A 72,089-nucleotide genomic window follows, 5' to 3' on the forward strand; every position below is an offset into this window, starting at 1 on the left:
AAAATTGTTTGAATATTGTTTATTTTATGCCAGATTTCAGCAACATATTTTGTTTGTTTTTGTATTAATCAGGTATTTACAGGACCTGGTGGGTGGGATTTACAAGTGTTCTGGATCATCAGATGAATGTGGAACAATAAAACTCTACCCTTTTGAAATGTTCTATCTATATGTGACATGGGTTTCCAATGTAAATTTGTAATGTAGACATACTTCATCATATACAGTATGTGTAGAACAGGATACGAGGCACAAGGTAAATTACCCAGAAACCACTCTCACCTTCTTGTTCATCTCAAGGAGCGGAGCTGGAGGTGCTCGCTGAGGCTTGTAACCTGGCAGAAGGTAAGACGGCCGACATTTACACTGACTCTAGGTACGCTTTTGGCATCGCCCACAATTATGGGCCCATTGGTAGTAGGAATTTTATTGGATCATCGGGTAAGCCAATTGAGAGAGCAAGAGAAGACAGAACTGACAACAAGGATATGTGCAGCCAGGTATCAGTATATTGGCTTGTCCCTGGATACAATAATGCCACCACTAGGTTTGTAGCAGCCGGCATGATGTGCGCACGGCGTGACATAGGTAAAACAGAAAAGGTACCTGTGAAAAGTGCAGCCCGGCCACATTAACAGTCCCAGCGACTGCAGAACATACAACTACCCGAGGTAGAAGTGTATGACAATGTGCTCGTGTGTGTAGATCTGTTCTCAGGGGGGCCTGAAGCCCGGCCTGTATTTTCCCCACTGCAGACGTTGTGTGTAAGTGACAGGGGAACAATGTTATCCCAAGTATTGACCTGATGTTTGTACAATAAGATATCAGCAGTTCTCTAGATGTTATTCCAAAGTTAGTTTGTTTAATAATTGTATTTAAGAAGGGTTGTGGGAATATTAAATACTGAAGTAAAGTTTTATGTAAAGTTCTGGACCAGCCTTAGCATTGGACTATTAGAGTCATGCGTCAGATAAAAGGTACAGAAGTGGAATATTCCCATTTGAAAAAATGTTTAGTTATTTGTTTTTGTCGTTGTTATTGTGAAAGGAAAATTCTGTGTAGTGTTTGTGTGTGTGTGTGTGTGTGTATATATATATATATATATATATATATATATATATATATATATATATATAAAGAAGAAAAATGAGTTTGCATGTATCACTTCTAGTTATTGCTCAATGTGAACGTTTGATGTAAAGATGTTATTTGTTAATGTTTTCTTCAAATTAATTATTTGATTAAGATCAATTAATGTTTATACAATGAAAAAGCTTGTTCTCCACAGGAAGAGTCCAACTGGGAGCGGGAGGCGTGAGAACCAGATTCTAACAGAATGTGGACGGATAAGGGAAGGTGAACCGGTAACACTGAAGGCACTCTTGATGGCACTTGCATTGATGGTGTATGACCTCACATATGCCCCAAGACTGCAAGGATCGATTTGGTAAGATCTAATTGGTATGTTCCAGGCTTTACAGCTGTTGCTGCTAAATTCTGTTAGAGCTGTTTGATTTGCCTACAGAACAGTCCTGGCAGACCGGTGCCAACCTTATAATACCCGCCTCCCACAAAGAGAACAGACCTTGAGAGGCCTTCCCATGCAATACAAATTAGAGTAAGAAAAATTGGTTTGCGACATTTGTCAGATAAACATGTGGAATCTGTGTATATTTTGGTGAGCTGGAGATATTCCAGGCAATCAGCTCAGATCAAGGTACAAATCCTGCTGGAAAGCGTGACACCAAGTGCAAATGAAATGTACCCAATAATTACACATCTTCTAGGTGCCATGTCCATTGGAACAGAGAAGTTTTTCTTATATAAAAGGTGTTTGTTTGATTTAGTTTAAGGGCCTGATATTGTTATTGTATGTACTTAGAACAACTTTTATAGTACGTAGATGTTATCACCAGATTAGTATTTATTTTAACAATTGACAAGGGTTGGGGTTCCCCAGCAAGTGCCAGTAAACATGAACTAAAAGATTTTTAATACGATGAACTCCATTACTGAGGTGCGGCAGGCGCAGCCGGAGCCAGTACAACGCGTTTGTCATGAACTGACGGCAGTGTCACAATTCCAAGCAGCCGCCCAGACAAGTAACTTACCGGAGGAAGAAGACAGCTGAGCGGAGGGTTTGTGGTGTCACAATAACACTCCACTAATCCGCCTACGTGGGATCTCACACCAGGCTCACAGCATGAGGTGCTGTGTACAGCCCGGTGACGTAAACTAAAAGAGACGGGGTCTGAAAGATGAGAAGGACCAAACCAAGTCCTGATGACATCAGCAAAGTTCAAAGTAAAGACCAAAGACCTGAGTGAATCCATCAGTAGTGTTTTAATCAGAAGACAGGAGAAGAAGAGGACGATGATGTACATGACTTGTCAATACACTGGTGGGACCCCATACCCTAACCGGACATTGGTGATGGCATCATATTAGTTGTGGCCCTATTGATATATTGTTTGAGTTTCATAATCATAATATATAATTTCTGTAATTTAATATGAGAAAAAGGGGGGTTTGTGAAGGATGATTTATTTGCTTATATTCTCTGTATGAAATTACATTGTGAATTATCAAGCAGGATGCCGAATTACTAAGATATGTATTATGTGAAAGTGATGATAATGTTTAAATGATTTAGTTTCGTGCAGCAGCCATCTTGTCTGGAGTTCCCATCTTGGTTCTTTTGTAGTGAATAGAAAAGTCATTGTTCCTTTAATACAAGTAATGTTGATTTAGTATGTTTTATCTTTGACCTTGGTTCCCATGTGAAGTTGGACAGGGAGGGAGATGGGAGGGTCGCAAGTATGCGTGAAGGAAGGTCTCCCCCATCTCCATGAGGACATTCTGTCCAAAAGAGATTAGACACCTGCAAAACCTGATGTGTGAAGAATTATAATGATGTATCTGGGATGTATTTTATTGTATGCTTTTTACTGAATAACAAATTTTGTTATATTGTCTCTGATTGGTTTACCTCAAGCCTACACCCCTTCTGAATTTCAGTTTAACAGTTTGAGTCTGATAATAAATCCTTTAGAGGAGCATTTTGAACATATCAGAGTGTCTGTGTGTTTTCTTCTCCTCTCTCGATATATATCGGTGAAATATCCTAATTAGGATACTGACTAATGGAGTCTGGCCTTGAGAGTCTGTTTGTACTCGTATAAATTTCAGTCTAATATATTTTGAGCGATGGATTTCCACGACAACATCATATGTTTACAGGAGAAGGTTAACTAGTCAAAAAGTGCTGGCTCTTAAACGGGCATGGATAGCACGGGGATATCATTCCTCATACTCAAATTATTCTCGAGCCAAAAGCTTGCATCTGGAGGTGCCGCAAGTAGCCTGTGATCATTTTGGTTGATATATTATTATGCAATGCTCTATTTATGGTTCGGTTTTCAGTATTGTCAATTTATATGTTACCCCACCTATGGATCCTGCACTGCTGGATTTGGTGGCTGAGAAATTGTCAGAATTTCCGATGAGTTCGGTTCTGTGTATGGGTGATTTTAATTGCAGTGCCAGATGCCTCGGTAGATCGTACGGGAGGGATAGATCAGGCACCTACTTACCTTAACTCCTGGTCTTCGGCACTCCGTTTCACGGATGTGTGGCGATGGAAATTTCCGTCGGACAAATTATAATCCTATTATTCGCCTACTCATAAAACCTTCCCTAGGATTGATCTGGCAATGGCCTCGGGGGATTTTTTTGACTGCAGTAAATTCTATTACTATTACTCCCAGGGGTATTTCGGATCATTCAGCTCTTCTCCTAAAATTTTCAGCTGGACCCCCCGTTGACTCTAAGATATGGCGGTTACATCCGGCATGGCTTGTACATCCTGAGGTCATATCAGAGGTTTCAGCCTCTCATGCACTCTATTGGGACAACAATTCCTCCCACCCAGACCCGCTAATTGTATGTGAATGCATATAAAGCTACTGTGAGAGGAGCTTTTATGGCAGGGGTTGCTAAATATAGGAAAACCTCCGGGGAAAAAGAGAAGTTCTTGACATGTGAAGTTCATAGGGCTGAGCAGGATTATATTACGAATCCCCAACCTGACACCAAGAGCCAATGGGCAAGGGCCCAAAGGGAGTTGCTTATGCTGCATACTGAGCAGACTAGGAAGCGAGTGCTGGTTACCGAGGCATCTATATTTGAATATGGGGATAAGAATGGTAAACTCCTGGCCTATCTGTCACGGTCGGAGCGTCCCTGTGTATCCATTCCCTCCGCTCTGTCCTTGGAGGGTGTGATATGTAATGCTCCGAAGGTGATAAATAAGGTATTTTATGATTTTTCTTCTGCACTCTATAGCTAAATGTTGTGGTCCAACAAGCACTGTAGAACAATTTTTACAATCGCCCCCCTTATGGTGTCTGTCAGCTGCTCAGGCAACGGAATTAGATAGCCCGATTATGGTTGAAGAAATAGAGACCGCTATTCAGTCATTACCATGGGGCAGGACGCCTGAACTGGATGGCCTTGGTGGTGAGTGGTATAGGGCCAATGGAGATACTTTGGTACCGAGACTCAGGGACGTCTATTATAGTGCCTTTGAGTTGGGCGTTTTGCCGGCCTCTATGCGGGAGGCACTTATTGTGGTGGTATTGAAGCCAGGGAAGGACCCTACTCTCCCGGATTCCTATCGTCATATTTCACTTATAAATTCAGATGCTAATATACTGGCCAAAATTCTTGCGAATAGACTGAAGAAGGTTATATTGTCCTTAATTCACACTGACCATACGGGCTTCATGCCAGGGAAGAGTACGGACATTAATATAAATAGACTGTTTCTGAATATTGATGCGGCCTGAGGTGATGAGTCTCCAGGGTTCTCTCTGGATACATATAAGGCTTTCAACTCGGTTGAATGTTGGTATCTCCTTTCTAGGTTGAATTTTGGTCCAAGATTTTTGGCACTGGTTCGCCTCCTCTATGAAGGGACTTGTGCTAGGGTGAGGATGAATCTGGATATATCTGACTCTTTTTTATTGGGCCGTGGTACCCGTAAGTGCTTTCCGCTCTCCCCGTTATTATTTGCCCTCACAATAGAACCCCTGGCAGTGGCTATACGCCAATCCTCTGACATACAAGGTATTACTAGAGGCCGCATAACTGAAAAAATATCTTTATATGCAGATGATACTCTGGTATACTTGGCGGATGATGGTCCTTCCCTGGCTTCTCTGTTTACACTGATAGATGCATTTGGCAGCTTTTCTGGCCTCACGGTGAATTGGGCTAAATCTGTTGTGTTTCCCCTTGCTCCTGGTTATTGCTCCGGACGGAGCCTTCCTGTACCCCTGCAAATTGTTTCCCAATTTACCTACCTGGCGATTAGGGTCTCTCTTAAGGTGTCAGAGTATGGGGAACTCAACCTTGACCCTTTGGTTGTGGCTACTGAGAGGCGGCTTGATACATGGAAAAACCTCCCTTTGTCACTGTATATCAGGATTAATTAATTTAAAATGGTTTACTTACCCAAGTTTTTATATTTATTTTGTGCCTGTCCTGTTGTGTTATCCAGAAGATTCTTTAAACAGGGAACATACCACTGCCGCTTCGGATGGTGGCCATGGCTTGGAGGGCAGCACATGTTCTGACAAAGGTCTCGGAGGTTCCTTTATACTCACATAAGACTCCACTATGGAATAATCCCTGGTTGTCTCATCTTGAGTTGCTCCCGGGGGTGGTGATGTGGTCCAGGGCTGGGGTCAAACTCCTGGGTCAGGTAATGGAAGAAGTATTCGGCACACTGAGACGTCGTTTTGGCGCTGGAAATCCGCCATTACAAGCAGCGCCATTCTTCTGGACACTCCAGCAACCAGGGTAATCAGTGCCCGACGAAGGTCCTTTGACCGAAACGTTACGTTGCACCAAACCCTTGGCATCTATCATAATAATAAAAATTTTCAAGCATTTTGATATTGACGTCTCAGTGTGCCGAATACTTCTTCCATTATACGATTGGGTTGGGACCCTATTCGTGCACCTACCCTGATCTTGTGCATTCCGAACATACCTCATCCTGGGTCAGGTAGTTAGTGCAGACTATGGCTTATTTCCTTTTCTGCACTTCAGGATAGTTTTGACATTCCGGGGACGACCTTCTTGGCGCTCCAGGTCTTTCCAAGGTCCTCACCTAATTATACACCTTGATGTCCTCCCTGGGACAAAGACCCTTTGATAAGGCATTTATGCGATGGAGGGGTGATATTCCTGATTTGGTGGAGGAGGATTGGAGGGAGGTGGAACTTTCTTTTTTTGACTCGGTTGTAAGTGCAAGGGATTTTCTGATACAATCTAGGTGTTTACATAGGATTTATTACACACCAGTCAGACTCCAGAGGATGGGGGAATTGTCCTCGGATAGCTGTTTTTGCTGCAAGTCGGATGTTGGTACTTATTTGCATTGTGTGTGGGTATGTCCCAGAGTGGCCCCCTTTTGGTCGGAAGTAGTGGAGTTTCTTCATGCTCATTATGATTTTCCGCGACTTCTTACAGCTCAGATGTGTCTATTGGGTGTTATGAATGAAGTCATACCAAATCATTATGATAAGATATTTTTTCAATTTGTTCTTTTCTGTGCTAGGAAGCGTGTGATCATGGCTTGGAAAAATCTGGAGGGTCCGAGTTTAATACACTGGAAGTAATTGGTGAATAAATATAAAAAATTATATCTAAGCAGACGATGTCCAGATAAGTTTGATAAAATTTGGTCAAGGTGGTTAGAGACTCTGGAGACTACCGTTTAGATGCAATTTTTTATGAGGGGAAGTGGTTCTTGGGGGTGGGAGGTTTGGGGCACTAGGATGAATGTGGGTGTATGTATGGTTTGACTGAGTTGGGACATTGAGGTCTTGAAATTTTGTAACTACTGTATATGCAATGTATCTGCTCTGAATTGACTATGTAATTCACTGTTGTGTTGCCTATCTCAATGTCTCTGACTTTGTCTAACTTGCTTATTTGTACAAAACAAAAAAAAGAAAGACGGATCCCTTCGACCATTGACTGCATTGACTACCATGGTCTCAACCAGATCACGGTCAAGAACAAATACCCGTTGCCACTTATATCTGAACTGTTTGACCGTATACGAGGAGCAAGACATTTTTCTAAACTAGACTTGTGTGGGGCTTATAATTTGATCCAAATCCGTTAAGGGGACGAGTGGAAGACTGCGTTCAACACCCGAGATGGGCACTACGAATACCTGGTGATGCCATTCGGACTGTGTAACGCTCCCGCGGTCTTCCAGGGATTCCTTAATGATATCTTCCGAGATCTCCTCTATATCTGTGTTGTAATTTATATAGACGATATTTTGATTTCCTCCCCAGATCCGACGACTCATCAGAGGCATGTCTGTCAAGATATGCTACGATTAAGGGAGAATCGTTTATATGCCAAGCTGGAGAAGTGCATCTTTGAGAAGAGTTCTCTGCTATTCCTAGGCAACATCATCTCGGATCAAGGTCTCAAGATGGATCCTGAGAAAGTGAGAGCTGTCCTGGAGTGGCAACGTCCTGAAGGCCTGAGGTCCATACAGTGTTTCCTGGGATTTGCCAATTTCTACCGGCAGTTTATCCCAAACTTCTCATTACTGACAGCTCCCATCTCTACCCTTACCAAGAAGGGTGTGAACGCTAAGGTGTGGACTCCAAAGGCAGAATCCGCATTTATTAGTCTCAAAAAAGCCTTCACTTTAGCCTCGATCCTCCATCATCCTCCCGACGGCCGCAGCCATGGATCTGTGAGCGCTGGTCCCCATCTCCCTCCTAGGAGACGCCAGCGCTCACTTCCGCTCCATTCGGCTGTGTCCCGTAGGGTGTGCGCGCATGCTCGCGCCCGGCCTTAAAGGGCCAGAGCGCGCAATAGGAAATCGTCATCATCATCAACTGCCACGATTTCCTGGTCTATAAAAAGGCCCCTGGCCTTCTAATCCTTGCCTGAGCGTTGTTAGTTTTCCCAGTCCGTCTTGCAAATGGTACCTTAGTGTTTCCCGTTCCTGTTCTTACCCGTGCCTTGTTCCCCGTTCCTGTTTCCGTGCTTTGCCTTAGTATCAAGTCGTGCCACGTCCTGTGTCATCTGCCACGTCCTGTGTCATCTGCCACGTCCGGAGGAATCCGCCATGTCCTGTGTCATCTGCCACGTCCGGAGGAGTCCACCACGTCCTGTGTCATCTGCCACGACCGGAGGAATCCGCCACGTCCTGTGTCATCTGCCACATCCGGAGGAATCCGCCACGTCTGGCGCAACTTGCGGCTCCTGTGTCATCCGCCACATCCGGACTGTTCAGGTACCCTTGTGCGGGACATTGTATTTCTGGGGTTTCCTGTGGTTTGGCCAGCTGCCTTCCCGCTACGGCGGTACGGCCTAGTGGGTCCACTAACCCGCTTCGTGACAGTACGCTCAGGCCATGGACCCCGCTGGTCAACCTGAGACTTTGACGACACAAGCCATGCTGGCCGAGATGGAGGATCTCCAGTCACGACAAGACCAGCTCCTCCTGTCGGTGAACGCCATAGCCCATCGGTTGCTCGCTCCAACCACAGTCGTCACTGCACCCGTTCCTGCGGTTCCGCCTGCTACACTTCCTGTCTGTACCGGTACCAACCCCCTGTGTTTCTTGCCGCTACCTCCAAGCTATGACGGAGATCCGAGGTCCTGCAGGGGATTTTTGAATCAGTGCCTGATCCATTTCCGACTACATGCCAGGTCCTTCTGTTCAGATGACGTCAGGATCGCCTTCATCATCTCTCTCCTTACTGGCAAAGCCCTGGCATGGGCCAAACCACTGTGGGAACATCAGGGACCAGAGACCCGGGACTTGCTGTGCTTCTTACGAACCTTCCGCTCGATCTTTGAGGAACCTAGAAGAGTTTCTTCGGCTGCTGCATCCTTGCTAACCCTACACCAGGGAGACCTCTCCGTGGGCGAGTATGCCATCCAGTTCCGTATCCTGGCTGCTGAATTGACCTGGAACAACGAGGCTTTGGTGGCTACATTCTGGCAGGGACTGTCTTCAGGGATCAAGGACGAGCTGGCTGCTCGTGATCTGCCATCTACCCTGGACGATCTTATCCTACTTGCCTCCCGTGTCGACATGAGGATACGGGAACATTCCCAAGAGGTTCTCCGGGGGAGAGAACTTCCCAGGCTGGATTCTGCTGTTCCGCAATCCTCCTCATTCGCCCCACCAGTGGATCCGATGCAGGGTAATTATGTCAAAATTATGTCAAATTGTGCACCCAGGAGAAACAACGCAGACACACTTCTGGACTTTGTCTGTATTGCGGCCATGGAGGCCATATTGTGCGTCTGTGTCCCAAGAGGCCGGAGAGACCCCATTGCCTAGGATTGGTTGGAGAGACAACGCTAGGTGGAACGGTATCTAACAGAGAATTCAGTTCCAAGCTGACTATTCCTGTGACCCTAGTATCCGGCGAGAGGACGCATCAAGTTTCTGCCTATCTTGACTCTGGCTCTGCTGCAAACTTCATCCAGAAAGAGCTTGTGGATCATCTTCAGCTGCCCACAGTTCCCCTGGAGACATCTTTGGCTGTTGCCTCAGTTAATGGACTGCCTCTGCCTTATCCCATCATCTCTAAAACCAAACCGTTGAAGCTCCTGTTTCCTTGTTTTGCCCAAGGCCATCAATCCTGTTCTGCTGGGCCTGCCTTGGCTTCGACTACATGCCCCAGTCCTGGACTGGAATTCTGGAGAGGTTCTCCAATGGGGCTTCAAGTGCCATGGTCGTTGTCTGTTGCAGATCCATCCTGTCAAGCCCCCTCTGCCTCAGTCATTGGCGTGACTACCTTCCAAATTTGCTCAGTATGCAGATGTTTTCAGCAAAAGGGAGGCTGAGACGCTGCCTCCACATCGGACTTATGACTGCCCCATTGAATGCTTCCTAATGCCTCTCTACCCCGTGGACGGGTATATCCTCTCTCCTTGCCGCCTGAGTCTCTATCCATGTCGGCCTATATCAAGGAGAATCTGGAGAGGGGTTTTATACGAAAATCTTCCTCCCCGGCATTGACTACCGGGGCCTCAACCTGATCACAGTCAAGAACAAATACCCGTTTGATCGCATACGAGGGGCCAACATTTTTTCTAAGCTAGACCTGTGTGAGGCTTACAATCTAGTCCGGATTCGCCGGGGTGATGAATGGAAGACGGCATTTAACACCCGGGACGGGCACTACGAATACCTAGTGATGCCCTTCGGACTGTGTAATGCACCACGCAGTGTTTCAGGAGTTCGTTAACAATATCTTCCGGGATCTACTCTATGTCTGTGTTGTTGTTTACCTCGATGATATTTTGATTTTCTCCCCAGATCCGACGACTCATCGGAGGCATGTCCGTCAGGTTCTACTACGATTGAGGGAGAATCATTTATACGCCAAGTTGGAGAAGTGCGTCTTTAAGAAGAGCTCTCTGCCCTTCCTGGGCTACATAATCTCGGATCAAGGCCTCAAAATGGATCCTGAGAAAGTGAAGGCTGTCCTGGAGTGGCCACGTCCCCAAGGCTTAAGGGCCATACAGCGGTTCCTGGGATTCGCCAATTTCTACCCGCAGTTTATTCCTAACTTCTCTTCTCTGATGGCTCCCATCTCGACCCTTACCAAGAAGGGTGTGAACGCCAAAGTGTGGACTCCAGAGGCAGAGTCCGCATTTATTAGCCTCAAGGAATCCTTCACTTCAGCCTCGATCCTCCATCATCCTGACGTATCTCGGCAGTTCTCACTGGAAGTGGACGCTTCCTCTGTTGGTGCAGGTGCACTTCTGTTCCAGAGGAGCTCCAAAGGAAAGGCAGTAGTATGTGGCTACTACTCAAGACTGTTTTCTTCTGCTGAGCGCAATTACTCCATTGGAGATCGGGAGCTGCTGGCCATCAAATTGGCTCTGGAGGAGTGGAGACATCTTCTGGAGGGCGCTGCTCACCCCATCCTGATCTTCACCGACCACAAGAATCTTACTTACCTTCAGTCCGCTCAAAGACTAAATCCTCGTCAAGCCAGGTGGTCGCTGTTCTTCACCCATTTCCAGTTTCTGCTCCACTACCGTCCCGCAGACAAGAATGTGAGGGCCGATGCCCTGTACAGATCGTTTGAGACGGAAGACTCGGTGGAGTCCCTTCAGACCATCATAGACCCGTCCTGCATTGTCACTGCTAATCCTCTGCAGGTTAGAGACATCCCTCCTGGGAGGACTTTTGTTCGGTTGGCAGACAGAAAAAGAATTCTCCGCTGGGGACACAGTTCTAAACTGGCGGGGCACGCCGGTTTCCGTAAAACCCAAGACCTGATTGCTCGTCACTTCTGGTGGCCCACGCTACCTAACGATGTTCTGGACTTTGTCTCTGCTTGCACGGTGTGTGCCTCTAACAAAGTGACTCACTCCAAGCCTGCCGGCCTGCTTCAACCTCAGCCTGTACCCAATGCCCCCTGGCAGCACATTGCGATGGACTTCGTCACAGACCTTCCCCCCTCAGCAGGATGTAACACTATCTGGGTGGTGGTGGACCGGTTCTCTAAGATGGCTCATTTTATCCCGCTGACCGGCCTACCTTCTGCTCCTCGTCTGGCGAGTCTCTTCATTCAGCACATCTTTCGCTTGCTTCCCGTGCTTTGCCTTAGTATCAAGTCGTGCCACGTCCTGTGTCATCTGCCACGTCCTGTGTCATCTGCCACGTCCTGTGTCATCTGCCACGTCCGGAGGAATCCACCACGTCCTGTGTCATCTCCCACGTCCGGAGGAATCCGCCACGTCCTGTGTCATCTGCCACATCCGGAGGAATCCGCCACGTCCTGTGTCATCTGCCACGTCCAGAGGAATCCGCCACGTCTGGCACAACCTGCGGCACCCACCTCCATCCATGCCAGAGCTGCGGCCGCTGTCTGGACTATCCAGGTACCCTAGTGCGGAACTTTGTGTTACTGGGGTGCTCTTTTGTTTGGCCAGCTGCTTCCCTGCTATGGCGGTGCGGCCTAGTGGGTCCACATACCCACAAACCGTGACAAGAGGTATGTGTGGGAGTACTGGAATGAGTGGTAGGTCGTCTGTACGGGAATGAGGGCCATCCAGATTGTATAATCTGGAGTAGTAAGACTGAAGTCACCCAGCAATGTCTTTAGTCGTATGTAGGGTCTGATGCTTTCGGGTTTTAATAAATGGGATATTGTTCTGTGATTTCTGTGCTCTAAGGGCATTTGCCAACATTCGTAAATTTGTGTTTTTGTACACAGAAAATTTACTGCGACACACTCGTTAGAGTCATTTATGAGCCTGCTCCAGAAACTGTTGAGCATCCAGCCGGGCAACCCGAAATTCTCGAAGTGTTGATGGAGATAGTGCACTTTTGTGAGCCAATTCTAAAGATTCTATATTACGTAGGACTTGCATAAGTGCATGGGCCCAAACTCGTTTTATGCAACAGCCATGTTTGATGAGGGCACCTCGAAGCACACATTTTAACTTTTCCCACGTGATGAGGTTCGAGGTGGAGTCATCACAATGATCCCCAATAAAGTGTCCAATCGAATTAACCACATTCTTTGCACAAACATCCAGCAACAGAGATTCGTTCAATTTCCATGACCACACCTGCCTGGACAGAGAATGAATAGTGAGGGAGCAGAATATTATAGCATGGTCCGACCACAAAATGTTACCAATATCGGTGGCAGGTGACCACGAGAGCGCTTCATGTTGTACTAGGATGTAGTCGATGCGACTGTAAGAATCATGGGAGGCTGAATAGGATGTATAATCTTTGCAAGACGGATGGGTGTGTCGCCAAGCATCACACAGCCGTAACTTTTGAAAAGCCCTTCTCACAGATTTAATGGCCGAGTAGGAGAGCGTGGCACGCCCCATGGAATTATCTAGTGTGGGGTCCTGGGTTAGATTGGGATCTCCGCATAGGAGAACAGTTCCTTGATATGTGGAGCGATCTGATAAACTAAGCCCGTAAAAAATTGGGCCTGGCCTTGCTTAGGGGTATAGACATTGACAATAGTGAAAATCCTATCTTCTATTTTAAGGATGAGAATGGCATACCTGGCCTCTGGATCCACCATGCATTCCAGAACTTGGTGTGGGAGGGATTTATGAATTATAATGGCAACCGCCTTGGACTTGGAAGAGGGGTTGTTACTGAGGTGCCAATGAGTGAAATATCTGTTTTTAAGTGACGGAAGATGTTTGTCGCTAAAGTGAGTTTCCTGCAAACAGGCTATATGTACCTTGTGTTTGTGCAGCAATCGGAGTACATGAGATTCTTCTCCGGGGTGTTCAGCCCCTTCACATTGAAGGAGTCCAACATGAGTGTCGCCATATGATCAAGGCCCCATGAGGTCCAGTCTGTTCAACCACTACCTGCCATTCAATAGGTAATTCAGAAATGCTGTGGGGGAAATGTAACAAAGGAACATTAAGGAAGAACAACAAAAAATACAGTAGGAATCCCACTGTCAAGTACTGAGTACACAGAAACATATTCAGCCAAGTCAAAGAAATGCCCCAAACTACCAGCTGTCTACCAACAAGGGGGAAATGGCAGACGTACATGGAGAGTTACTCGGCTCCTATTTACAGTGATTACTTACGTATAGGCATAGTAAGCAGGTCTGAACTACTAACCAGACTTACTTTGTAAGAATAAGAACAACAAAGTCTAATTAAGTATATGGGGACATAATAGCTGTGGAAATAAGTCCCGGCTAAGCACGATCACAGGGTCATTGCAGGGGTGGTTCCCGCTCTCCACCCAACAAGCCCAGTCGGGCAGGACATAAACAGAATAACAAGTTAAGTATGAGTAAATGCAAGACAAAAATTGAAACCAGCTAATTCAAGTGGAGAAAAACAAAACAGTTTACGGAGAGGCAATGAGTCGTTGAAGAATTAAGCAGACACCACTGGGCTTTCAGGAGGCGGTGATCTCGGATTAGAGGGTTGGAAGCCTTGGGAATGTCATCATTTGGACGGTTGCTGAGGTAAACCAGAGGAGGATGAAGGGATTTGAGGCCTGTCTCGGGGAAATTGAGCAGGCTCTCTGAATAGGAGGAAGTCTCAGGCAATCCAGAAAGGAGGGTAAGTCCCCTTGAGCTCGGAGAGTCGAAGAGCGTCCATCATGTCGCACCGTAAGTGCGAAGGGAAAGCCCCAGCGAAACTGGATATTTCGGTCCTTGGGAATGGTAGTGAGAGGGCAGAGATCTGCTCTCATCATTAATTAGAGCCTGAAGAGATCTTTAAGAATATGGATTGAGTGACCCTCAAAGACCGCTGCTGGATGGTCTCTTGGGTTTTAGGAGAATCTCCTCTTTTATCTTGTAGTAATGTACTCGACATATGATGTCTTTTGGTTTGTTGGAGTCAGGATCTCGAGGGCGGAGGGCCCTGTGTGCCCTATCAAGTTCGATTTTAGTGGTAGGCTGAGAATTTAGAATGCCATTAAGAGACAAATTAATGTTGGAGCAAGATTTTGAGTGGCCACTGTTTTTGGTAGGCCTCTGATGGGGAGATTATTATGCCTGTTGCGGTTTTCAAATTGTCAAATTGGGAACAGTGTCCTGTAGAGATGTAGTAGTTTGAGAAGTTGTCATCATTGTTGGAGCAGTCCCATTGTCAGATATAGGGGGGTAGATGATGGTATGAACTGAGGGTCCATAAAAGAGTCCCGTTTTGGAGGAGCAGAGTCCCCAGCTGGCAAGCTATGGTCCCATCTACGTGCCTCAGTACCTCTCACCAAACCTTCTCCCAATACCGGGCACCATACCTGGGGTGATTTAGGCGATGTTGCAGACCCTGTTTGTCCCAAGATGTTCGCGGAGTGGCAGTCCGGTGTCTAGCCACGTGGTCCCGGAGGGGTCCGCAGTTGCAGGCCAGAGTGAAAACGCAGGGTTGCCCAGCTGTATGTGCATGGCAAGCAGTGGCTCAGAAGGTGGTGCAGGGGGGTCCCTTAATAACAGCTGACTCAAAGCTCCTCCACTGCGCGTCTGCATCGCGAAAACCACATCCAGTGTGGGAAGATGGCGCAGTTTCTGGTCTAGGGTGCGGGGTGTGATATCCATTCTGGGCAACCGATTTCATATTCCCAACAGTAACAGAGAGCGTGGCCGGGTGTCTGAGGGCCTCAGTGGGGTCATCTCTGGAAGGGAGGACATCTCTCACCTCCGCCAGGGATTGCCCTCCATCTTGAGGTGAGCATGGTGCTGAGGATTCCTGTGTCCCCAGCCAATGAAAGTACGTTTGTATGTCACCTGGTGTAGTCTGAGGCGTTGGGGGTCTAGACTTGCTTTTCTTAGTTCGCCCAATGATAAATTAAGGTGGTTACAAGTCTGCTGTAGTGCTAGATACCGGAGGAGATCAGAGACGTGCGCCCTCACTCATGCATGACTGGCCACGCCCCCTGAATCGCTATCGCTATCGCTATCCAAAACATGGAATAAAAAGTGATCAAAAAGTCGCATGTACCCCAAGACAGTACCAATAAAAACTACAACCAGTACCGCAAAAAACAAGCCATTACACAGCTTTTTTTACTGAAAAATAAAAAAGTTACGGCTCTCAGAATATGATGACACAAAAAGTTAATTACTTTATAAATAAAGTGATTTTATTGAGTAAACGCTGCAAAACATAGTAAAACTATATACATATGGTATCACCATAATCGTATCGAGCCGCAGAATAAAGTAAAATGTAATTTATAGCCCACAATGAACACTGTAAAAAAAAAAAAGAATAAAAAACCTTGTCGGAATTGCTCAGGAGAACCATATTAACATTTTATGAGATATTTGTCTTCGGTGGCACAAACTGGGCACAACATATTGTGGAAAATTGCAATTTCACTACGCATTAATTTCTAATGAAAAAACACCTGTTGGATCAAAATGCTCACTACACCCCTTAATATTCCCTTACAGGGTGTATTTTCCAAAATAGGGGTCACTACTTGGGGGTTTGTTTTACTATTTGACGTCAGAGCTCTGCAATTGTGCGTCAATCATGTGAAAATCACCGAAATAGACCTCAAATGTGCATGGTGCTCTTCACTTCAGAGCACTGTCATATGTCCGGGCAAATGATAACTGCCTTGAGGGGTGTAGTTTCTAAAATAGGGTCACTTATTGGGGGCTTCCACTGTAGTCTGGTGCCTCAGGGTTTTGAAAATGCAACGTGGCGCCCCCAAAAAAAGCCAGCAAAATCTGCATGACAAATAGCGCTCCTGCCTTTCTGAGCCCTGCTGTGTGTCCAAACAGCAGTTTATGACCACATGTCGGGTATTGTCATTCTCGGGAGAAATTGCTTTTCAAATGTTGGGGTGCTTTTTCTCCTTTATTCCTTGAAAGAATTGAAAATGTTCACGTTTTGTCAGAAAAAATAACATTTTAAATTTCACAGAATAATTCCACTAAATTCAGCAAAGAGCCTGTGGGGTCAAAATGCTCACTATACCCCTCGATAAATTCCTTCAGGGGTGTAGCTTCCCAAGTGGGGTCACTTTTGGTGGGTTTCCACTGATTTGGTTCTGCAGGAGCTTTGCAAATGTGACATGGCACCTCAAACCATTTCAGCAAAATTTGAGCTCCAAAAGCCAAATGGTGCTTCCCTTCTAAGCCCTGCTGTGGGTCCAAACAGCAGCTTATCACCACATATGGGGCATTTCCATGCTCAGAAGAGTTCACGTTACAAATGTTGGAGTGCTTTTTTCTCCTTTATCTATTGTGAAAATGGAAAAATCTGAGCTAAAACTACATTTTATTTAAAAAAAATATTTGATTTTCATTTTCACTGCTTAATTCCCCTAAATTCAGCAAAAAACCTATGGGGTCAAAATACCCCTCGATAAATTCCTTCAGTGGTGTAGATTCTCAAATGGAGTCACTTTTGCGTGGTTTCCACTGATTTGGTCTCACAGGGGCTTTGCAAATGCGACATGGCACCCGAAAACCATTCCAGCAAAACGTGAGTTCCAAAAGCTAAATAGTGCTCCTTCCCCTCTGAGCTATGCCCTGGGTCCAAACAGCAGTTTATTACACATATGGGGTTTTACCGTAATCAGGAGAAATTTATTTTCAAATGTTGGGGTGCTTTTTCTCTTTTATGCCTTGCAAATATTTATTGGAAAAAATTTAGATTTACATTTTTACATCCTACTTCCACTAAATACAGAAAAAACATGTGGGGTTAAAATGCACACTATTCCCTTTTATAAATTTCATGGGGGGTGCAGCTTCCCAAATGATGTCTTTTTGGGGGGTTCCCCTATTTTGGCACCAAAAAAACTCTTTAAACCAGACATGGTGCCTAAAATATATTCTAATAAAATGGAGGCCCCAAAATCCACTAGGTGCTCCTTTTCTTCTGAGGCCTGTGTTTCAGTCCATTAGCGGACTAGGGCCTGTGGGATATTTCTAAAAACTGCAGAATATGGGCAATAAATATTAAGTTGCGTTTCTCTGGTGAAACATTCTGTGTGAGGGTATGTTCACACGCTTAGCAAAATATACGTCTGAAAATACGGAGCTGTTTTCATACGAAAACAGCTCCTGATTTTCAGACGTTTTTGTAACAACTTGCGTTTTTCGTGGCGTATTTTACGGCCGTTATTGGAGCTGTTTTTCAATGGAGCCAATGAAAAACGCCTCCAAAAACGTCCCAAGAAGTGACATGCACTTCTTTTTCGCGGGCGTGTTTATACGCGCCGTATTTTGACAGCGACGTGGAAACTTAAGCCTGCCTGCCGAAGCAGTGTCTTAGGGAGGCCTCTCAGATTTTTCTAGCAGTGCCGCATGCCACAGTATTTCTGGAAGCGAGGCACTTGAAGAGTGGGACACTGGTATAAAAATTATCCAGGTAGAGGTGGTAAACCTGGTCCAGCAGTGGGTGCACCAAATCCCACACAATTTTGGCATTAACTCCCAGTAAGGGGGTGGGGGGTATTCTGGGGGCTGAATACAGGTGTCCTTCCCTTCATATATCCTAAATTTGTAAGTGTACCCTGATGCACTCTCGCACAGCTTATACATCTTCACACCATACCTTGCCCTCTTACTCGGCAGGTACTGGCGGAATTGAAGCCTCCCTTTAAAATGTACCAAGGACTCATCAATAGAAATACACTTCTCTGGGGTGTATGCTTGGGAAAACCGGGCACTGAAACGGTCTAATAGGGGTCTCCGTTTATATAAACGGTCAAAACTGGGGTCGTCTCGGGGTGGGTACTGCTCATCAGTATAATGTAAGAATCAAAGTATTGCCTCATAAAGCATCCAGGACACGGCCATGCGGTACATTGGGGTGTGGTATAAGAAAAAGCCCTTTTTTTTTTTTAAGTTCCAGTTCAGTTCTGAAGTGGCTTTGAGGGAGCTATATATTAGAAACCCCTATCAAAAACCCCATTTTTAGAAACTAGGCCCCTCAAAGTATTCAAAACAGCATTTAGAAAGTTTATTAACACTTTAGGTGTTTCACAGGAATTAGTAGAGGTGAAATTTACATATTTCATTTTTTTGTCAGAAAATCCTTTTTATTCCATTTTTTTCTGTAAAACAGAAGGTTTTACCAGAGAAACGCAACTCAATACTTATTACCCAGATTCTTCAGTTTTGAGAAATATCCCACATGTGGCCCTAGTGCAGTAATGGACTGAAGCACCGGCCTCCGAAGCAAAGGAGCACCTAGAGGATTTTGAGTCCTCCTTTTTATTAAGTACCATTTCCGGTTTGAAGAGGTCCTGTGGTGCCAAAAGTGACCCTATTTTGGAAACTACACCCCTGGAGGAATTCATTGTAGTTTTCATGGGGTGCATGCAACTTTTTAATCAGTTTTTGTTCTATTTTTAAGAGGCGTGGTGACTAAAAAACAGCAATTCTACTATTGTTTTTTATTCTATTTTTTTTACAGTGTTCACTATGCGCTATAAATGACATATTCAATTTATTCTGCGTGGCGATACGATTACGACGATACCATATGTTTATAGTTTTTTTTATGTCTTATGGCGTTTGCACAATAAAATACTTTTTATTAAAAGTAATTTACTTTTTATGTTGCCATATTCTAGGAGCCATAACGTGTTTTTTTTCCCCATCAAGAAAGCCGTGTGGGGACTTGTTTTTTGCATAACGAACGGCAGTTTCGATCAGTACCATTTTTAGGTACATGCGACTTTTTGATCTCTTTTTATTCCATTTTTTGGGAAGTGAAGTGACCAAAAAATTGTGATTCTGGTATGGTTTATTATTATTTTCTTTTACGGGATAAATAACTAAATACTTTTGTAGTTCAGGCCGTTACGGACGCGGTGATACCAATTATGTATAGTTTATTTATTTTTAATAATATTAAAGGACTGATAAGAGAAAAAGGGGGATTTTTACTTTTGTTACTTTTAAAACTTTTATTTTCTTTTTTTTACACAACTTTTATTTAACTTTTTTTAACTTTATTACTTTGTCCCCCTAGTGTTCTTGAAGTCAGGAGGCCCTGATTGCTATTTTAATACATTGCACTACATGCGTAGTGCAGTGTATTAGGGCTGTCAGCTACTCACTGACAGCAAGCATAGTGGGTCCTTGACTTAGTCAGTACCCACTAGGCTTCCGTAGATGGTATAGCCGGTTAGGCGTCCAGTTGCCATAGCCACCATCGCCGGCCGTTATCGTGTAGGGGGGCCGACGATGGTAGCTTAACCCCTAAGAAGCCGCAATCGCTATTGAACGCGGCTTCCAAGGGGTTAATCAGCGGGGACACAGCGATCGGTCCCCGCTAAAGGAGCTGCGGCAACTACTGTATGAGACAGCAGCTGTCACAGCTCCTGTATGTGTCGGGAAGACGGCCGAAATGGCCGTTCCTCCCGCGACGTACTATTCCGGCGCTGAGCGCGAACGATGCACTTAGCACGACGGAATAGTACGTAGCTGAGCACGAAGGGGTTAAGCAGTGCAGTTTTTAAAATGTGGTGATTTATAGGTGGTTTCTAAAATATAAGGCCTTCAAAGCCACTTCAGATCTGAACTGGTCCCTGAAAAAATAGCAAAACAGCAAAACTTGAGCTCCAAAAGCCAAATGTCGCTCCTTCTATTCTGAGCTCTGCCATGGCTCCTAACAGCATTTTATTACACATATGGGGTATTGCTGTAATTGGGGGAAATTGCTTTTCAAATGTTGAGGCGTTTTTTTTCCCGGGTGTCTTTTGGCCACTCGTGGGAAACAAAAGCGGCATGTTCTATGTTGCCGCGGTTTCCGCCTCTGACCTCCCATTGAATCAATGGGAGGCAAAAAGAACCTGCGGCACTCATTTCTGAGCATTTTTCGCAGCGTTTTTTTGCCCGCGGCCCTTGCAGTAGCTTCATTGGCCGCGGGCAGCAATTCATGAAGGAATTCTGAGGCAGATTTTTTCTGCCTGCAAAAACGCTGTGTGAACAGGGCCTTAAAACTGTGTGTGATCATTGCCTAAGGAAAAAAAAACAAAAACGAAGCATCTGTCCACACGGTGACTCGCAATTTATAGATGCTATTCAGGTTTTGCCACAATTTTAGAAAAAACTTTTTCTGCAATAAACCATGATCTTGCCGCACTATGTGAATAAACCCTTACAGATTTTACATTTTATTTCATAACTTGAGTTCCTTCTTATTGAAATTAATTCGGAAAAGAAATGCCTCAAAAATGGAACAGATTTAGGCTATGGTTACACGACGATTGCAAGGTCGCATTGCGACATCTCAAGTAATGTAATGTGAGGTGATCGCGACACGACAGTAGCCAAAATCCACATCTGCTAGATTTTGGTTGCAGATTGCAAGTTGCATGTTACTTTTCCAGCATAGGCATGTGACTGTGACTCATTTAAAAATATCAGCAATGTTGTGTAGCCCTAGCCTGAAATATAGGAAATACATGGCCTTGTTTTGCACTGTGTGAATGGGATTCTATGGGCTTGTCCACAAGTAGCAGAATTGCTGCGTATTTTTCGTCCGGAATTGCGGATGGAAAATAAGAAGCTGAATACAGTAGCAGCATTGTGGTTGAGATTTAACAAATCTCATCCACACGCTGTGACCTGCGGTCCGTATTTTTCGGACAGCAGCACTTCAATTCCTACTGCGGAAAGTGGGCAGAATTGCTGCGTTTTTCATGTCACCATCTTCCTGTATTGAGAAAAACACAGCAAAATACGCAATATTTTCTGCAGTAAAAAACAGTGGAATGTCTGCTACTTTCAACGGAATTGCTGCAGAAATTCTCTGCAGCAATTTCGTTACGTGTGAGCAAGCCCTATGACATCCCATTCATACAGTATGAGTTTTTGTACCCCTGCCTTTTCCACTATTTACATGGGGAAAAATCTGAAAAACAGAACTCCACTATTGTGTTTTTTAGGGCTGCTTCATTTTCCAATAGAAGAGTTCTGAGAGCATTTTTAGTTGTCTGTTCTAAAATGGACTGCTATCCAACCAGACACAAGATGCCATTTTTCGTTTCTATATGTTTTTTAGATACAATACAGAACCTAATAAGTAGCAATATTTTACAAGCACTGCTCAATGTGGAATAAAAAAACTATTTTGCCCTTTTCTGCAGTGGCACAACAAAGTCTTCAGCAATGTACCCAAACCTTTCACTATTCATTTTAACCGATTAGTAAGAAATGTTTGTACTTGAAGGAGTTAATGGATGTAATTGGCTTAACGAGGCACCATCCATTTAAATATAGGCTCTGGGCACATGGCCTGATATTCAGTACATTTGCAAAAGTAGCAAGGTCAGGGGTACCAGTGGGTTGTGGCTGTGTGCACTGCGTTCATAATGGAAAAGCAGGAGACGACTGACCAAAGCAGTGTTGACTCAAAGGTAAGCAGCTGGGGGTGTATATGCCGGTGCTTAATAATGGTTTTATTGCATTAGTTCTAATGTTTTAGGTGGCATGACTGTTTTATGTGCTTGATCTGCTTACTACTGTTGCAGTGCTGCTTTTACTTCTAGTTCTGTTTTTAGGATGCTTTCTAATGTGTAAATGGGGGAACTTTTGGCTTTCTTTAATTCCTTGTCAGGCCTGGGTAACCCTTTTGCATGCAGAGTTTTATTTTTTTGTGGTTAAAAAAAAAACAAAACTCTTGGAGCAGTTTCCATCTATAAATCTCCAATGAAAGTAATGGGAGGCAGAAAGTGATGTTCATTTGGATCGTCTTTTGATTTTTTTATAACTAAAAAAAAGCCTGTGGACTAAACAAACCTTGCCTTTCAAAATCTGGCCCAAAAAACAGGCACATTTTTACACTTTTTTTTTTTTTTTTTTATGTGCATCCTCTGCCCTTAGGATGTACTTACATGGTGTGGGTGTAGCTAGGTTCTCTAGCACCTGGGGCATAGATTCTTTGGTGTCCTCCTGACATCTCCTTTCCCCTCGCCAGGTTTGCTCTCTACCAATCGAGATTATTTTTTTTTTATATGTAACTTGAGCATAAAACAATTTGTACGTTTTACAAGCAATATAGTTCTAGAAGGGAGTTAACATAACAATAAATTAAAAGAAAATAAATAGGTCCGTGCCGGACTAGAACAGATTATATAACTGACTATATGGTGACAATTAACAGCCTCCTCTTTTCGATACTGCCCCCTGTAAATAGTGGGGCGCACATACATCCTCCTGCAGCTAACACTACACCCCCTCCTCCCTATACATAGTGCCATTAGGCCTCCCTAGAGGAGCCTCTGATGTCACTGTCTATGTATGGATAGTGACGTCGGGGAGCAGGATCCCCGGGAAGAGCATCGGCAACGCTTTGGCCAGGGATTCCTACATGCCTCCCGACTTTCAAGTATAACAAAGTGAGATACATATGGACATTGATGTCGAGGGCTTCCCCTGGGCACAGCGCTCTAAGTAGTGCTGAGCCCGTGGAGTCCTTGGTGGAGTCCCTCTGCTCCTCCACTCTGAACTAATGCTGAACCAGGGAGCTTACTGTTCCTTGCTCCAGCGTTAAGTTCAACTGTACCTGCGCTCGGCCTGGTGCGCCTGCCCCTACCATTTCTCCCAGTTGCACCTGGGTGCCCCCCCCTAGCTATTGCCATCGGTGGGTGTGTCCTTGAAAGGGGACATGAACATGCAATTGTCTGACAATACACTGCAATATGATCCAAATGGGTGTTGGCTGTAACATACAGCTCGTTCCTGCTGTGTATGGAGCAGACCTCCATACAGTCTGGTGTTGTTCGATTGCTCCTACTAGCCAAGTGGCACTGTTTCTATTTGTGCCGTTTTGGCTAACAGAACAGGCCTGTACCCATACTATACTGCCGTCATATAGTGCAACATGGTCTGACAGATCTGCTTTAAGATCCTACACTATCTTTCTAGCCAGCCTTTGGACCAGTTTTAATGGAAAAAAAAGTGTATTTTCTCAACAGTGTTCCAAATGTTAACTCGCTAGAGATCTGTACAGTGGGATTTATCTCCATCTTTCTACTGGTTATACCTCTAGCTATGCAGCAGAGTATTCTAATAGCCTTTCCTACTGCCTAGTCACTGACTCATTTTGAATGGTTCAAAAATTGGTAACCCCTAGATCAATCTCTTCTGAGTTCCTAGCAAATGCAGAACGGCCAATACGATACTCAGAGGATTATTTTATTTCCAACTTATTTTAAAGAGGCTCTGTCACCAGATTATAAGTGCCCTATCTCCTACATAATCTGATCGGTGCTGGAATGTAGATAACGGCAGTGGTTTTTATTTTGAAAAACGATCATTTTTGAGCAAGTTATGAGCAATTTTAGATTTAGTTTCTTAATGCCCAACTGGGCGTGTTTTTACTTTTGACCAAGTGGGTGTTGTAAAGAAGTGTGAGGCTGACCAATCAGTGACATACACTTCTCATTGTTCCAGCCCAGCATGATCCACAGCACAGTGAGATTGTGTAGTGAAAGAAGCTGGGCTGGAACAATGAGAAGTGTATGTCACTGATTGGTCAGCCTCATACACTTCTTTACAACACCCACTTGGTCAAAAGTAAAAACACACTCAGTTGGGCATTAAGAAACTAAATCTAAAATTGCTCATAACTTGCTCAAAAATGATCGTTTTTCAAAATAAAAACCACTGCTGTTATCTACATTCCAGCGCCGATCAGATTATGTAGGAGATAGGGCACTTATAATCTGGTGACAGAGCCTCTTTAAGTCTGGAAACATTGAATTGCAGTTTTCATTGTTTTGGGCACTATTCCAGCATAGCTAAATCGTTTTCTGTGTTTAGATACCTCCAAGAATATTAACACTATTAGGGTATTTGCACACATAGTGTGTTCAGCCGTTTTTCTGGCCGTAAATGTCCCAAAAATCTGAAGCGGAACACCTCCAAACATCTGCGCATTGATCTCAATGGTAAAAACGGCGTTCTGTTCCAACGAGGCGTTTTTAATGTGTCTGGTTTTCAAAACGGCCGTGTAAAAAAAAAAAAAAAAAACTGACGTGAAGGGCATGTCACTACTTCAGCTGGCTTTGGAGTAGTTTTTCATAGACCCTATAGAAAAACAGCTCGCAAAATGCGACTTTGAATAACTTCTGAAAGTCAGGTGCTATATTTTTTTTCCCTTGAAAACCACTCCATATTCAGTTTTTTTTTTTTTTTTTTTTTTTTTTTTTTGTGTGCAGATACCCTTACACTTGTGTCCTCCGCAAACCAGCATACCTTACCTACCAAACCTTCTCCTGATAAGAGTTTTTAAGCTAACTGACCTGTAGTTACTGGATTCTCTACTACCCTTCTTGGCCATTCTCCAATCAAGAACATTACCTGTTAGAAGGGAATGGTAAGCAAATCAGAGTTGCAGCGATTAAGAACTCTAGGGTAAACGCCACCCGGACCCGTTGCGTTAACTTTAACCAGTTCAGGACCAGGCTATTTTGAGCCTTCAGGAACAGACAGTTTAGCCATTGGCATGCATAAGTTAAACTGCTCACTTTATTTATTTCCCCCCCCCCCCCATTGGAATCAATGGGCAGATGTTTGGAGGCATTCAGCCCTGTACTTTCAAATATTTTTCGGGTGCTCACTGTTTGCACAGCAGCCCCAATTACAAGGGAGATCGGCTCTCTTATAGTGACTATTGTCACAAATAGGGCTGTGCTAGGTCTAATTGGACCCAGCAGCAGCGTCCCACTAACAGCATCCCGGCAATCCTGTGACCAGTCACATGATCACTGGGACCAATAGAGCCAGCGGCGATGTCTCTTCTGTACACTTTCAGTAGTTTTCACTATGGTAAAAAAAAATCCTGACTGTTTTGCAGGTCAATACAATTATGGCAATGCCAGATTCCCAGTTGTTTGTTTTTTAAATCAATGTGAGCTGTAGTTTTTGTGCTCTATGAAGCCCTGCATCTGGCAAGGCTTAATAGAGCAACGATGGCAGAAGTGGAGGCCTTGGCAACCGAGGATGAGCGCCCCCCTCCAACAGCTCACTGTTCACATGTTTTCCTTCAGTTTGGTCTTTCCTTTTTATTTTTTTTTCACCTTTGACAAAGTCATTTGTAAGTATGTGTGTGTGTATATAAGGTAGGACAACTATGAAACCAGTGTAGTGAGATCTTCTATTTTTGACAAATTTTACCATGCTGATACCTGTAGAACAAAGTTCTGTTCGCATCAAGCTTATGGTATATGTTCAGCCTACAACTTTGTATGGGGTGTACAGTCGAACCGCTGTTCAAATAGCTGCCTCATTCTGCCATTGACTTAAATTCTGCAAGCTTTGTATACTTCCACTTTCAGCATCCAGTTGTAATAACGCATATACAAGCCGGATGTGTTCCAAATACATTTGCTTATGTCTGTCCAGCTGAACTCTATTGGCACTTTTGAGAAGTCCAAACCTAAGTGAACAGCTGCATACACTACTGTGGGTGCTGTCCTACATATGGGCACTGCTATATATTAGGCATATAGCTCTTTATTTTTGTACAAACTATGTCCACTCCTAATGTAGCAGCAGTCATGCCACTTTTTTAATATGTGCAGATGCTGAAAGCGCTATGAATATTAGACCAATGTTGGGAAGTAATTAAAGTGAAATGTTCTTCATAATGTAGGCTCACTTTTGAACAAATACCTGCTCAAGAATTGCAGCTTTTGCCCTATAGAAGCATAGGTTTGCCTATTCGGTACCCTTTTATATTGTCTCAGAACTGGCTGCCTGTATCTTTGGAGAGAATGTGTCCCTTTTTACGTATATTTTAGTTTTCCCAGTTTTAAAGTTATGCTCTTTAATAATGTGTCCCTTCTGATTTTCAAAGGAAACTGAAGAAGTCAAGAATGTGTGTAGTGAAGATTCAAAGGTAAGCTTCTGGGATCTAACTCAGCCAAAGTGTTGTCGATTATAAAAACCTATGTACGCATGGAGCCTCCATTGCAGATTCCATCACATCTGATTTTCCCATCAATACGACACTCCTCTGCAGAATATAATGGACCCTATTATAAGTCACTGGGATCAGTCAGGTGCTACTGGTATACAGGCCTGGCACCGCATCATAGGCTTCTGTAATAAACTGAAGCCACTACGCAGATACGAACAGACTTGCCTCTCCCTATAAGGCTAACGTCCCATTTATTTGGTGCAATTTTGACTGTTTACACTGACTTATATTCTAATTTTAGAAAAAAAATCTCCATCAGCTACAATATAGATACTCTTAATGGACAGGTGTGGTGCAGTTTAGGGAAGAAAGCATCAGTGTTTTACTAATCCTATACATCCCATTTAACAGTTCTCTTGGCATGCATTTGACTGGTATATGTTGGGATACTAGAGTTCAATCTGTATTGAAATACAAAACTACAAAGATTTAGTTTTATGTCTAGTTCAGCTTTAAGGGCTGCAGACAACAAGTTTCTTCTATTACATAGTGTCTGCTTGCCCTGATTTTGCAGTGCTGTTTAATAGGTGTGCCTGAATGGCGCAGTGGAAACACATGTGCCCTGCCACCACTTCAAACGTCACGTGGCAGATGGCAAGAGCAGAGTACAGCTGTACTTTGTAAGCGCCATAGTCATTGAATGGTGTGGCAGTGCACATGCGTGACCACCACTCTGTTCAAATGTAATGCAGTCATGTAGTGAATAAGAATGGGGGGCTTGGGACCCCATTCTAGCAATTGGTGTGGGCCACCAGCAATTAGATATTGATCACCTATCCTGTGTCTTTTGTGAGACAACCTCCTTTGATAACCTAGAGATGGAAGGATGGCACAGCTATATTGTAGGAAGTGTGTAAACGGCACTCGTGTGCCCTTTTAATGATTACATAAAATCACTTCACAAATGTACACTTATTTTAGAGTTTACTATGTCTTCTTAAAGGGGTTTTCCCATTAACTAAAATGGTTAAATGCATCCATAAATGGCAGTTATACATTTGTGCAATTACATGTACTGTTATAAAGATCTATTACCATGCCTCAAGTTTTATGTTACTAGTTGCCCTTGGATCAGACCATAATCCATTCCTCTGGCTATGATTGGGAAAAGACACATCCCGACCATAGTATGGCTTTGTGGTCGCTTTCAATGTTCTTATGAGCGTGCTTTATTCAGTTTGCACTTGGGAACTTCTGATTTATTCCCAAGTACTTGGTGGGACAACAAACCTGTAGCTGCTACTGCCTATGTGCAGCAGTAGCGCTGTCCAAATTCCTGCACTCGGGAACTGGCAACTGTTCCTGAGTGCTTCTGCTAATTTTGCATTTCACCAAGACCGTATACACCCAGCAACTGTTCCCGAGTGCAGGCTAAGATTTGGACAGCGATGTTACTGCAGTACTTGTAGCAGATGCTGAAATAGTATGCTGCGCAGTAGCAGCTACAGGCTTGTAGTCGCACTAAGCACTCTGGAATAAATCGGAAGTTCCCGAGTGCAAACAAAATAAAGCGCAATCATGAGAACCTTGAAAGTATACACATACTATGGTCGGGAGGTGTCGTTTTTTTGTTTTTCCTGGCCACAGATCTAAGGGCAACCAGTAACACAGCAAAGCTTCTGACAGAGGCATGGTAATGTCTTTCTAACAGTACGTTTTAGAAAACTACATGTAATTGCACAAATGTGTAACTGCTATTTATGGACACTTAACTGTATCTTAGTTTGTGGGTAAACTCCTTTAAACTAGCGTATTCTGACCAACTATTAAGCTGTATTTGTTTTTTTGTTTTTTTTTTCTTGTCCATTTCTTCTGCAATGACACTGCTTTATTTTATTTCAACTTTTAGATATTCAAAGTATCCATTCTTATGCTGTCCTAGTTCTTAATGCTATAGACTGCCCAAATTGGACAACTTCTTTAAAATTGCTGGTTTTTGTCCTAATTTTGTGACCCTTAGAAGGGTGCTCTGATCAGATGATCATAGCGTGTTCCACTGCTTAGACAACCAGCAGCCAGATGTAATCTGTGGGAGAACCTGACTGCAAACTCATTTCCCCCCTACAGCAAGTAGTACAGTTACAAGCATTTTCGATAGGGGTGCAAAAAGTATTTTATAAAATATAAATCTGATTCCTTTATTCCCTTGGTAACCAGGAAACAGATGTAAGTTCTGAGAAATCGTGTGGTGAGGGCTCTAAGGTAAGATGTTATAATGGGTGGGTGAAGGTGCATTTCTTGTAACTTGTGAAGCCAATGTGGTGATGGCCCATATGATTATTTTTTTTGTTTTTTTTTTCTCTTGGTTTGTGTTCTCGCTATCTATGCAGGTATTCAATTACAATGCGCAGTTTACATCTAACCCAGTCTACTGTGAGTGCACTGCTTCAGATAATTCTTGGTAATTGAGAATGGATCCAATGCTTTTAGTCCTCCGTTGCTGTGTAGCTAAACTGTCAACTAGTTGTCATATCTAGACTTTCTAGAATCCATTCAGAGGTTGATATGGTTTGTCACTGTTCTGGGTAGTTTCAAAAAAAGTACACAAGTTTAATATTTATCATTGCCAATGTATGTTTAAATCCCCCTGCATGATCTCACGCTTGTCTCCATAGATCAAGAGTCCTATGCCCATTCAGAATACTGGATACCTAAAGTCCCTACTCTTAAGGATTTGTCAGATATGGCCTCTCAAATATGTGGTAAGGACTCTTTAAAGTGATTCTCCTCAGCCCTTAGTTTGTAGAGAACCTTGTGTTGAAGGGGTTAACTGCATGGGTGGGGGCTTACTGCTTGAGTTCAATGTAGAAGTTCTGTACCCCAAATTCTAAGCTCCTCATGGTTTCTGTAGGTAGCAAGAATTGTATATATTTGTCTATGCTGAGGTATTGGAGCTCTGTATAATAAACATATGGCTATAAAAAAAATCAATAAATGAATTGGCTCAGACTTTTGGACCTACTAAAATATAGTACTCAAATGGAGTGTGGTGTAAGCTTTGTCTAACTAAGTATTTCTTTCATATTAGTTTAAGATGCTTAAAAAGATTGCAGTATTTGCTGGCCTTTCAGAAGTGGAAACTATTGGTAGTGCTGAGGCGACCACCCCGAATAGACGACGTTACTTGAGTGGCAAGAAGAGGATTGGACGTCTAGCCAGGCTTGTTCTTTTGGTTACTCCCTACAGAATACAGTGTTTGTTGGGGTTTCGCACTGCAGAGAGCATAGGGAACACCTCTGCTGATGGTAAATTCCAACAGAATACATGCAATTGGTTTTTGAGGTGCAATAGTAGTATGTAAACAGTGTCTTCTGCTTTTTAGACATCAGAAAGTCTCCTCTGAAGCTGCATGGAAAAGGCAGCAAACGAAAACAGGGTGATCTGGAAATGGAAGAGCAACATAGTTGGGTAGCGTTCATGAATGATGATCTTCCTGATGAAGATCAAGATGATGATCCTACATATGAGGTAAAATTGTTCCAGCTGAAACATGTTCATCTTGACTGAGGGAGAACTTGGACATGTGTTCTTGTAATGATGCAGGAATATGTTCTGGTTTTATGTAAAATGTTACTTGCTCAAGCTCTTGGGGTTATTCCCAACTTAGACTTTTATGACATCCACAGGATGGCTTTTCAGACACTATGGTATCATTCTTAAAGTAATTTGTAACCATATTACCAGCTTATGGTAAGTACTTTAAAATGAAGTTTATGCTCCTTTTTGTTTCCAGCCCAGTAATTCAGAGTCAGACAGTGAAGAAAATAAGTCCAAGAATGACACTGAAAGTGATCTTGAAGTGGAAGAGAAGGATGGAGTTATGATGCTGAAAGAAACTACGTCGGTGAGCGAACAAGTTAAAAGGCTTCCTAAGGCCTCATGCACACAACCAAAAGGGCTTTTACTGTCCAGAAATATAGATGGACTGCTGCAGAAGGCTACAGATGTGTATCTGTAATTGCAGAAGCACCCATACATTTCTATGGGAGAGTCTGCACGACAATTGCAGACAAGAGTAGGACATGTTCTATAATTTGGAACATTTCTTCAGTCCGGGCACCTGTAAATATACAGAAAGGTGGCCAATAAACAAATGGGTCTGCAGTAATCTGTAATTGGATGCAAATTGGTTGTGTGCATGGGGTCTAAAGCCCGTACTCTTCAGTTTGACCTACAGCTCTAGATTGTAACTAACTTGTCATATCACTCATATGTTCTCCCCATGTCTGCATGAGCATGCCAAAAAGACTGGTAATGGGCTTTCTATGCACTTCTCCCTAATGTAATTGAATAGTGATATCTGTACAATGCTGCAGAATAGTATGTTCGTGCTACAATAGCCGCAGGAAAAGTAATTTAAAAAAGTGTACTACATTCCGTAGGATGATACGCAGGACGACAAAGAGCAAACCAATGCATCAGAAAGTGAAGAGCCAAACCCAGATAGTGAAGAGCAGAATGACCCTACCTCCACAGGTTAGAATTTGCTTTCTAGAACCAGAATCATTAAGAATATCACTTATTGGGCATCTGTCACAAGACAGGAGCCCTTGTTACATCTCTGTATGGAGATGTTACACTACATTAATTGCATGCATTGTGTTCATTTGGGTAAGTGTGCTTGGTACTGCTCACTTGTATGTAGCGTGGAAAAACAAATGGTTCCTTTGCTAGTTAGTTTAGTGGGTGCAGATACTGTAAACCCAGTGAGACACCTTGTTGTGGCATGTGGGCTCACACAATTTGCTCAAAATGTGTATAAAGAACATCACTATTGTAAGTAGATTCAGCAGTGCTTATGTGTTTAGGTGCCACTGGTGTCCGTTGAGTGCTGTCCCTATTTTTTGTGTACTGTTCACCCAGTGACTTCATGATCTTAACAAGCCTTTCTGGAGGCAGGTGCTTTTTAGGATCAACATGGTTTCTGCTATTGCCTACGTTCTTGTCAACTTCATCTTTCTGTTCTCTTAGAGGTAAACCTCAAGAACACTGCTATAAATCCCTTGTAATCCTAAACCTAGAGTTAACAGATAGGCTGGGTTCACACGAGCACATTAACGTCCGTAATGGACGGACGTATTTTGGCCAGAAGTCCCGGACTGAACTCAGTGCATGGAGCCGGGCTCCTAGCATCATAGTTATGTACGATGCTAGGAGTCCCTGCCTCTCTGCAGGACAACTGTCCCGTACTGTAATCATGTTTTCAGTACAGGACAGTAGTTCCACGGAGAGGCAGGGACTCCTAGCGTCATACATAACTACGATGCTAGGAGCCCGGCTCCCTGCGCGGTGTTCGGTCCGGTGCTTGCGGCCAAAATACGTCCGTCAATTACGGACGTAATTAGTGTGTGTGCACATACCCATATGCTTCATCTGGATATAGCACACTGCTGGAAAAAGCACTTGTTGGCTACTTGAGTCTTTAATCCAAAATATAAGCCTGAATGAAGGATTATGCATTTACCCATCTCATGATACTTCATACAACTACACCAATATATTAAATATACAGATTCTTAAAGGGGAATTCTGGTATCCGCATATACTTTATCAATTCCATGAAAAACAATTAAATGTTAACTTTCATTAAAAGAATAACCTTTATTTGCTGGAACCTGAATACCTTTTTTTTTTTTTTTTTTTTGGAAGTGATGCCAAACCAGCTCTGATCATACATGGCTTAGTAGCGAACTGTTAAAGCAGACACTAGACAGTCGTCCCATTTCCCCCCCCCCCCCCCATTTCACAAACTGACTTTTGGACCGTTTCCCCTGCTCAAACCACTTAATATAGTAGGAAGGGCCTAGCAGAAGAGACGTGGCGACCTGCAGCCTGACTAATTTACTTTCATTTACACCAGAAGCTGGCAAACTATAGCAGAATTCTATGCCTGCTCCTAACTGGCATAGCTGAAGGATGCAACAAATTTTATGTAGGAGTCTTATTTTTTATTTTTTTTGCATCCTAATCCAGCTTGACTGTTAAGACTGGAGTATATAGGAGATGTATTTAGACTGCACCAGTTGCTATGAAGTACATTTATTCAGCTGGAAAGCTCTAGTGTGACATCTGTTGTAAACAGGCACTCGCCAGATTATGGACCCCGAACTTCACATTGTAAATGCTCAGTTCATGGCACAATTGAATGGATCTGTTATCCCTTCATAGTATAATCTGGTGACAGCCTTTAAGAAACTATGTGCCCTGTCTCCTACGTAATCTGATCAGCACTGTAATGTAGATAACCGCAACGGTTTTTATTTTGAAAAACAAATTTTTGACGGTTTGAACCATTTTAGATTTATGCTAATTAGTTTCTTAGGCAACTGGGTGTTGTACAGAGGAGTGTATGACACTGATCAATCTGTCATACACTTCTCATTGTTCCAGCCCAGCTTCTTTCACTGCTGGAACAATGAGAAGTGTATGATGCTGATTGGTCAGCATCATACACTCTGTACAACGCCCAGTTGGTAATAAGTAAGAACTCCACTTAAAAAAAACAAAACACTTTCTGACTAGAAGCAAAATAAAATTACTTACAGCTTGACTTCTAGAAGCCTTTCTGGTTTGCATCAACTAAATACTGTTCTTTCTATCCAACAGATTGCTCTCCATAGCCTTGAGTCAACAACCTATTTGGATTCAGTACTCTGCCTCAATCCTGCGTGATATTGGGTCATAATGACAGTAACACTATCATTTTTCATAAGAATAAATTTTTTTTCAACAAGCATAGTTTTGATTGTGTTACTTTAAATAAACCTGGTGTAATATGGATTTTTGCCTTGATATATTGCAACACCATAGTCAGTTTGCATCTTAAAATCATAAGTTTCAATGTTTCAGCTCAATGGAGTATTTTAAGTAATACACCAGAGTTGCATGCTGTATACCTTCTGTAACCACTAGATGGTGGACAAACCAAGAACCAATATTTTGTGGTTGAGCTTTTGAACAAAAACACTACCCATAGTAACTGGCTTCAATTTGAAGTTTTTTGGGGTTTTTTTTTAAAAAAATTTCTAGCTTCCCTATAATATACATGCTGCTCTCCCTTCATGCTCTGATCACACATTGATGGCCTTTTACGTTGATGGTGCATCCTAAATTTAGGAAAACCCACTTGTATAGGAGCAAAGCTGAAGTGTTGCAGCACCACCACTATAAATCAGTTGGAGCCAGGGCCAGCCTAAGGGTATTTTCAAGGGAAATCTGCTCCTTATATTCAACAGTCTTTAAATCCAACTAGCGTTTTGTATAGCAGTTTTTGGAGCGGTTTGATTTTAGTCAATGAAACTGCTCCGAAAACCGCTCATGAAGTGACACGCGCTTTGTTACGGGGTGTCCTTTTACACGCCACTTGAAAATGAGGTGTAAAACGCCCTGTCGGAACAGCACCATATTTCCCACTGAAATCAATGGACAGAAGTTTGTAGGCATTCTACCTTTTTATTTTCATGGAATGTACACACATAGTGGGTCATATACAAATACATGATAGGACCCCCCCCCTCTCTCATATTCCTTCGTTGGGGGCTTCTGTCATCTGTGTACACAGAGCGGCTGCAGTAGTGACATCACGTAGACAATACATCACCGCTGCAGCCTATTACTGGTCTCAGCTGAACACCGCTGAGGCAAATGTGGACTGTACACCGCTGCAGCCCATGTCACCGCTATATACAAACAGAGCAGATCTGACAGGAGCGCCTAGCACAGGAACATCTGGGGGGAGAGAGCTAAGTAGAATTGTTTTTTTTGTTCCGGTCAACCACTTGGAGGCACACCTTTTGATTTTTATTTAAAAAGGAGAAAAAAAAATTAGTGTTCAACTTTCAAAAAGTAAAGATAAGTACTTAAATACAGCTGCTCTGTCTACAGAACAGATGTATGTAGCCCTGAGGCTGACAGATCAGTGGGACTAAGGCTGGGTTCACACAACCTATTTTCAAACGTAAACGAGGCGTATCATGCCTCGTTTTACGTCTGAAAATAAGGCTACAATACGTCGGCAAACATCTGCCCATTCATTTGAATGGGTTTGCCGACGACCTGTAATTTACGCGTCGTTTGACAGCTGTCAAAAGACAACGTGTAAAATTACAGCCTCGTCAAAAGAAGTGCAGGACACTTCTTGGGATGCTTATGGAGCAGTTTTCTCAGATTCTATTGAAAACGGCTCCAAAAACAGCCGAAAAAACGGCACGAAAAACGCGAGTTGCTCAAACGTCTGAAAATCAGGTGCTGTTTTCCCTTAAACGGCTCTGTATTTTCAGACGTTTTTGGCTCAGCGTGTGAACATACCCTAATGCAGTAAGCTGTGGCAGTTAACTGTGCAGGGTGTCTGTCCTGCTCTCAGATGTTCCCATCGCTGCTGATTTCAACAGTTAACCCCTTAGATGCAGCGGTCGATTTCAATCGCCGTATTGAAGAGGTTTAGAGCAGATCGGCAGCCCCCACGTGCATTTGTGGGGGGTGGTGATCCTTGTCGCAGCAACCGGAGGCCAGACAATGGCTGCTGGACTGCCATGTACAGAAGCCTGAGGACTAGCCTCTAGCTGGTCCTCAGGCTTCCTGTCAGTGACTGTCACGTCACATTGACTGTTAGAATACATTATACTTCAGAGGTAGTGTAATAAATTCCAGCAGCGATCAGAGCTGCAAGTCGAAATGTCCCCTAGTGGGACAAGTAAAAAATAAAGAGTTAAGTTACATAAACAAACTTTTTTTTTTTTTTTTTCCCCTATTATACGAAAACAGTACACATTTGGTATCACAGCGTTCATAACAACCCCAACTAACTCCTGCAAGGTGAAAACCACCCAAAAGAAACAATGCTAGAATTATTTTTTATTTTTTGGTCACCACCCCTCCCAAAATCTACAATAAAGTGATCAAAAAGTTGTCTGTTTGCCAACATGGTACCAATAAAAAAAAACTACAACCTGTCCTGCAAAAGCCCTTACATAACACTATTTTTCAGTCAGTTATGGCTCTCAGAATATTGTGACACAAAATAATTTTATTTTATAAATAAGTAATTTTATTGTGCAAATGCTGCAAAACATAAAAAATATATACATATTGTATTGCTGTAATTACAGAATAAAGTAAAATGGTCATTTATAGCTCTAGGTGAACATCATAAAAAAAAAGTCAGAATTGCTGGTTTTTTGTCACCTTGCTTGCCAGAGAATGGAATAAAAAGTGATCAAGAAATCGCTTATACCCCAAAATGGTACCAATGAAAAGTACAGATTGTCCTGCAACAAATAAGACCTCAGGTCTCATGCACACGAACAGAAAAACGCCTGTAATTACAGGCCCATAGACTTCTGTTGGTCACGGGTACCTTCCCATATAATTACGGGAAGGTGCCCGTGCAGTTGAAAAATATAGAACATGTCCTATTTCAGGCTGTAATAATGGCATGAGCAGGCCCACAGAAGTCTATGGGGCTCCTGTAATTACAGGTGGCTACGTGTGTGCGCCCATAATTATGGGAGCGTCGCTAGGCGACGTCAGGGGATAGTCAGTCCAGGGTGCTGAAAGAGTTAACTGATCGGCAGTAACGCTCAGCACCCGGGACAGTGTCTACCGCTGGAGTTGATAGTATTAAAAGTCAACTTACCTGCTTCCTACAGTTCGGCCTCCCGGGATGACTTTTCAGCTGCAGCGGTCACATGGATGGCTGCCTCATCCAGGGAGGTTGGACTGGACGCCAAAAGAGGGATGCGTCACCAAGACAACGGTACGTATGAACTTCTTTTACTTTCAATCGCTGCGGAAACTCTGCCCGAAAGTGCTGCCCCTTCTCTCTTTTCACCACTGATGGAAGGGGCTGCCGATTAGTGCAGAGAAAACGGGTCTGTAAATACGGGTGGAATACTGGTGACACCGGACCTGTATTCACGAGCACTGGTCTGTAAATACTGGTAGATTACGGGTCGAATACGTGTGACAAAGGACCCGTATTTACGGGAGGAAAAAAATACGTTTGTGTGCATGAGGCCTCACACGGCTCCGGTGAAGAAAAAAAGTTCTGCCGCTCGGAATATGGTGATGCAAAATGTGCAGTGTTCCAAAAGCGGATAAGATTAGGCACCATTTATCAGGGTGACGCTGGCCACACCTGTGAAATATTATTTATTGACCGCATTATTATGCCATGATGTACTCTGCCCACATTACATATGCCCCCACATTATAAACTGAAATACCAGCAAAACGCCAAACAGAACTGGTATCAAGCTAAATCTGCACTCCAAATGCCGCTCCCTCACTTCTGAGCCCTGCGGCGTGCTCAAACAGCAGTTTACGTCCACAGATCTGACATCGCCATACCTGGGAGAACACGGTTAATATTTTATGAGGTATTTGTCTTCAGTGGCACAAACTGGGCATAACATATAGTGCTCTAAAATATCAGTGAAAAATGTTACTTTTCACTCTGCACCATCCGCTGTGCATTAACTCCCTTGCGCACCATGACTTAATAGTATGCCATGGCGTGGGGGGTGATGTATGGAGCGGGCTCACGTGCTGATCCTGCGCCATATGCTGCGGGTGTCAGCTGTGTATTACAGCTGACACCCGTGACTAACGGACAGGAACCGTGATCGCACGGTTACAGGAGCCAGTAAAAGTGACAATATACTGCAATACATTAGTATTGCAGTGTATTGAACCATCTAACTACTGATTGCTGGTTCAAGTCCCCTAGGACTAATAAAATTGTAAACAAAAGTAAATAGTTATTAGTGAAAATAATTAAGTATTAGGCTGGGTTCACACGACCTATTCTCAGGCGTAAACGAGGTGTTTTACGCCTCGAATTACGCATGAAAAGACGGCTCCAATACGTCGGCAAACATCTGCCCATTGCGTTCAATGGGTTTGCCGACGTACTGTGTCAAAAGACGGCGCGTAAAATGACAGCCTCGGCAAAGAAGTGCAGGACACTTCTTGGGACGTAATTTGAGCCGTTTTTCATTGACTTCAATGAAGAACAGCTCCAAATTACGGCCGTAATTGACGCCTCGCAAAATGCGAGTACGAGCAATTACGTCTGAAATGCAGGAGCTGTTTTCTCCTGAAAACAGCTCCGGAATTTCAGACGTAATTGTCGATATCGTGTGCACATACCCTTAAAGTAAAAAAAAAACAAACTTTTTCCCATTTTTTTTTTCTCTCTAAAGTAATGTAAAAAAAAATACACAAAATTCGCATCGATGTCTGTAAAAGTCCAAACTGTTACAATATACCATTATTTAACTTGCACGGTGAACGCCGTGAAAAAGAAAGAATTTAAAACTGCAAAATCGCTGTGCTCAAAGTTGTATGTACCAAAAAAAATGGTACCAATAAAAACTACAGCTCGTTCCGCAAAAAAATAAGCCCTCAACACTGTATTGACTGAAAAATCAAAAAGTCATGGCTTTTGGAAAGCGGCGAGGGAAAAAAGAAAAAGCAAAAAATGGATCAGTCCGGAAAGGGATAATTAATTTCTAATGAAAAAACATTTATGACCACATGTTCGGTATTGCCGTACTCGGGAAAAATCTCTTTACAAATGTTGGGGTGCTTTTTCCTCCTTTATCCTTTGTGAAATTGAAAAAATTCAACACATTTTAGTGGAAATAATGTTGATATTCATTTTCACGGCCTAATGCTAATAAATTCTGCAAAAGACCTGTGGGGATCTAAATGCTCACTATACCCCTAGATAGATCCCTTAAGTGGTGTAGTTTCCCAAATGGGGTCACTTGTGTGGTTTCCACTTTTTTGGCCTGTCAGGGGCTTTGCAGATTCGATTTGGCACCCAAAAGCCGTTTCAGCTAAATTTGAGCTCCAAAAGCCAAATTGCGCTCCTTCACTTCTAAGCCCTGCTGTGGGTCCAAACAGCAGCTTATTCCCACATATGGCGTATTTCCGTAATCTGGTGAAATAGTTTTAAAAATGTTGGGGTGCTTTTTCTCCTTTATTCCTTGTAAAAAATGTAATATGTCTGTCTAATTCCAATGAATTCATCAAAACAACTGTGGGGTCAAAACTCTAACTATACCCCTAGAAAAATTCCTTGAGGGGTGTACTTTACAAAATGGGGTCACTTTTGGGGGGTTTCAACTGTTTTGTTCCCTCCAGTGCATTGCAAATGTGACATGGCACTGAAAACTATTCCAGCAAAATCAGATATCCAAAATAAAAATGGTGCTCCTAACTCTTCTGAGCCCTGCCGTGGGTCCAAACAGCAGTTTATTACCACATATGGGGTATTGCTATAATCGGAGAAATTGCTTCACATATGTTGGTGTTTTTCCTCCTTTATTCATTGTAAATATTACTATATTTTTTCAGAAAAAAAGTAGCTTTTCATCTTCACATACTAATTCAAATAGATTTAGCAAAAAAACCCTCTGGGTTCAAAATGCTAACTATAGCCCTAGATAAATTAATTGAGTGGTGTAGTTTCCAAAATGGGGGTCGCTTTTGGGGGTTTTTACTGTTTTGGCACCACAAGACCTCTTCAAACCTGACATGGTGCCTAAAATATATTCTAAAAAAAAGGAGGCTCCAAAATCCACTAGGTGCTCATTGGCTTCTGAGGCCTGTGTTTCAGTCCATATGCACACTAGGGCCACACGTGGGATATTTCTAAAAACTGCAGAATCTGGGCAATAAATATTGAGTTGCATTTCTTGGGTAAAACCTTCTGTGGTACAGAACAAAATGTATTACAAATGAATGAAAAAAAAAAAAAAACTTACTCTACTTTTCTTTAATTCCTGTGAAACGCCTAAAGGGTTAAAACACTTTCTGAATACTGTTTTGAATACTTTGAGAGGTGCCGTTTTCAAAATGGGGTGATTTATGGGGACTTACTAATATATAAGGCCCTCAAAGCCACTTCAGAACTGAAGTGGTCCCTGTAAAAATAGCCTAAAAATGTGAAAAAAGTTCTAATTTTTGCACATTTTCTCTAAATCTTGGTGTTTTTTACAAACTGAGTTTATCGACAATTTTTTCACTAACAAAGTACAATATATCGTAAGAAAACAATCTCCGAAGCGCTTGGATTGGTAAAAGCATTCCAAAGTTATTACCCCATAAAGTAACACGTCAGATTTGAAAAAAATCGGCTTCGTCCTGAAAGCCAAAACTGTCTCAGTCCTGAAGGGGTTAAAAAGGCAACAAATGGTAAACGTGTACTATGAATGCATTGAATTTTGTGCCCATTTGACATTTATCAACACTTTAGGCCGTAGCCATGCGCACGGCCGTGATTTTCAGGTCGGCCGGGGGCGGAGTCACCTGCAAGCCGCCCACAAATCGCGGGCCGTGCACATGGCCGCGGCCATTATTTGCTATGAGCCTGGACCGCAGAACACGGCCGTAATAATACTTGCCCATTCTTTCTGCGGTCCGGGCTCCTGAGCCATGCACGGACCGTGGAAACCATTGTCGTGTGCATGGCCCCATAGGATTGAATGGGGCCGCAATTCTCCCGTGGATTTTCGGGGGTACTGCGGCCGCAAAAGCGCGTTCGTGTGTATGGGGCCTTAGTGTCAGTGCCACAATGGTGCCCATTTGCCACTTATTGCCCCTTTAGCAACCTTGTTTAGTGGCTCCTTGATGCTCAATTTACCGTGTAGCGTCTTTTGTCACAGAAGAACAATAAAGGGGCGACAAAATGGCTAATTTGCATCAAGGGGGCACTGAATAGACACTAAAGGGGCAATAAGTGGCAAATGGGCACCAAGATGGCACTGAATCCTCTGTCCATTTGCCATTATTGCCCTTTTTAGACCCCGATCAGTGCCCCCCATTCAACCAAAGCCTACAGTTAGTGACTGACCTTGTGATTTGTGCTGCAATTATGAAAATTGCATTAAAAAAATTATACAAAACTTGAAAAAAAATTGTGCTGTTAGGCGATATTCTCACAGTGCAGTCAAATCACGTTTTTGCTGTGATTTTGCAAATATTGTGGCAAAAAAAATGGGATTTGACCGCACTGTAAATAGACTAAGGCCTTATACATACGGCCGTGTTCGGTCCGTGATATACGGAGCTTGTATCTGTCGTATTTCCGACCACAATTCAGGGAGCCGGACTCCTAGCATCATAGTTATCAATACTGCTAGGAGTCCCAGGGAAAGGGAGGGACTCCTATGATTATAGATAACTGATGCTAGAAACCTGGCTCCCTGAACTGTGGTCGGTTCAGGAAATATGGCCGGTACACGCTCCATATATCACAGACCGAACATGGACATCTGAATAAGGCCAATTACTTGTCTGCTATTTTTTGTGCGGATTGCGCACTGAAAATTCAATACAAATTACAATATAAGGCTATATTAAGACAAATGTGTGTGAAATCAGCCGTGAATAACGGCCGTTTTTCATGGCAGATTTGCACCCGTGCGGGAGTCGTTTTCACAGATCTCTCATAGACTTGAGTCGATTGAGTGATCCATGAAAATGGACAAAAATAGGACCTGTCCTATTTTTTTTTACAGGCCCTTCACAGAGTCCGTTAAAGCAACAACCATGTTAATAGCCCCATAGAAATACATGCAGCCGTGTGACTGCCATTAAAAAAGTGTCCTTCACACGGATGATTAACACGTTTGTCTGAATAAGCCCTAACTCATGTGAATGGGGTTTTCAAAACCCCCATGCACGTGAACAGGGCCGCCATCAGGGGGGTATTAGGGGTACTACTGTAGGGGGCCCGGCCAAACTTAATTGAAACGTAACTGCCGCGACTTGCCTTTGGTAGAAAAAAACAGGCCCTGAGCTGCGGGCCCCCCTCTCAACAAACACCGCCACCCGCTCGTAACAACCACCAACTGGGAAGGACAGCCACACAGGGACAGCGGCGCACAGTCTAGTTACCTGCTGGCCCGCCTCCGACTCCGCCTCCTCGTCCTCCGCCTCCTCGTCCGACTCCGCCTCCTCCTCCTTCTCCAGAGCGTAGCTGCGTAAGGAGAGGGGGAGGAGTCCAGTTCTTGCGCGGCGGCAGGAGTTCTACGATCCCCGCCATTTTCTGGAGCCTGGAGGTGAAAGACTGGACATCTGGACCGAAGACATCGCCTGACGAGGACTGGAGTGGGAGCAGCTCTTCTGACACAGTGAGTAAAGTGTCTCAAAGTGCTGTTTATGTATGGCCCTGTTCACACAGAGTATTTTGCAGGTCGAAAAAAATCTGACTCAAAATTCCTTAAAGAATTTTGAGGCAGATTTTGACCTGCCCACACTATCTTGCCGCGTTTTTTGCTGCGTTTTTTGCCCGCGGCGATTGAGGACAGCAGACAAAAAACGCAGCGAAAAATGCATTTTCTGCCTCCCATTGATTTCGATGGGAGGTCAGAGGCGGAACCGCGGCAAGAAAGGACGTGCTGCTTTTTTCCGCGACTGGCTCCTATTGATTTCAGATTAAATCAATGGGAGGCGGTTTTGGAAGTTTTTTGGTGCTGATTCTGACGCAGCGTCCGAGTCAATATCAAGGCCCAAAAACTCTGTGAACTGGGCCTTATTGTTAGGGCTTATTCAGACGAACGTGTAATACGTCCGTGCAATGTGTGTGATTTTCACGCACCTCGCACGGACCTATGTTAGTCTATGGGGCCGTGCAGACTGTCAGTGATTTTCACGCAGCGTATGTCCGCTGCGTAAAATTCACGACATGTCCTATATTTGTGCATTGTTCGCGCATCACGCACCCATTGAAGTCAATGGGTGTGTGAAAATCACGCCCAGTACTTCCGCAGCAGTATAAACTATGAATGAAAACAGAAAAGCACCACGTGCTACAAACATACAAACAGAATGTCATCATGATGGCGGCTGCGCGAAAATCACGCAGCACGCATTATACGCTGCTGACACACGGAGCTGTTATGGACCTTTTGCATGCGCAAACCGCCACATTTTTTGCGCGCGCAAAAAGCACACGCTCGTGTAAATCCGGCCTTAGGGTAGGAACACACTAGGCATGAACACTGCGGATTTTATGCAACACATTTTATTGTGGAAAATCAGCAGCGTATTACAGTCGCAGCAGAGTGGATGAGATTTGAACAAATCTCATCCACACGCTGCAAAAAAAATGGACCTGCAGTGTGGCTTTTTAAGTCGCAGCATGTCAATGTATTCTGTGGAATCGCTGCTCCTCTGTTGCGGAAATGCTGCAGTTCTGCCGCAAAAATCACAAATGAGAAGAAAAAAAAAAGGCACTTTTTTAAATTTATAAAAAAGTTTAGACTTGCCCCGGCCGTAGTCCTGGTGACGCGATCTTCTCTTCTTAGCGCAGCCTGGCCTCCTGTCATGACGGTTCATCCCATGTGACTGCTGCAGCGGTCACATGGTCTACAGCGTCATCCCAGGAGGCGGGGCTACGTTCAGAAGAGAGAGATGCGTCACCAGGACTACGGCCGGGGCAAGTCGAAACTTTTTTTTCCCTGCAGGATTCCCGCAGCGGACATGCCTCACCAAACCTGCGCCACTATTTGGTGCGGTTTTGCTGGCGGAATTCCCTGCAGCTACCGGGGCGGATAAGCTGTGTAGTTTTACTCAGCGTATCCGCCTAGTGTGTCCCTTATGAAATTTTTTTTCAATGAAGATAACATTAAATTAATCAGAAATACACTGTATACATTGTTAATGTGCTAAATGACTATTCTAGCTGCAAGCGTCTGGTTTTTAATGCAATATCTACATAGGTGTATAGAGGCCCATTTCCAGCAACCATCACTCCAGTGCTCTAATGGTACATTGTGTTTGCTAACTGTGTTAGAAGGCTAATGGATGATTAGAAAACACTTGAAAACCCTTGTGCAATTATGTTAGCACCGCTGTAAACTGTTTTGCTGTTTAGAGGAGCTATAAAACTGACCTTCCTTTGAGCTAGTTGAGAATCTGGAGCATTACATTTATGGGTTCGATTAAACTCTCCAATTGGCTAGAAAAAGAGAGCTTTCATGTGAAACTCGACAGTCTATTCTTGTTCTTAGAAATTAAGGCTATTCCATGCGAGAAATTGCCAAGAAACTGAAGATTTCCTACAACAGTGTGTACTACTCCCTTCAAAGGACAGCACACACAGGCTCTAACCAGAGTAGAAAGAGAAGTGGGAGGCCCCGTTGCACAACTGAGCAACAAGAGAAGTACATTAGAGTCTCTAGTTTGAGAAATAGACGCCTCACAGGTCCTCAACTGGCAGCTTCTTTAAATAGTACCCACAAAAAGCCAGTGTCAACGTCTACAGTAAAGAGGCGACTCCAGGATGCTGGCCTTCAGGGCAGAGTGGCAAAGAAAAAGCCATATCTGAGACTGGCTAATAAAAGGAAAAGATTAATATGGGCAAAAGCACAAAGACATTGGACAGAGGAAGATTGGAAAAAAGTGTTATGGACAGACGAATGGAAGTTTGAGGTGTTTGGATCACACAGAAGAACATTTGTGAGACGCAGAACAACTGAAAAGATGCTGGAAGAGTGCCTGACGCCATCTGTCAAGCATGGTGGAGGTAATGTGATGGTCTGGGGTTGCTTTGGTGCTGGTAAAGTGGGAGATTTGTACAAGGTAAAAGGGATTTTGAATAAGGAAGACTATTACTCCATTTTGCAACGCCATGCCATACCCTGTGGACAGCGCTTGATTGGAGCCAAATTCATTCTACAACAGGACAATGACCCAAAGCACACCTCCAAATTATGCAAGACCTATTTAGGAAGAAGCAGGCAGCTGGTATTCTATCTGTAATGGAGTGGCCAGCGCAGTCACCAGATCTCAACCTCATAGAGCTGTTGTGGGAGCAGCTTGACCGTATGGTATGCAAGAAATGCCCATCAAGCCAATCCAACTTGTGGGAGGGGCTTCTGGAAGCATGGGGTGAAATTTCTCTCGATTACCTCAGCAAATTAACAGCTAGAATGCCAAAGGTCTGCAATGCTGTAATTGCTGCAAATGGAGCATTATTTGACGAAAGCAAAGTTTGAAGGAGAAAATTATTATTTCAAATAAAAATCATTATTTCTTTCCTTGTCAATGTCTTGACTATATTTTCTAGTCATTTTGCAACTCACTGGATAAATATAAGGGTGAGTTTTCATGGAAAACACAAAATTGTCTGGGTGACCCCAAACTTTTGAACATTAGTGTGTATATATATATATATATATACCTATTCAGTGTTTATTTGTAAAAAATGTTAAGATTTGGAGGGAATTTGGAAATAATAGCATTTTTCAGAATTTAAATGTATCTGCTTGTAAGCCAGTTAGTAATACGACCCCAAATAGTTACTAGTTCACATATCCCTTATGTCTACTTTAGGGGGGATTCACACGAGCGTGTATTCGGTCCGTGCGGGCCGCGTGGTTTTCACGCGGCACGCATGGACCAATACAAGTCTATGGGGCAGTACAGACAGTCCGTGCTTTTTGCGCAGCGTTTGTCTGCTGCGCAAAATGCGCGACAGGTTCAATAACTCTGCGTATTTCGCGCATCACGCACCCATTGAAGTCAATGGGTGCGTGAAAATCACGCGCACCACACGGAAGCACTTCCGTGGGACGAGCGTGATTCGCGCAACAGCAGTGAAAAGGATGAATGAAAACCGAAAAGCACCACGTGCTTTTCTGTTTCCGAACATCCAAACGGAGTGTCTTTGCGTACCGAACTTCACCGGGTTCGGCCAAACTCGTTTTGGCCGATCCCGGCAAAAAAATTATCGGTACGCGACGTCAGGAGATAGTCACTGTCCATGGTGCTGAAAGAGTTAAACTGTTTCAGCACCATGGACAGTGACTTGCGATCCCAAAATACATTAACCTGTAAAAAAAACCCGAAGTTCTAACTTACCGATTACTCCTGTCTCCTTCCTGCAGTCCGACCTCCCGGGATGACACTTCAGTTCAAGTGACAGCTCCAGCCAATCACAGGCCAAGCACAGGCTGCAGCCAATCACAGGCTGCAGCGGTCACTTGGACTGCTGCGTCATCCAGGGAGGTGGGGCCCGATGTCAAGAGAGGCGCGTCACCAAGGACGCGTCACCAAGGACGCGTCACCAAGGCAACGGCCGGGAAGTTCTCGGTAAGTAGGAACTTTATCTTTTTTTTGTACAGGTTTTTCGCTGTTGTGTTCGGCATTCACTGTCGAGGGTGCTGAAAGATTTAGCTCTTTCAGCACCTTGGACAGTGACGGGCGTTGACAAGCCTCATCTCTATGATGCCGGCTGCGCGAAAATCACGCAGCCGCGCATCAGACACGCATGACACACGCAGCTGTCAAATGGTTTTTGCGCTCGCAAAACGCTGCGTTGTTTGCGCGCGCAAAAACGCAACGTTCGTGTGAATCTCCCCTTATGTTGTTTTTTTTGAACATTCTTTTTTTTTTCTAGGATGTTACAAGGCTTAGAACATAAGCAGCAATTTCTGAATACAATTTCAAAAGCCTTATTTTTAGGTACCAGTTCAGTTCTGAAGTTACTTTGAGGGGCCTATATATTGGAAACCCCCATAAAACACCTCATTTTAGCAACTAGACCCCTCAAAGTATTCAAAACGACACTTAGAAAGTTTATTAACGCTTTAGGTGTTTCGCAGGGATTTAAAGCAATGTAGAGGTGAAATTTACAATTTTCTATTTTTTTGTCAGAAAATCCTTATTATTCCATTTTTTTTTCCAGAGAAACGCAACTCAATACTTATTACCCAGATTCTGCCATTTTAGAAATATCCCACACGTGGCCCTAGTGGGGTAATGGACTGAAGCACCGGCCTCAGAAGCAAAGGAACACCAAGAGGATTTTGAGGCCTCCTTTTTATTAGGCACCATGTCCGGTTTGAAGAGGTCTTGAGGTGCCAAAACTGTGGCACCCCCCCCCAAAAGTGACCCTATTTGGTATAGTGGGCATTTAGAACCCACAGGTTTTTTGCTGCATTTTGTGGAATTTGGCTGTGCAATTGAAAATCGAATTTTTCCGATAAAAGGTACAAACTTTTAATGTTGACAAGGAATAAAGGAGAAAAAGCACCCCAACATTTGTAAAGCAATTTCTCCCGGTTACGGCAATACCCGATAAGTGGTCATAAATGGCTGGTTTGACAAACGGCAAAGCTCAGATATGAAGGAGCGCTATTTCGCATGTAGATTTTGCTGGATTGGTTTCAGGTTGACATGTCGCATTTGCAGAGCTTCTGAGGTACCAGTGCAGGGGAAACCCCATAAAAGTGACCTCATTTTGGAAACTAGACCCCTTGAGGAATTCATTGCCGTTTTCATGGGGTGCATGCGACTTTTCGATCAGTTTTTATTCTATTTTTAAGAGGCATGTTGAGTAAAAAAACAGCAATTCTACTATTGTTTTTTATTACATTTTTTTTACAGCGTTCACTGTGCGATATAAATGACATATTCACCTCATTCTGCGGGGCGATACAATTACGGCGATACCATATGTTTATAGTTTTTTTTATGTCTTATGGCGTTTGCACAATAAAATATTTTTATAAAAAATCATTTACTTTTTGTGTTGCCATATTCTAAGAGCCATAACTTTTTTATTTTTCCATCAAGAAAGCGGTCTGAGGGCTTGTTTTTTGCGTAACGAACTGTAGTTTCGATCAGTACCATTTTAGGTACATGCGACTTTTTTATCTCTTTTTATTAAGTTGTCACAGCTCCTGTATGTGCCGGGAGGACGGCCAAAATGGCCGATCCTCTCGTGACGTACTATTAGGTCATTGAGCACGAACGATGCACTTACCATGACCTAATAGTACGTCAAGGAGCGTTAAGGGGTTAACAGACTTAATAAGATATATAATGTTATACTTCCTGAACAGATAATAATCATGTCAGTGTCCGATTCAGACCTTACCTCGCCTTCAAACCAAAACCAAAAAAATCTTCCACAGCAGTTGTTTTTCTACGTTTAGTTGGTATACTGCATTCCCCCTTTAGCCTCTTTAAAAGCTTCTACAAGGTGACTTTTAAACCAGTCAAAGAACGTTTTAGCCTGCTGCTGCACAGGAAAGACGACCTCATCATCATCATCATCATCATCAATCTCTTGCTGTAAACAAGAATTGCATATATTGGCTTCTCAATCATCCGATAATTGTTGTGCACACTGAGAACACATCCTATGTCTAGCCTTCCTTGAGCGCTTTGCCACTTGAGAGTTACATCTCTTGCACACAACCGAGATAGGGCTGTGGAAAACGGATTTCCCAGCCTGACCATTGTACAGGTGAACAGGACTCCTGGCATCATAGACGCTTATGATGCTAGGAGTCCCTGCCTCCCCATGGTATTTTACATAAGAGTCTTCCTAGCAGCAGAAAAAGTAGTAGTTACTTAGATACGTGATATATTATATTATTGGTTGGATTTAAGTTAAAATTAGCTATGAAGTCTGCTTTTTTTTTAGGGTATAAAAACCACATACATACTGTAGTCCAGTGGAGTCCTGCCACGGTGTTACGTGAAGCAGTTGTTGACTTGTTGCCCTATTTTTGCCCAGAACTGGCTACCTGGGACTTAATTTAAGTATTTTTGTTTCATAATATGCAAAGTGGATGATTATGTGCTGTATTGTTGGATAATAAAACCAGTGCTTATTGAACAATAACTTGACATTGATGCCATTTTTTTTGTTCAACACGAATCACTAGTTGCCAATTAGGCTACATTAGACATCAATAACTTTTGTAACCTTGCAACATTATAACACTGACCAGATGGGGATGTCTGCCAGGGCACTTTCTGGAGGAAAGGCCTTTCTGGAGGAGGAGTAACTGACTGGACTCAGGGTCTTAGATGAGATATTTACAACTAATGACTGTAATGTAGGAGTCATACCTGGGATCTCGTCTCGAGGCAGGAAACAATTCAGAGGAAACCAATCGAGATGAGATGCCTGGTATGACTCCTACATTACAGTCATTAGTTGTAAATATATCTCATCTAAGACCCTGGGTCCAGCTCAGTTACTCCTCCTCCAGAAAGGCCTTTCTTTCTGCCCATCATACAGATACGATTTGTTCCAGCTCGACATGGATCTAAATCATCTCTACAGATCCCAACGTCTCCGGGTTTATTTCTCCAGCATGGAGGAGTCCCGAAGAAGCGAGGGCATACTGACAAGTCCTACAATAAATCCTACAATAACCTCCAGACACTTGGGACTGAGAAACAAAAGTTTATTTACCCCACCAAAGAACTCGCCTGCCCTCGAGACATTTATCAATCTGGTCCACAGAGATGTGGACAGATTCCACCATGATTTTGGATTGGGCCATTTTAAATGCCAGGCCAATCTCAGCAATCTGGACAGACAAGCCTTGTCTTCCCTTACCGGGGACATTGATAATTACCGAGGACTTGATAATGAAACCTGCGGATAAAGGGGGTGCCATTGTAGTTATGGATAGATCCACCTACTTCAATGAGATACACAGGCAATTGCAAAACACTTCCATTTACCTGCCCGTTAACCAAGATCCCACCAATAGCATTGCATTCAAAATTAGAAACATAAGGGCCTAGACAATCCACCAGGCTGACCCATCGTGGCATCCACAGATTCTATTTTTACACCACTCTCCAAGTTCATGGAAAAATTGCTTACACCATTAGTGAAAAATATCAGATCTTTCTTGCTAGATATATCCAACTTCCTAGGGATAATACACACACTGGACGAACTTTCTCCAGACACTATGTTAGTGACACTTGATGTATGTAATCTGTATACTTCAATTGAGCATCAGAAAGGTATATTAGCGATTAAAGAAATACTTACCCAGGCAGGAAAGGATAATAACATTATAGACCTCAGCATTGATCTACTCACTATTATCTTAACTGAGAATTATTTCCTTTTCGAGGATGCATATTTTATCCAACAGAGGGGCACAGCAAAGGGATCAATTAGGGCACCACTATATGCAAACTGCTTTATGGCATACTTCGAGGAACATTTTGTGCATCCAGCTACTGATTTCAACGAACATGTGATACTGTGGAAAAGGTATATTGATGATATATTTTGCTTGTGGCAGGGCTCTATCGAATCATTATTGGAGTTCACGAAATACCTCAATAGTGTCTGGCCAGAACTTCAGTTCACACTTGTTAACGCAATCATGGGCTAAAATATATTAGACTGAAATTTGTAATGGGTATATCAACCGATACCCGGCCTTCAGTGATTTATCCAGTTTCCAAATCATAGGTGATCGATATATATATATATATATATATATATATATATATATATATATATACATATGTACACATATATATATATGAGAAAAGTCGACACAAGAGACCATGCTTGTATGCTCAAAATCCTTCTCTGATCTTTATTGATCCAAACAAGTATATAAGAATAATGACAGGAAAGGTGTAGGCTTTGATTTCAGCCAATCATCTACAATATGATAGTGACTCTGATTCAGCCAATGAGAATATTTCAATGCATTATAATGATTCCTCACCCCTCAAGGTCCCTACAAGTTAATGTGTCTCTCCTTCTTATCTCACTAGAGAATGGAGACTGCAGATAAGATGGCCCAACATTAAATCATTTAAACAAAAGCCGTTCCCCAAGGCAGACCTATGGTAAACATATTCATTGTCCATTCTCCCATGAATGATTGATCTGCTTCTTACAAAAAACATTCAATTCAAGAACACATAACATAGAATTGTTTCAAGGCAACTTCTTACTTAGATTAATATATTACTTTTTACTTATTAATCTCAAGATGGCTCCTTCAGGCCAAAAGATAGATTCCAACAATCCAAAATGGACGTCTACCATACAAGATAGAGTCCATGCAAAATGTTATCTTTTAAACATATTCTAATCACTTTCATACACTTAACCATGACATGTCGAGGATCATTTTCCTTGACACTACGGTCATCAAGGATGACAGTGGCCACCTCAGCACAGATCTATTTTCCAAAGAGACAGACAGAAACGGTTTACTGCATTACACCAGCTGCCACCCAATAAAGACTAAGAAATCATTGCCTAAATCCCAATACAAACGTATTACAAGGATAGTAGATGATATTGACAATAGAACCACAAGAACCGCTACCATGACCCAAAAATTCAGGGATAGAGGCTACCCTATTAAAACATTACTGGAAGCGCAACAAATCACAGGCAGTAATAGGACCATGGAGAAACCTAAACGTATACCATTTATACACACGTACCATCCCTGTTTATATAAAATTCATCACATCATTAGGAAACACTGGTCCCTCCTTAAAGATGCCTATCCACAAGTCCCCGAGTTTCATAACCCCTTTCTCACATGCACTAAAAGACTACAGAACTTAAGGGACAAACTGGTGAAAGCAGATGTGGGCTCAGCCAAGAGACCCCCCAGACAAACCTTTCTTAATACCCCTAAGAAAGGGACCTTTCCCTGTCAGTCATGCTTACAAAGCTCCCATGTGATGAAGGACGATAGAATAAAACATCCACAGACTGGCCAACGAATACCTGTGAACGAGTACTTGACCTGTAATACCAATTATGTTATATACATGATTAAATGCCCATGTGGATTAGCCTACGTTGGTGAGACAACACAACGCGTACGAGATAGGATCGGGCAACATAAAAGTAACATACGCTGCAACAAAACACTACTGCCAATCCCAGCACATTTCCTCTCAAAAAAACACAACATCTCACAATTACAGTTTCAAGTCATAGAACACATACCAGCCCCCAGAAGAGGTGGAGATAGAATCAAAAATCTCAAACGTAGGGAAGCATATTGGATGCACAGGTTACAGACACTGGGACCTCGAGGCCTGAACAGAGAATATGAGATTGGTAGCTTTTTATGATATGATAGGGTCTTCACTGATTGCATACAATAAGGTCTAGAAATTATACCATGTGTTCCTTTATACTCCATACTAACGTCTCTCTTATTATCCTCCGCTAGACACGCTGACCTCCTCTGTGGTTACTAACGACTGCAATTGGGGCAAACCCAGGCTGCGGTATCCTTGGTAAAATTGGGTTCAAAACATAGTGTAGCTCATTTATTTATTTACTTATTTATTCATTTATCTATTTTTCGATTTTTCAATTTGCTTATTTTTCTAGATTTTATCTTACCTACAATATTTCTGCATATTCAAACAGGGACATCTAAACTTTTGAGTTCTCATATATATTTTATAAATATTCTATACCTCAACACTCATATGGACTAACTTGACCAGAGAATACATATGTGATTGTTTCCATGACAACATGGCTTACTTTATACCGGAATGGCATTATTTGTCCACACAGTCAAGCATGTTACTACATTTAACCAAACACAAACACCCGCCAATTAGGATAATACCATCCCTGACTCTAGGAAACCCATTACATTCAGACATATTCAGTAACAGTCACAGATACAGATACGATGCTATAGTCGGTCTACTACAGAACACGCCCCTCGCCGTTACGTCATTTATTATGACTATACGCCCACAATACTTACTCCTCTATGACTCCACATGACTAATCTAATCGTACCGCCCATTGTATGATGCAGGAATCACGGCCAAAGCATCGCCTACCACTCCACCCACTCTACACCTTAAAAGCAGCTGTCTCACTTACGAGTTTCCGCGCCAAATGCAGCAGTCAGCCGCCATTCCAAATGTAGCGCCAATGACTGGATATACCAGTAACCAGAACGGCACAGGTAAGCGAATTAGATTGCATCAATGATTTTTGTAAATCTACGGAGACTATCTTATAACTATGGTTGACACGTAGCAGCCTCTGTAAATGTTCATTTACTCTTAGCAGTCTGTACCTGCACTCCTTAAAAGGCTCGTCGCTGAACACAGAGTATACCTCTGATTAGCTATACTGTCAGGCTATTTACATAGAGTGCAATATCCTTCACAGACCGTCCTACATTTTACACATTCTACCTATATTTTCCCTTGAGATCAGTAGCATACTTACACTGTAAATGCAATATACTCAAATAATATCTATACAATCCTTTCATCTCCTTAACCGAGCCCAGATATGGATAAACTCTCTGAGGGGCCACAATAAGCTTGACCCTTGACCTATTACATCTGCCTCCTGTTAATGCTCAGTTTGCTCATTAGAACGTATGCAAAGCGTTGTTTTTCACAGATTCTTCCACCAACTCAACTGTACTATTGTTTATGCCCCCTGACATTGTTTCCTACGTAAGGATGTATTCTCTCTCTGTACATAAAAAAAAAATATTTTTTATTACTTACCAACTGATATGTATATTATCCTATTCAATATGATTTATTATTATAATGTGCACATGACTGCGTACATGTTATAGATACTGTTCTTATTTTATTTAATATACCATACAGCATTTTTTGCTAATATATTCTCTTTGAAATACAATTTGCTCCTATAGTGCCTGATGAAGGTCGTGTTATGACCGAAATGTCGCACTAAACCTCTGGCATCCACTACTACTTGTAATAAAAATCAAGATTTCTTTCAAAAACTTCAATCTTGTGTGCCGAATACTTATTTAATATACGATTGGGTTGGGACTCTATTCGTGCAACTACATTGGTCTAGTGCATTCTGAACCACCACTTAGAGTAAAAATGTAGTTTGGAAAAACCCTGCTCCATAACATACCCCTTATCCAGTGGATATGCCCTTCGGTTTTATGAAAACCATGCTGTCTTCCACCTGGCTGGATCTCAGCTCTTAGGGGAACCCCAATAGACATATGAATGTCCCAGTATCCATAAAAGAGGCAGCTCATCCAAGGAAAAAACAAGTAATGAAGAACAGCTGCAGGGAGAGGGGGTGCCAAATAATAATAGCACTATAATAACTGCGGTCGGACATACAAGCGATAGCACTTGGACTCCCACCTCCTGATTTCATCAGCACTAACTTAGGTAAACCCCATCTAGCCGCTTCTGTGGCTGCCTCTATGTGGTAAGATTGTGAATTGTACTTCCGGCCAAGTAGCCCCAATCGCTCCAGCACTTAAACACAGATGCAAACTGCAAACAAGAAAGTGCTTTTCTGTTGGGGCATCAGTCTCTGATGCAAGCCATCTAGTGCACTGACTTGAAGTTAGTCACTCATGCAACGAAAAGGACACACTATTCAACCATGGATTCTAAACAAAGCCCCTTTAAATGACTGGACAGTTTTTGACTGCCGAACGCGGCACTGCACCCTCACACATCCACACCTCATGGGTCAGATCTGTTCTACTTACCAATTCGCTGACCTTAAAGCCTCCAAAGAATGCCAGGCTGAAGGTAATATGAAACAAAAAACACTCATAAACATCTGTGCAAACATCAGGAAAGCAAGCAACAAAATATACAATAAGGGAAAAGAAACTGGTCTGATACAATCTGGTACCACACCTGAAGTACTGTAACCATTTAATACCTGTCTTACTTAGAAATGTTTTTTAATATCAACGAACTCTAAAAAACTTGAACCAAGCTCTGAAAGTGTGTCACAACCTATCTTAGCGCAAAGACCCACCCATTCTTGCCAAACCTTGATGTAAGCTTTTCAGGTGTTGTTGCTGTATCTGCAAAAGGGAATCTGCAAAAATTCTGCTAGCCTGGAACATGTATTGCAGACAACCTCACATTCAAAGAAAGACCAGTCAAAACCAGAGATTGCAGTAGTCTATCTACTGGGGCGGGACGACGACTAGCTGACAGTTTAGTGATCGCTTGCTCCACTGACAAGTTATCGCAGTGGAACTATTCGGCCTGCCTCCAACTACTGGGCCATCCAACACGTTTGACAGTATTCCCCATAGCTAAAACTACCCGCTGCGTCATTGTATAGGGCTAACTCAGAATCACCTTTCCATGTTTCCTGCCAGGCAGACTCACCCTTTTATAAGCAAAAAAAGGAACTCCAGATTTGTAGGGCTGCCTTGTGCTCGTCTGTTAAATGTATAAAATACGAGGGGCTCCTAACACTAGTCACAGCTGAAGCCAATCGCTATTCTCCCCATAGGGGTGATCCTGCAGGCAAAGTTTTACTTGACCATAATAGACTGTAGTTGCCTCAACAGAACTTTTTTTTAGCCCATTTAAGAGCTAACAGTGAGGCTTTTAAGGGCCTTTTTACACAGGCCAATTAGTGGGCAAACAAGCGTGCACATAATGCGCATTCCCTATCATTGCCCTGTGTAAACAGGACAATGATCACCCGATAAATGAGCAAACGCTCGTTCATCGGCTGATTGTATGTTTTAAATGCCGAAAATATTATCGTTGTCGGCAGCACACCTCCCTGTATAAACAGGGAAACGTGCTGCCGACAAGATAGAGATGTAAGGGAACGAGCAATCGTAGTAACGAGCGCTCGTCCCCATACTAGCTCCTTGTGAAAGGAGCAAACGAGCGAAGATCAACGAGCTGATCGGCGCTCGTTTACACTTCCCACGTCGAGGCGTGTAAGACCACCTTAAAGAGGCTCTGTCACCAGATTTTGCAACCCCTATCTGCTATTGCAGCAGATCGGCACTGCAATGTAGATTACAGTAATGTTTTTATTTTTAAAAAAACAAGCATTTTTGGCCAAGTTATGACCATTTTAGTATTTATGCAAATGAGGCTTGCTAAAGTACAACTGGGCGTGTTTACAGTAAAAGTACAACTGGGCGTGTATTATGTGCGTACATTGGGGCGTTTTTACTTCTTTTACTAGCTGGGCGTTAGGAATGGGAGTGTATGATGCTGACGAATCAGCATCATCCACTTCTGTTCGTTAACACCCAGCTTCTGGCAGTGCAGACACATAGCGTGTTCTCGAGAGATCACGCTGTGACGTCACTCACTTCCTGCCCCAGGTCCTGCATCGTGTCGGCCACATCGGCACCAGAGGCTACAGTTGATTCTGCAGCAGCATCAGCGAGAACAAACGCCGATGCTGCTGCAGAATCAACTGTAGCCTCTGGTGCCGATGTGTCCTCGCTCGTCCGACACGATGCAGGACCTGGGGCAGGAAGTGAGTGACGTCACAGCGTGATCTCTCGAGAACACGCTGTGTGTCTGCACTGCCAGAAGCTGGGCGTTCTGGAGAGAAGTGGATGATACTTCTCGTCAGAACGCCCAGCTAGTAAAAGAAGTAAAAACGCCCAGATGTAACACACATAATACACGCACAGTTGGACTTTTACTTTAAACACGCCCAGTTGGACTTTAGCAAGCCTCATTTACATAAATACAAAAATGGTCATAACTTGGCCAAAAATGCTCGTTTTTTAAAAATAAAAACGTTACTGTAATCTACATTGCAGCGCCTATCTGCTGCAATAGCAGATAGGGGTTGCAAAATCTGGTGACAGAGCCTCTTTAAGTCTTACAACTTATCTATTGGTAATCTGCAATGCATGGCGATCTAACCTATTTCGATCCCCAGAAATATGTTCACTGTGGTAGGCATGACTCCTGCTCTAGAGTGTAAAGCAAGATAGAGCAGGTGTGCAGCTGGTTTGGGCCAATACAAAGTAAATCCTCAAGGTAGTGCAAAATGGATTGCAACTTTGCCTCCTCCCTCACAACACATTCAACAGAGAACAAAAACTCCCGAAGTACAGTAGGTGCAAGAGATTGAACATCCCATCGGCAAGCAGCAACCGATGCAGTACTGACAATTCCACATAATTCCTAAGAGATGGAAACAATCTGGGTGAATCGGTAAGAGCTGAAAGGCGGATACCACATCTGTCTTGGCCATGAAGGCCCCAAACTCACACCGGCACACCCAGTCCAATGCCCTGTCACATTACACAGAACAGGTTGTTATCGATCCCATCATTAACGGAGTGCCCCATAGGGTAAGAGAGGTCATGTATTAACCTAAACTTAATAGTGACTACTCCATGAGGGAAAATGCGCAACCACGGCAGGGACGAGAATGGACTCACACTCCACAGAGCCACCTCTTTTGTTATCTTTTAGATGGGGGAGGCTGGAGCATCAGGAGAAAATAGATTTTAAAACCATAGCGAAACTCGTCTGCCATCTTATTTAGACACGGCAGCATTGCTTCTACATTCACCAGGGTCCTCTCTTTTGTGAGCAGCATTGCTGGCCTACCTCTGGCTGTGAGTTCCTCTGCAGTGCAAACACTTGTGTTTGAAGCAGCAACTGTTGCTGAAGCGACACTGCCCTTCGTCATATTGCCAACAACAACCTGGACCCTGTGATGCCTAGGCTGCCTGTGCATTATCAGAGCCCCCCCCCCCCCCGTTCGCCACTATAAAACTTATCCATCAGCTGATGGTCCCAGCATAGGGATAGGCAAAGAGCTTTTCTCTGAAAAAATAGTTTGTCATAACCAAGCAATGCTGTACCGTCACAAACCTTATAAGCTTCATCTATAGAGAAAAAGTAACAAAAAAGGGCTGAAAAATTTTGGGGTGCTTTCTCGTCAATGACGTTGGTAAGAAAGACAAAGCCTTGAAGCCAGTTTGAAAAAGTCTGAGCTAAGAATCGATTTTTTTTAACAGTCATTTGACTGTTCCCCTAAGGAGCCATCAAAACAGACATAAACTTCTCCATGGAATGCGCTGTCTAATCTAACCGTATTGCTAAGAGTATCCTTCTAGGAGGAAGGGGCAATATTAGTTCAGGCCTCTAGCCACTGGAATGGTATTCACTGTACCAAGGAAAGAACACAAATAACCGGCACCCATTCATGCACTAACGGGGGATAATAGGTTAGGGGACAAGGGGTTAGTGGGTCCGTTCACACAATGTGTTCGAAATTGACAAACACCCGCAACAAACTGAAACACTGCATCGATCTGCACAGGCTCAACAGGGGCATTTATGGCTGGGGGTGAACTAGGCCCTAATGGTTTCCAACCTACCCTGAGTGATCAAGAAGAAGAATAAAACAGAGATGTAGTGGGAATTTGGGACTCTCCAGCTGACGTCTGAAAAGCTGCGAAGCTGTATCTACCGGGTGACCCAGTGGCGGCTCTACAACCTCCCTGCCTCTTTTCAGCCTCCTGATGTTCCCTGGCTGGAAATGATGCGCGGACAGAGGCTCTGGACTCCTGTCTCTGTGGCCACTTTAGTTCCCATGCTGAGTTACATCACTGTGGGGCTGAGAGGGTGATGCAGCAGCTCTGGTCCTGCTATTAGCTGCTGGTGATGGGAGTGGAGAAGCAGTCTGAGCAATGTTCACCCCACCTGGACCCGAACGCATGTTTTCTCCAGGTACAGCCGATGGTAGAGGCTTGCAGAAGTCTCCCAGTGGTGACCGGAATATCCCGAGAGGGGCTTCTAAAACAGCGGGACTTCTTAGAAGGGCATGGGGCTAGGTCTTCTATCGGAGACCTACTGCGCCAGGGCACGCAGCCTAGGAGGCTGAGCGAGAGCTAGCACTGATGGCTGGGTTACAAGCTGCAGCTGCTCTTGCAGCCAAGTAGCTCCCTGCGATGCTATAAGGTAGTGAAGAAAGGTCTCTTCTTCCATGCTTGCACTCCTCTGCACTGCCGTGTTGTGCTAACTGTTGGCCTCTTGACCAGTCCGGCGGTAATCTGCTGCTACATTCCTCGCTGCTTCTTTCAAATGCTAGCTCCAGGTGGCATTTGCTCCTCCTTTTCTGCTATCCCTCCCTATGCCCCACCTAAGTTCACCTTGACCTCTCTTGGAAAGCAAAGTAGAAGTATCCAACACTCCAGTATAAAAAATATATATATTTTATTCCAATATGCCATAAAAGATCTCGTTGCAAATTGATATGGTGACTAGACAGGTCCCACACGTGCTAGCGTGTGTCAGACCTCTCTACTCACCATATCTATTTGCAGTTTTGTGATTATATATAATCATACACATTCTTACTTCATTCTGACTTTAAAAAGGGGTTCTGTTTCCTGAAATGCGTTGTATTTTAGAGATTCCTGTTTTATTGTTTTGTGCAATAATTGTGCACGTTTTGCTCCTGGATGGTGTCTCAATTTTACAGTGGATCCCCACCTTGTCTCAATTTTTTTCATCTATCTACATTTACTCCCCGGCGAGGCGGGCACCTGATGCTCTAGGGAAAATGACGCCGGCAGCATTCCTAATATCTCACTCTGCAATAGTGTTGTGCCTATCCATGCACAACAACCAAAAATGAGCCTCCAATACCCACGCTCAAGAGAGAATGTTATCTTTAACCTGTCGTACTCCCCCTATGAAGTGCCTTTTGTTCTCATTCTTCCAGCCACCGTATACGCCATAGTCTGGAATGTACGTGGTCTTAACTTTAAATTTTAAGGGACATTAAAAACTTCAGCAAGACGTTTTCTTCAAACATTATTTGCTATCAAGAAACACGTTAGAATACGTTGACCTTAAAAAGGGCTTTTATTGCCAAGGGGTATCACGACATGTACTCTACTTACTCTAGAGAAGTATGAATCCTTATTGCCAAATCCTTACCGTTTAAGGCGCTACAGGTTGAATGTGACCATTATGGTAGATATGTTATACTTCATGGTCTAATTTCTCACTTTGATATTACTAGCGTCAGTGTTTAGATCCCTCCTCCCATTATGAAGCTCCTGAGGCTACTCTCGTCCTGGCTAGCCTCTTTTCCTTTGGCCCCCAACTCCACTTATTGGTGACTTTAATGCGGTTCTTAACCCGTAATTTGACTGTATCAGTTCCTCTGACCCAGCTAGCAGTCCATTTTGCTCCTAGTGATCTTCCTGCAACTATGCTGAAGTTTAGCGGTGGAAATACCCTTTTCCTGTTACTCAGCCATCCAGAAAACCCTCTCTCGAATAGATCTTGCTCTTGCCTCACAAGATCTCCTTCCTGCAATTAAGGAATTCTGTTATACTCCCTGTGGCATTTCAGACCACTCTACTATCATGGTCACTATTCAGGCAAACCTACTTCCTCAATCTAGACTGTGGCGTTTACACTGAGGTCCCAAAAATGAAAGAAGAGTTTAAAACCTCACATTATGAGTACTAGAAATGTAACTGTACATATTTGTTAAGTGGGATGCATATAAAGCCTCAATAAGGGGTTCATTTTGTCTTGTAATTGATTCTTATAGGCGGGACTTATGTAATCAGGAGGAAGCCTTACAGTTGCCAATCCCTCCAGCCAAAATAGGTGCCGGTGGATGCTTTTTCAGCTGAAAATATGGAAGCTGAACACCTCCAAACATCTGCACATTGATTTCAATTCCAACAGGGCGTTTTTACGCAGCCGTTTGAAAAAGTGAGTGTCGCTTCTTGAGCCGTTTTTGGAGCAGTTTTTCATAGTGTCAATAGAAAAACAGCTCCAAAAATGGCCTAAAAAACGTTTGTAGTTTCAAAAACGAAACTGAAAATCAGAGGCTGTTTTCCCTTGAAAACAGCTCCGTATTTTACAGCCGTTTTTACTTTTGCGTGTGAACATACCCTTACTGCTAAACTAGTTATTAACATGGTGTTTAAGAATTACATGCAGCTTGTGTCCTGGAATAATTGCATTATAAAGACGTCAGACACTTTTACTTACACAAATGAGAATCTACATCCTTATTGCTTTCAAGTCTCACCAAGTAAAGCCAGCTTGCCTTAGCCAAGGTATTTAGATACAAGAAAAAAGAATTATTTGGACAGTGACACAAGTTTTGGCATTTTAGCTGTTTGCCAAAACATATTGAATATACAGTTATATAATCAATATGGGCTTAAAGTGCAGACTCTCAGCTTTAATTTGAGGGTATTCACATCCTAATTTGAGGAAGGGTTTAGGAATTACAGCTCTTTAATATGTAGCTGCATCTTTTTCAAGGGACCAAAGGTAATTGGACAATTAGCTCAAAAGCTATTTAAACGGCTGCATGGGCTATTCCCTCGTAAATTCATCATCAATTAAGCAGGTAAAATGTCTGGAGTTGATTCCAGGTGTGGCATTTACATTTGGAAGCTGTTGCTGTGAACCCACAACATGAGGTCATAGGAGCTCTCAATGCAAGTGAACCAGACCAACGTTCAGCTGAAAAAAAAAATTACGAAATCCATCAGAGAGAGAGAGAGCACAAATGTTGGTAGTAGCCAAATCAACAGTTTGGTACATTCTTGAAAGAAAAGAGAGCACTGGTGATCTCGTGAACTCCAAAAGGCCTGGACGTCCACGGAAGAGAACAGTGGTGGATGATCGCAGAGTCCTTTCCATGGTAAAGAAAACCCCTTCATAACATCTACCCAAGTGAAGAACACTCTCCTGGAAGTAGGTGTATCAGTATTTAAGTCTACCATAAAGAGAAGACTTCATGAGAGCAAATACAGAGGGTTCACCATAAGATGCAAACCATTAATCAGCCTCAAAAATAGAAAGGCCAGATTAGACTTTGCCAAACAACATCTAAAGAAGCCAGCCCAGTTCTGGAACAGCATTCTTTGGACAGATGAAACTAAGATCAACCTGTACCAGAACGATGGGAGGAAGGAAGTATGGAGAAGGCTTGGAACGGCTCATGATCCAAAGCACACCACATCCTCTGTAAAACATGGAGGAGGCAGTGTGATGGCATGGGCATGCATGGCTGCCAAAGGCACTGGGTCACTAGTGTTTATTGATGATGTGGCTGAAGACAGAAGCAGCCGGATGAATTCTGATGTGCTCAGGGATATACTTTCTGCTCAGATTCAACCAAATTCAGCAAGGTTGATTGGACATTACTTCACGGTACAGATGGACAATGACCCAAAACGTACTGCGAAAGCAACCCAGGATTTTTTTTAAGGCAAAGAAGAGGAAAATTCTGCAATGGCCAAGTCAATCACCAGATCTCAACCCGATCAAGCATGCATTTCACTTTCTTAAGACAAAACTTAAGGCAGAAAGATCAACAAACAAGCAACAACTGAAGACAGCTGCAGTACAAGTCTGGCGAAGCATCACAAAGGAGAAAACCCAGCATTTGGTGATGTCCATGGGTTCCAGACTTCAGGCAGTCATTGCCTGCAAAGGATTCTCTACAAAGTATTACAAAAAAACATCTTATTTATGGTAATGTTTATTTGTCCAATTACCTTTGAGACCCTGAAATGAGGGAGCTGTGTAGAAAAATGGTTGCAATTCCTAAACGTTTCACAGGATATTTTTGTTCGACCCCTTGAATTAAACCTGAAAGTCTACACTTCAATTGCATCTCAGTTGTTTCATTTCAAATCCAATGTGGTGGCATGCAGAGCCCAAATCATGAAGATTGCGTCACTGTCCAAATAATTCTGGATCTAACTGTACCTCCCAACCATCCCGGATTCAGCGAGACAGTCCCGAATTCCGGGGGTTGTCCCGCTGTCCTGGGCGCCCGGGGGTATGTCCCGCTGCCAACTGTATCTGCGTCCTCAGGACGCAGATACAGTTGAACCCAATGCTGAAGCAAGGAACTGTCAGCTTGCTGCTTCAGCATTAGTTCAGAGCGGAGGAGCAGAGGGAGCTCCTCTACTCGCCGTGGACTCCCCAGGCACAGCACTACTTTAAGAGCTGTGCCTCTGAAGCCCTTGAAGTCACTGTCCATATATTCACAGATAGTGGAGAAGAAAAGTTGAAGTTTTCGGGACACGGCGCCTGACAGGTAAGTGTTCAAATAAAAAAAAATTCAGTCGATTTTATTGTAATAGATACTACGCATTTCAGGACCGGACAGGTCCCTTCCTCAGGTTCATACAGCGATACACAAAAGGAAGCATAATTTTATCCACAAAAAAACGGGAAAAAGATAAGCGATTTTTCCGGGATGGCAGTTAAACCTCAATTTTCAAACAGGAGGGGAGGAGTAAACTAACCCCAAAGGTCAGTATATATAAAACAATGATGTCTAATAATAGCTCCCCCTGATCGTATACAGGTGAACTATATATGCATTTACAATGATGGGTATTCATAATAAATATTTACCATATTGGAAAAATACATTGCAATTTGCATATATATATAAATATAATTATAAAATGTATACATCTATAAAAAACGCAATACTGTGTGTTTGTGATAAGAATCTGACATTTTTCCGATCAGAATAAAACAGATACATAAAAGCCCATTGTTGTTCAGCAATTTCTATATAACTATATAAACATATTAAATACCTATACTGAGACAGGCCAAACGATGCACGTTATAATAAACGTCCTCACATATCAAAAAGAGAATAGACATTAAATACCTATAGCTGAATGTGAGGACATATCACACCTCCACTGAGGGAAGAATAACACCAAATACAAATTGTATCTGCAAAAATATATAAATCCTTTATTATATTAAATCATAAAAACATATTGGCCATCAGGACCTAAAATACAACAGACAATTTAAAATACACTGGCATAGAGAACAGAGGGGCTATTCAAAAAATAACATGTACACAAAAGTGCTGTATATATAGCAGCAATACGGGTCATTTAGTCAAACAAGCTGTGTGTATATAGTATGAGGAACTCTGCAAACCACACATAAGGTTCAGACACCCATGTCATCACACAACAACATGAAATAGACCCATCAATATATGCACAGGGATGGCAGCAAACAAAGTACAGTGTGTACAAAGCTAAATAGAGAACAGGAAGTCACCATGAATAAAAGTACGGTCCCTGAACCTATACCAACCCAGGTGTAGTATGAATAACCCAAAAATGAACTCCATGCCAGGAGCCCCGACGTGCGTTTCGCGGTAGCTTTTTCAAGGGGTACTCAATATTTTTGCAGATACAATTTGTATTTGGTGTTATTCTTCCCTCAGTGGAGGTGTGATATGTCCTCACATTCAGCTATAGGTATTAAACTATATAAACATAACCTGATGCAGCACTCGGATTTGTGCTGTTTTTTCAAAAAGGATATATGTACCTAAAGTACCATAAATGTATACCATTTCTGTCAAATATTAAATTCATGATGTATAATATAGATATAAGAATATGTCCCAACATTAACGCTGTTATCCTTCAATAACGCAAATGTTTGCATCAAATGAAATTATACACTTTTTAAAGTGAGTGAAGGGTGCTTAGAAAAATTAGGAAAAGTTTACAATAAATGTTTTGTTTTTTGAGGTGTAACTGCCATCCCGGAAAAAAACGCTTATCTTTTTCCCGGTTTTTCTGTGCATAAAATGATGCTTCCTTTTGTGTATCGCTGAGGAAGGGACCTGTCCGGTCCTGAAACACGTAGTATTCTATTACAATAAAATCTACTGAAAAATACTTCATTTGAATACTTACCTGTCAGACGCCGTGTCCCGAAAACGGCAACTTTTCTTCTCCACTTCCTGTGTTCGGTCAACATTTGTTTCCACGCAAAGCAGTAGTGTTGTGCCTATCCTTGCACAACACTGCCAGGTGAGTGTACCAGCTCACCTCACTGCTCTTTCTGTTCCCTCATTCCGTACAATATTACCTTAGAGGAGCGCCGTTGTCCTCCTCTTTCCTCTTTTCTTCATTTAGCTATCACAAGCAACCGAGATATAGGATGAGCTCATTGGGTGCTTCCATCAGGATGCAGTGATTCCTACAACCCGGGAAGGGTTCACGCTGTTCACAAGCGGCCCCTTAGAGGAGGAAGGCGAACCGAAGGACTATATTCAGGGGATATATCAACCAACGAAGACTATGGATTACTTCACTGACAGACTACACTTGAGATCGCAGCTTATCGACCAGTATACCCGCGATCTAAGACATGGACATATTGAAGAAGCTACGAACAGTGAGTTACCTGAACCGTTCATCACTAAAACTATGATGGATCTCTTTTTAAAACGTAAAGATCTCATAAAGGATGAGATTTTCAATAATTTGGATGCCACGTTTCTCTCCATTTATTTGAGGGAAGGTGTGATATCTAAGGTTTTCAAAATGCAATTTTTAAGTGCTTTCCCGAATGATTTCATTTTTTCAGCCAATTGGAGTGATTATATGCATACTTGCTCCAAAGGCATGATAGAATGTATCATCGATAAAAGGTCTATGCTCAATAATCACTTACATACAGCCATCAATGTCACCATCATTGAATTAGAACAGTTTATTTCACATCCAAATTTTCTCTCCCTCAATAGGGCTGTCACAAACAGACTCCTAAAAACAGAGAGGGAAATAATAGAAAAGAAATCTAACAAATATATCAGAGATAAATATGGAGCTACAGAACACGCTAAAGTAGAGGCAAAGCGTGCTCATGAACCAGATAGTATGGATAGGAGAGTGGTAAAAAACAACGTCAGGAATGACCTTAGACCTTGCCACGGTCAAAGGGTATGTGGACCCACTAGGCCGCTCCACCGTAGCGGAGAGGCAGCTGACCAGGTCTCAGTCTATACAAAAGTCTAATGGCAGTTCGTAACACACGGGTACCTGAACTAGTCTAGACGGTGGCTGTTGCTTCAGCACGGATGGAGGTCGGTGCAGCAGGTTGCACCAGACGTGGCGGGCAGTAAAAGATGTGGCAGAAGACACTGGACATGGCAGAAGACACTGGACGTGGCAAATGACAGCAGGTGCAGTAGGACACAACTCCAGCACTAATAGGCACAGGAACAAGAACACAGCACGGGATACAGGAACAGGTAACAGAGCACGGGTAACAACTGGAACGGGAAACACTAAGGGACCATTTGCAAGACAGACTTGGGATAAACTAACAATGTTCAGACAAGGATCAGAGGGGCTGGGTCCTTCTTATAGGCCAGGAAATCATGTGGATTTATGATGATGATTGTTTACATGTGCGCACGCTGGCCCTTTAAGAGCGGGCACGAGCGTGCCCCCGCACCCTACGGGACACAGAGGACCAGAGCAGAAGTGAGCGCTGGCGTCTCCTAGGAAGGAGATGGGGACAAGCGCTCACAGATCCATGGCTGTGGGCGTCGGGAGGTGAGTAAACCCGACAGCCCGTGGCCATGGACGCTACAGACGTAATAATTTTGAAAACACGCAAACCAAATATCGGACAGGAAGGACATTCTTTAATAGACATAACATTAGACCTAATAATAAGAATGAGGATGGGGACAATGATCCTGGGAACACCACACAATCTAAAATCATAAGATCAAAGAGGAATGGGGGGTATCGTACAGGGAATAATTAATTTCAGATGCACAAGTTGATCTTACAATCAAACCCGGTACCACAACACAGAGTAACATCAACAGATCAACTAAGACCAATGAACCATCACTTTTAGAACATATTGAGGTTCCCATTTACATGACAGCTGTTGATGGGAATCATAATCCCCCTTTCCCGCCTTCATTGATTACATCCACACTCAAAGAAACAGCACCCACTTCCGTTAAAGCGAACCACAGTGAGGTACCCTCTTTATTAGCGGATTTCCTATTTACCTTCCATGAAGAACCACCCTTGTATCAATCTGGTTCAATAGAAATGGCTGTGACACACTCTGCCAGTCCGGATTGCATCCCCCCTGGACACTTCCCATTCACCAACACAAGTATATCCTTACCCAATATCAGTATGTCTTTACCTAACACAAGTATGTATTTTTTAGGACTCCCCTCCAAGATAGAAGCCACCTAATTACCCCTTGCACCCTCACCCCCTGGACCACCACTCGAGACGATAATACCCATCATCACCACGAAGTCCATTGTCCAAGAGGGGTGGTAGACACACCAAAACTAAGCATAAAAGAAGGGGGGAACAATATGAGAACCAGAAAAACCAGGTCAAAAGTGAGAAATTGATAGAACACCCTAAAAAAAATCCAACATTTTAATCTTTCACAATATATTCTAAAAGAGGAGGAGCTTGAGGTTCTAGCCAGAGGCCTATCTTTTTGCCCCACTTAAAAACCTAACTATTTTAAAGTATTCTTAGATTTAAATAATTTTATAAGGAGACTTACTCTGGAGAGACACTTTATAATACAAGGTACCACCAAAAATACCACTGGGGCTGAACTTAATCCTGAAACTAGACACCAACACGTTGATGTTAAGCCCAAATCAAAATTTTACCCAACATATAGCAGGGGACATCACCTGAAAACATTTTTCTCCCTTATTTCGAACAAATTCAGGGAAATAGACAACAAATCCAAATTCTCGATTAGCAATAAGACAAAAGGGAACTTAAATGGGACTGAAACTAAGGCATTGGTGAATCTTAACCCCTTAAGGACGCAGCTTAGTTTTGGCCTTAACCCCTTCCCGACATTTGACGTATCCATACCCCAAAGTCGGGTAGGGGAAGTATGGAGCGGGCTCACGCAGTCAGCTCGCTCCGTACGATGCCGGTGTCGGCTGTATGTTACAGCCGACACTTCAGAGTAACTAGCGGCATTGCACTCGAGCGCGATCCCGCTCGTTTAACTCGCTAAATACTGCGGTCAATACCGACCGCAGCATTTAAATCGTCAGAAAGAAGGGGGCGACCCCCTCTAACAGCTCATCGCGTCCCCCGCAACGCAATTGTTGCTATGGCTGCCTGCTATGGCTGCCGCCATCTTCGTACACCTATTAAGCCTTGCCTCCGGCAGGGCTTAATAGGTGCCTGTCAGAATCACGATATACTGCAATACATTAGTATTGCAGTATATCGTGCAAGCGATCTAACGATCGCTAGTTGAAGTCCCCTAGTGTAAAAAAAAACATTAAAAAATTAAAAGTTTGACAACCCCCCTTTTCCCATTTTCCCCCTAGAGCATAGTAAAAAAATAAATAAATAAACATAATTGGTATCGCAGGGTCCGTAAAAGTCTGAACTATTACAATATATCATTATTTAACCTACACGGTGAACGTCGTAAAAAAAAAAATTGTAAACGCCAGAATGTCTATTTTTTGGTCACCTAATCTCCCACAAAAAATGAAATAAAAAGTGATCAAACCATCGCATGTACACCAAAATGGTATTATTAAAAACTACAGCTTATCCCGCAAAAAATAAGCCCTCATACCACTTAATCGACGGAAAAATAAAAAATGTATGGCTCTCGGAATTTGGCGACGCAAAATAAATTTACTTTTTTACACTTAGGTTTTTACATATAAAAGTAGTAAAATATAGAAATATATATATATATATATATATATATATATATATATATATATATATTTGGTATCACCATAATCGTATTGACCAACAGAATAAAGTTAACATGTTGTTTTAATTGCACAGTGAATTCCGTAAAAAAGGGCGCGCAAAAAACCATGGAGGAATCGCTGTTTTTTTCATTTTCTACCCCACAAATAATTTTTTTCCCGTTTCCTAGTACATTATACGGCAAAATAAATGGTGCTATAAAAAACTACAACTCGTCCTGCAAAAATCAAGCCCTCATAATACTATATCGACGGACAAATAAAGACTTATGGCCTCTGGAATGTGGGGAGGAAAAAAACGAAAATGAAAATCTGAAAGTTGTTTACGACGGGAAGGGGTTAAGGCTCAGAGCCCATTTTTCAAATCTGACATATTTCAATTTATGTGGTAATAACGTCGGAATGCTTAAACCTATCTAAGCGATTCTGAGATTGTTTTCTCGTGACACACTGGGCTTCATGTTCGTGGTAAAATTTGGTCGATGGTATATTCAGTGTTTATTGGTGGAAAATTGCAAAATTTTGAGAAAATTTAAAAAAAATAGAATTTTTCAGAATTTAAATGCATCTGCTTGTAAAACAGACGGTTATACCAGAGGCGTAGCTATGTTCTCCAGCACCCGGGGAAAAGATTCAGTTTGGCGCCCCCCCCCCCCCTAACCTCTCTCCCGACATCTCCTTCCCCCTCGCCGTGTTTGTTTTCTCTACCAATCGACGTGTCATTGCTTTTTATGTAACACATTTGTACATCTTACAAGCAATATGGTTCTATACACAACACCAGAACCAAGCTCAGTACATAAATACAACACCAGCACAAATACAGCTCAATTTAGTGCAACCCCTGCCGTATAGGTGTGTACGGCGTAAAACTACAGCTCCCAGCATGGCCCGAACAATGGTAAGGACAGGGGCGGACATACCGCATGTGCAGCCGGTGCAGCTGCACAAGGGCCCCGCGTGGGAAGGGGGCCCGTTCCTCTGCTGGCCGACTCAGTTCTCAGCTGCGCGATGCTGAGGACTGAGACAGAGGCCCGTGGACCACTGGCGTAGCTATAGGGGTCGCAGCGGTCGCAATTGCGACCGGGCCCCGAAGCCAGGGGGGCCCACGGCCCCCCGCACCACATCAATAAAAAGTTACTATAGTAACTCGGGCCGCGGGCCCCTGTTACTATAGTAACATACTTTACTTACCTTCCTGGTTCCGGATCGCAGCGGAGGTCCTGACGTCAGGCGCTGTGCGCAGCACATGACGTCACAGCGCTATGCGCCGCGCACAGCATCGAGACGACAGAACTCCCGCCGCGGCCGAAGAGGAAGGTAAGATAGCCCTGACTGGCGGGGTCCGACTCCTGGGACCCGCCAATCAGCTGTTTTGAAGGGGCCGCAGCACTCGTACGAGAGCTGCTCCCCTTCATTCCTGTCACTTCATTCCGGTCACACTGTGAATCGGTTTCGGCGATTCACAGTGTGGGCGAGTAGTGAAATGAAGGGGAAGCAGCTCTCGTACGAGTGCTGCGGCCCCTTCAAAACAGCTGATTTGCGGGTCCCGGGCGACACATCAGCTATTGATGGCCTATCCTGAGGATAGGCCATCAATGTTTAGGGACTGCACAACCCCTAAGCCTACGATGTAGCAGGCTTAGGGGGCCCATGAGACAGGATCACAGATTGTGTGATGCTGTCTGCTGGGCCCTGTATCTAAGCCAATCACATGGTAGGCTTAGATACATGGCCCATGCGTGATCCTGTCTGCTGGGCCCTGTATCTAAGCCTACCACACTGTAGGTTTAGATACAGGGCCCCAGCACACAGTAATCTTATACTGTATAAGATTACTGTCTGCTGGACCCTGTATCTAAGCCTACCTTGTGGTAGGCTTAGATACAGGGTCCCACAGACAGTATCACACATGGGCCCTGTATCTAAGCCTTAGGGTATGTGCACAGACACTAATTACGTCCGTAAGTGACGGATGTATTTCGGCCGCAAGTACCGGACCGAACACACTGCAGGGAGCCGGGCTCCTAGCGTCGTACTTATGTACGACGCTAGGAGTCCCTGCCTCGCTGTGGGACAACTGTCCTGTACTGTAATCATGTTTTCAGTACCGGACAGTTGTCCGGCAGCGAGGCAGGGACTCCTAGCGTCGTACATAACTATGATGCTAGGAGCCCGGCTCCCTGCAGTGTGTTCGGTCCGGTACTTGCGGCCGAAATACGTCCGTCAATTCCGGACGTAATTAGTGTGTGTGCACATACCCTAACACATGTGTTACTAATCATTTTTTGTGTGTTTTCTTACAGGTTCGGTCGTTGGACTACGGCGGATTCCAGGACTACTTCGATGACAGCTTTTTTTTTTATTAATAAAATGGTTAATGAGGGTTGTGTTTTTTTTTTTTATTTCAATAAAATATTTTTTCTATGTCTTTGTGGTTTTTTTTAAACTATATTACTACCGCCTTAGTAATGGCCGCCGGCTGATTGACAGCATCCATTGCTAAGGCAGGGCTTAGTGTTAGCCGGTGCAGAGGCTAACACTAACCCCCTTTATTACCCCGGTACCCACCGCCACCAGGGGTGCTGGGAAGAGCCGGGTACGATCCAGTACCTGACCATCTGTAGTGATGGTCGGCCACTGGGGTGGCCGCAGGCTGGTATTATCAGGAGGGGAAAGGCCAGATACAGTGGCCCTTCCTACCCTGGTGATGCTAGGCTGCTGCTGCTTTATTGTATCTGGCTGGTTATGAAAATGGGGGGGACGCCACGTCATTTAAAAAATAATTGGAAAGAACGATGTCGGGTCCCCCCCAATTTTCATAACCAGCCAGATACAACACAGCAGCAGCAGGCAGCATTACAAGGGTGGGAAGGGCCACTGTTTTTGGCCTTCCCCAGCCTAATACTACCAGCCTGCGGCCACCCCGGTGCCTGCCCGTCACTACAGCTGGTCGGGTACTGGTTTGTACCCGGCTCTTCCCAGTACCCCTGGTGGCGGTGGGTACCGGGGTAATAATGGGGGTTAGTGTAGACTCTGCACCGGCTAACATTAAGCCTCGCCTTAGTAATGGAGGTTGTCAATCAGCCAGCGGCCATTACTAAGGCGGTGATAATAAAGTTTAAAAAGATACAAGCACATAGAAATTTTTTTTATTGAAATAAAAACACAACCCTCATTAACCATTTTATTGAGAATAAAAAAAACGCCGTCATTGAAGTCCTCGTATCCGAAGTCCAACAACCGAACCTGTAAAAAAAACAAACACACAAAAATAATCAGTAACACATAAAGAAGCAAAATTATTATTCTTACCTTTCCTGGGTCCAGCGCTGGAGCCGCAATGTCAGCGAGCTGGGCCCTGTATCTAATCCTATCATGTGTGATACAGTCTGCTGAGCTGTGTATCTAATCCAATCATGTATGATACTGTGCTGGGCCCTATATCTAATCCGATCATGTGTGATACTGTCTGCTGAGCCACTGTATCTAATCCTATCATGTGTGATACTGTCTGCTGAGCCACTGTATCTAATCCTATAATGTGTGGTACTGTCTGCTGAGCCACTGTATCTAATCCTATCATGTGTGATACTGTCTGCTGAGCCACTGTATCTAATCCTATCATGTGTGGTACTGTCTGCTGAGCCACTGTATCTAATCCTATCATGTGTGGTACTGTCTGCTGAGCCACTGTATCTAATCCTATCATGTGTGATACTGTCTGCTGGGCCACTGTATCTAATCCTATCATGTGTGATACTGTCTGCTGAGCTGTGTATCTAATCCTATCATGTGTGATACTGCCTTCTGAGCCACTGTATCTAATCCTATCATGTGTGATACTGTCTGCTCAGCCACTGTATCTAATCCTATCCATAGTTTATAGGGTCGTAGTGCTATAGATATGCTATGCTGTCTCCTATACACACACTTTTTTTTGGGGCGGACACATATGTATTGGGGCTATTTCCCGGACATTTTAAGCCCTGAGGGTATGTTCACACGGCAGCGTCTGTTACGGCTGAAATTACTGTGCTGTTTTCAGGAGAAAACAGCACCGTAATTTCAGCCGTAATGGCATGTGCAGGCGTCTTTTGCTGCGTCCACTACGGAAGTAATTGAAGCTGGTTTTCCATGGAGTCCATGGAAAACGGCTCCATTTACATCTGAAGAAGTGACAGGCAGTTTTTTACGCGCCGCCTTTCGACAGCGGCGCGTAAAAAAAAATGACCATCGGCACAGAACATCGTAAGACCCATTCAAATGAATGGGCAGATGTTTTCCGACGCTTTTGAGCCGCATTTTCGGATGTAATTCAATGCTAAAACGCCCAAATTACGTCCGTAAATAGTGTGTGTGTGAACCCAGCCTTAGTGACGCCCCGGCTGCTAGTGCTGCATTGTTGGGTCACTTAGGAGACCCAGCGATGCAGCTGAAAGCGGACCGTCGGCCATGAGAAGTT

The 72,089-nt window shown here is 43.3% G+C and overlaps 1 protein-coding gene across 1 annotated transcript; it reads left to right on the forward strand.

The window, feature by feature from the left end:
* Positions 1-21,868: 21,868 nt before the first annotated feature.
* Positions 21,869-32,649, forward strand: LOC142743425 (uncharacterized). The gene is made up of 9 exons (XM_075854218.1): positions 21,869-21,913; positions 26,359-26,400; positions 28,639-28,683; positions 29,097-29,183; positions 29,510-29,726; positions 29,804-29,949; positions 30,215-30,325; positions 30,864-30,957; positions 32,564-32,649. The coding sequence occupies exons 1-9, from the start codon at positions 21,869-21,871 to the stop codon at positions 32,647-32,649; spliced, it is 873 nt and encodes a 290-aa protein (XP_075710333.1).
* Positions 32,650-72,089: the final 39,440 nt, after the last annotated feature.

The sequence above is a fragment of the Rhinoderma darwinii genome, chromosome 1, assembly GCF_050947455.1.
Source record: "Rhinoderma darwinii isolate aRhiDar2 chromosome 1, aRhiDar2.hap1, whole genome shotgun sequence".
NCBI lineage: Eukaryota > Metazoa > Chordata > Amphibia > Anura > Rhinodermatidae > Rhinoderma > Rhinoderma darwinii.

What these genes read in the sequence shown, in the direction of transcription:
- LOC142743425 (XM_075854218.1), top strand. Translation starts at nt 21,869, where the DNA reads ATGGAAAAGCAGGAGACGACTGACCAAAGCAGTGTTGACTCAAAG. An exon ending in AAAGCAGTGTTGACTCAAAG is followed by an intron (nt 21,914 to 26,358) that starts GTAAGCAGCTGG and finishes TGATTTTCAAAG; the next exon opens with GAAACTGAAGAAGTCAAGAA. An exon ending in TGCTGAAAGAAACTACGTCG is followed by an intron (nt 30,326 to 30,863) that starts GTGAGCGAACAA and finishes TACATTCCGTAG; the next exon opens with GATGATACGCAGGACGACAA.